Source organism: Camellia sinensis, chromosome 6 (assembly GCF_055761805.1).
Source record: "Camellia sinensis isolate YWXY chromosome 6, ASM5576180v1, whole genome shotgun sequence".
NCBI lineage: Eukaryota > Viridiplantae > Streptophyta > Magnoliopsida > Ericales > Theaceae > Camellia > Camellia sinensis.
This window is the reverse complement of record NC_138966.1, coordinates 105,855,871-105,927,959: the sequence shown is the minus strand read 5'-3', so window position 1 is coordinate 105,927,959 and position 72,089 is coordinate 105,855,871. Positions and strand designations below refer to the sequence as shown.

Here is a 72,089-nt window from a genome sequence, read left to right as displayed (position 1 = left end):
TTCACGTCCTAGAGGTTCCCGCCACTTTCAATCTACTCTTGGGGCAGCCGTGGCTGCATCAAGTGAAGGCAGTTTCTTCTACCTTGCATCAAATGGTGAAGTACCCCCATGGAAAGGGAGTAGCCATTGTTTTTGGGAATTCATCGATCCATCCACCGCCGGAAGTATCTACGCCAGTTTTGGAAATTGAGCACGGTATGGAGGATGTGTTCTTATCTGGTTTTACCCTAGCTGAGGCCCGGGTCGGGCAGAACATCTTAGCTGTTAATGAGGGGATGTATGTCAGTGCTCAATCAGTATACCTCACGAACAAGCTTCAACACATCCCCGAGATAGGATTGGGAAAGAGCGGCCGGAAGGGCGCTGCAGCATTGGCTGAGATGCCACACAACCCACATACCTTTGGCTTGGGTTATCTGCCCACCAAAGAGGATTGGATAAGGAAGGGTAAGGAGATGGCTGGGAGAGCCAGAGCGAAGAAGGTAGGGAAGCCTTTTGACTTAATGCACCAGCCCATTCAGGGTACCATAAACGGACGCTTCGTCCGGGAGGGGGAGGACTTTCCGTTTTGTGGCTTCCTAGAGCCGTGGTTGAACGCGGAAAGGAAGCGCGTGCCGGGGTTTGAGATCTTCTTTGACCTGCAATTACCCGGGGATGACGTTGCCGAAGAGCAGACAAACCCATTAGCTGAGGTTGAGCAGAGCAAGAAAGTAGAGTCTGAGGACGCCGAAAGTGAAATGGGGGTAGCGCTGGCGTGTCTACTTTCAGATCCTCTGATCGAACAGAAGTGCTTGGGGGATAACTTCTCGGTATGCGTGATCGGGAATGGAACGGCTGCGGGCCTACCAGTAAATATTTTGGATGCATCTATCGCACCCTCTCTCATCTGGCAATATGAAGAGGGATTTTTGTCAAGCAGCACCGGGTCAGGTAGTGAGCCGGAATCTGATTCCACCGAGTCTGTTGAGTCAGAATCAAGTTCCAGCTCGACTGAGTCTGAGTCTGGTATTCTTGGAGAAGATAACCCGAATACCACAGTCCTGTCCAGGTCGTCTTTTTCTTTCTCTTTTGAGTCTGTTGTAACCGAAGAATCAGACGATTTGGATGTGCTTAATAAGAATGATGTGGCTGTGATTTTTGAGTACATTTCTGTGCCCTTGATTTATTGCATTAACACAGACTTTCAAAATTTTGATGAAAACGACGGGGAAGAAATTCCTCCGATTTTGCAACGCTTAATTGAACAAGGGCAAGAAAGATTTGTTAAACCCTTAATGGATGAAATCACTACTGTGAACATTGGTACTGAGGAGGACCCGCGGCTGGTCCAGATCGGGTCCACGTTGTCTTCAGAGGAACGCAAGCGCTTAGTCACTAAATTAAAAGATTTCAAAGATGTTTTCGCGTGGTCCTATGAAGACATGCCTGGAATCGATCTTGACATTGTACAGCATCGGATCCCTCTTGACCCCGAGGCCCGACCCGTTAAACAAAAACTCAGAAGGATCTGCTCGGACTGGGCTCTCAAGATTAAGGAAGAGGTCACCAAGCAAATTGACACAGGTTTCCTGCTGGTATCCGAATACCAACTTGATTGGCCAACATCGTTTTGGTGCCAAAGAAGGATGGTAGGATCCGGGTATGCGTGGACTTTAGGGACTTGAATAAAGCTAGTCCGAAGGACGACTTCCCCTTGCCGCATATCGATGAGTTGGTGGACTTCACAATGGGGCATGCTTTGTTTTCATTCATGGATGGCTTTTTGGGCTACAACCAGATAGTGATGGCACCTGAAGACCGAGAAAAGACTGTATTCACCACCCCATGGGGGACTTACTGCTACAGAGTGATGCCATTTGGGCTGAAGAATGTTGGAGCTACATATCAATGGGCCGCGACCACGATATTGCATGACATGATGCACAAAGAGGTTGAGATGTATGTGGACGACATGATTGTCAAGTCCAAAGAAAGGGAGGGCCACTACACTGCCTTGCAAAAGTTCTTTCAAAGGATTAGAGAATTCCGGTTGCGGTTGAATCCTCAGAAGTGTACGTTTGGTGTTACAGCAGGGAAAATGCTAGGGTTTCTGATTACACAGAGAGGTATCGAAGTCGACCCTTCCAAAATCAAAGGCATCCTAGAAATGCCACCACCAAGGACTGAAAAGGAGGTGCGAGGCTTTCTGCGTAAAGTGCAATTCATAAGACGGTTTATCTCAAAATTAACCTTGACTTGTGAACCACTTTTTGGTCTCCTGAAGAAAGGGAAGAAATTCCAGTGGGACGGCCGATGCCAAGTTGCTTTTGAACAGATCAAGGAATATTTACAGAACCCACTCGTGTTGTCACCGCCAGAGCCGGGGAGACTGTTGATATTGTACCTTTCAGTAACTGAGACCACAATGGGCTGCATGCTCGCGCAGGAATTAGAGGACAAAGTGGAGAGGGCCATCTACTATCTGAGCAAGAAGATGCTAGAGTATGAGACCTGCTATACACCATTGGAGAAGGCTTGCTTAGCCTTGGTATAGGCTACCAGGAAGCTGCGGCACTACCTGTTAGCTCACTCCGTAATGTTGGTTTCACATCTAGATCCCATCAAATATCTCTTTGAGAAACCGGCACTTATGGGTAAGCTAGCTCGTTGGTTGCTGTTGTTTTCCGAATTCGATCTGAAATATGTGACGCGCAAGTCAATCAAGGGAAGAACAGTAGCAAAATTCTTAGCCGATCATCCAGTGGAAGGAGATGAAATAGTTGAGTACTTATTTCCAGATGAGGCCATTTTGCATATCGACGACGAGTTTTGGATGATGTATTTTGACGAAGCATCCAACCAGTACGGGTATGGGATAGGAGTGTTGCTGATAGCACCCAACAATTCTCGTATCCCTCTAGCCTTCAAACTCTGGTTCAAAGTCTCGAACAGCGAAGCAGAATATGAGGCATGCATTGCCGGTCTAGAAGCAGCTCTGGAACTAGGGGCAAAATGGTTGGACGTCATCGGGGACTCGAATCTTGTTGTGTCTCAAGCAAAAGGAGACTGGAAAGTCAAAGAAGAAAAGATGATAATGTGTCACCAAACCTTGGATCTACTGATTCCTCGGTTTGAGAAGCTAAACTTCACTCATCTGCTAAGAGAAAACAACAGGTTCGCAGACTCACTAGCAACTCTATCTTCCATGATAAACATCCCGTTTGGAGTCCGGATGCGTCCAGTCATTATCGACCAAAAATTTGTGCCGGCTCACGAGTCAATTGCTGCTATAGATGAGGTTTAAGATGAGAACCCCTGGTATTACAATATTTGAAATTTCTTGGAGAAGGAAGCATATCCACCAAGGGTAAATACCAATGATAAAAGGGCAATCAGAAGAATGGCCATTCAGTTCATCATCTGTGGAGGTAAATTGTATAAGAGAGGTCATCTGGGAATGCATAAGCTGTGCGTTGAAGCTGAAGAATCAAATGGAAGCCATCCATGGAGGGAAATGCGGTGAGCATATGAACGGGGTAATGTTGGCATGGAAAATCCTCAGACAGGTTTACTACTGGTCCACCATGGAGGAAGATTGTATCGGCTTTGTTCGGTGATGCCACAAATGTCAGATCCATGCAAATCGCATGAACATCCCACCGTCAAAGCTGTACAGTATGACTTCGCCATGGCCATTTTCAATTTGGGAAATTGATGTGATCAGGGCTGTTACCCCGAAGGGGTCTAACGGGCATGAGTTTATCCTGGTCGTGATAGATTATTTCACGAAGTGGGTTGAGGCCCAATCCTATGCGGTGTTGAAGGCGTCACATGTTGCAAAATTCATCAGAAACAACATCATCTGTCGTTATGGGGTCCCAAACGAGGTCATTTCAGATAATGGTTCCCACTTCAAAAAGGAAGTAATTGATTTGTTGGAAAAATACAATGTGGCTTTTCATAAGTCGTCTACATACTGGCCGCAAACCAATGGAGCGGTCGACACCGCCAACAAGAATATCAAACACATATTGCAGAAGATGGTGGAAACCTACCGGGATTGGCTAGACAAGCTGCCATTTGCTCTGTGGGGGTACCGGACTTCAATTAGAACTTCTACTGGGGCGGCTCCGTATTCATTAGTTTATGGGATGAAGGCCGTTCTACCTATTGAAATTGAGGTTCCGTCTTTGCGAGTACTGGCTGAGTGTTAGATAGCCGAAGCAGATTAGCAACAGAGCAGATTTGAAGAACTCATGCTTTTTGACGAGCGTAGACTAAAAGCACTGTACCATGTTCAAGGCTATCAGCGCAGAATTGCCAGGGCTTTTAACAAGAAAGTTAAGTCCAGGAATCTAAAAGAAGGAGATTTGGTGCTCAAGGACAACCGAGCTCCCATCCACGACCCTAGGGGCAAGTTCAGACCCAATTGGACTGGTCCCTACATCATTAAGTCTATCTGGTCAGGTGGAGCTATGGTTCTGATGGACCTAGATGGCCTAGAGTTCTCCCAACTGATCAACATGGACAAGTTGAGGAAATATTACCTCTGAGAGGCTCGCTAGGCCGAAAACCTGAGAGGGTGACCTAGGCAAAAGTCAGAGCACAAAAATTTTGAAATTACAAAAGTTGAGCTCGCAAGGTTGAAAACCCGCAAAGGGCGGCCTTCGCAAAAGTTAGAGCGTAAAAGGAGAGTGAAAATACTCGAGTGAACCTAAACCTGAACTATGTAAGGCTTGATTCCCATCTTTGAGATACGTATGCAACTTCATCCTAAAGTTCAGCCATAAACTTTTCCCCGATCAACTTTGTCCATTTGATCATCTCGGCTATCTTTGTCTATTTAGCATTCAAGAGTTCGGTTATGATCTCTGGTGCAGTGCTCTTCAAACTAAGGGCAACTTTCCGTTGCTACGCAGTGCTGCGATACTATTCAGACTAGGGGCAACTTTCCAGTTGCTAGGATCTGGGGTTGTGCACCTCAGTGACAGATTTCAGGCATGTCCAGTTCTGATCCACATCGAAAATGGTTTTGAAAAGCTTTAATAAAAGTTGACTTTGTTCAAAATTAATCTTTTTACAACTTAGACCATTTTTGGACCAAAGCGGAAAATGTTCAGTACCCACAACCTTCAATTTCATTGATTTCAATATAGAGTTATCTTGCTCTTGCATACAAATTGAAGTTACTTTTTATTACATTCATAAAGAAAACTTGAAAATACGAATAAAGCAATAAATCCGGGGCATGGCTAAATCAGGTGTTCCTACGCCCCCTCCCAGAGCTGGTCGAAGCCTCTAATGCCAAAGTAGGCCCTTCTTGTGCCTCTTCATTGAGCCAATCCAAGCACTCATCAGACAAAGTGCAACTGAAAGTGGGAGCAGGGGCCAAGAGCTCTCTAGTCCTCCATGCTATGGCATACCGGGCAAGCTGTGCGCCTCGAACCGGGAATGCAGCAGGATACTCTATCCCCTCTGGCGGGCAAGTCTGATCATGTCCGAATTGGCACTGGAACCGGAACGGAAAATAGAAGACACAGTGTGCCATGCCAATCAATTGAATCCCAGGTTGACGGGTCATGTTGTAACTCATCGTCGGCAGATTGAGCCAAGGGCAGCGCCAAGCGATACGGTTTGCAGACAAATTGCACATCCAGTTGTACCACCACCCCTCATCAAGGGCATCGACCAGGCGTTGTCGGAAAAAGTAGCAGCGAGCTGAGTATGCGGGGCAAGACTCCACAATCTGTAACTTGTCCATCAACCACACCTGGAGAGGGATTAAAAAATGAGAGAATAAAGAATAGAGAGATGTACGATGAAAGAAAAGTAAGAAAAGGGCTTTGCGAGAAAAACTGAGCCTGAGGGCCGAGTGATGTGAGCAATACATATGTGAGATTGGGTGGGAAACATTACCTGCAATAGTAGTGGGCTCCCCGCAAGCCTAGCCGTCTCCCGGCGGTGAAAAGCGTCTAAGCCCATCAATGTCTCAGCCAATGTCATAGCAATGTAGCTCTTGCCCTCCTTCAAACCTTGGGCAACCTCGATCAACCGGACACTAGATCCTCCGAAACCTGAGGTAAGTAAGAAATGAGATAGCAAGCATAGGCAAAGCGCGTGTTGCCGGTAGCTCTGCCAATGATGGTCACTGCGGTCACCAACATCAAAAAACTGGCAAACCAAGCTTGGGATGTCCAACTCCCCATCATGAATCAATGATCGAGCATTATACAAAGTGAGGCCGCACATTTGTCCTAAGTCTTGGACGTGGCCGAATCGGAATTAAGGCAAGATTTCCTCGTCATGCTCGGACTCCATCAAAACTTGGAAATCCTCAAAAGTAGGACACATCTCTTGCCCGCTAAAGCTAAAGACGTGTGTTACCGGATTCTAAAACCTTGCCGTGGCATAGAGGAAAGGAAGATGCAGCGGAGTACGGCCCAGCATAAATAATGCGTTCAAGCCGAAGCCCCGGAAGTTCAACTTTTCTGAGCCATCTAGAGAAACAATCCAAGCTGTGAGATTTTGGGTGAGGAACGCCTCTATTTTGATGCAAAACTAAGATGAAATGAAAGAGCCACGACGCTGGAGCTTTTAAAGAGGATAAGGCACTGTTCGGGGGACACGTGTCGAAAATTTGGTGGCTGCCAAGCTAGGTGGTCGGCTGGCCACCTTTTCTGGTAGGCCGACCACCCCTCTCCCCTCCAATGCAAAAAGCTGGTCGACCAGCTCCCTTAGGTGGTCGGCCATAAAGAGGAAGGTGGCTTTGGTCTTGTTCTAGCTTCTAGAAGAAAGTTCCTAGCATTTCCATGCATTGGGGGTGTTGAAGGTGCGAGTTTTCCTCTGTTTCGGATGCGTTCCGTCACCCAGATCGTCCGAAATGCATTTGTTTATCGAGTTATTGTTAAATCCTGCTTATCGAGTTGTTATTTTGTTTATTGAGTTGTTGTTTTGCTTATCGAGTGGTTTAGTTTATCGAGGTATTAAGTTTTGTCGAGTTGACGAGTTGTGTATATCGAGTTGGTACTCTTTGTTTAATCAACATTGTTGTGTCTTGCTTATCGAGTTGTAAACTTGCTAAGGTTCTGTTCTTTCTTAGTAAGTTAAATTGCTTTGTTTGTTGCGTCGGTTCACTGCCTAACTTGGCAATTTTCAAATGCACAATTCCATTCAATCTCATTTTGTGCAAAATGATACGATGCGATGCAAGAACATAAAATGCAACACTTTTTCAAAAAGCTATTTCATTCCATCATGCTTCCTTTGTTACAACATTTTATAACAAGGGTACAAGTTTTACAGAAAACAAAACTACCTAATAATGTACAATGTGCTACAACTACTAGTAAAAAAGGCAAATAAAGCAGGGAACAGCTGCATCGATGCTATCAAGCACAGGAGTAAGAGGCCCTCTTCGTCCTCTTCTGAGGAACAGCCTCTGTACCATCATTGTCATCAGAATCGGAGCTGTCATCCTTGGGATCCTCCTCGGCCTCATCTCCAATACCGGAACCGGAACCAGAACCACCCTCTTTGTCAGCAGATGTCTCTGACTGGGGATGCGCAGGCTCCTCCTCCTCGCTGGACCCCTCCTCTATGACATGCGCTCTGCGTCTAGCTCGTCTGCGAGACGACTCCCCTCTCCCAGCTCCTCGGGAAGGCCCAGATGGCCTGGCCTGTGGTCCGGTATGTAGCGGAGGCATCTGAAAAGAAAGAATACAATACATCAGCCAAAGTATGTATATCATATGAAGAAGGAAGAAAACTACATAAAGTGGGTGCAGGCAGATACAGTACATGAATATGGTGTGTGTCAGATGTGCTCTACACATACAATTAATCAATGCAGTAAGATGTTCAAGTTCAACATGTCATCAGAAGTTTGATAAATGCGAGAAAATTAAAGAGTACCTGGAAATCGAGGATGGACAGCTGCGCCTCTCTCCGCAAGACCATGCCCTCGAGCGAGGCCACCAATTCGAGCATCCCGTCCATGTACTCTCTGGGTGGCTGCAAATACAAGCTCAAATCATCAGTGGCTGAATGAATGCCTAAGTATCTGGGTGACAAATGAAAAGCAGTGGAGCATACCAGTGATGAGTCAGGGTCACTGACGTATTGGTGATCAGGCATAGGAGGCTCTATCGGAATCGGGTAGGAAGTCCCGTAACGCCATCCCATCAACTCAGTCGGGATATCTGGCCATCCAGCGTGATGATAAGTCGGAGGAATCGGAGGGACCAGTCCAGCCCCACCTCTCGACGTACCGGCTCTGCTAGTAGAAGGAGCACCTGCAGCCCAAGCTCGACTCGAAGATGGTATGTCAGCGGACCTCCTCGTGGGAGTACGAACACCTGTCAACGGGGGCATCAAGTATGTGTGACGGTAGGTCGCGTACTCCCTCTCCTCCAAATGTAGCAATACGTCAGTACCTAGCATGGCACTAGTAACCTCCTGGGGAGTGAGCCTCCCGGTAGTCCGCATATCGACCGGAGGTGCTGAGGGGATATCCTAATGAGGGTAGCCCATCGTCTGGCACATAAAGCGTTCCCCCAGGAACCAGGCCCTACCAACCGGCCCCTCAAACAGGATCCTGTACCGAGAGGTGGCCCATCCTCTGGCAAGCTAAAATCGGAGGTCCCCACCCAAAGGCACCCAAGGCTGCCATGCGATCTGCAGATAACCAATGCATAAGCCGATTAGAAATCGCAAATGTGCAAAATAAATCAAAGGCGAAAACATGGAGGACTGAGAGTTCTGAATTACCTCTGTCAGCCGTACTGTGTCGAAAAACTGCCGTAGGTAGGGGAGAGTCTCTCGGGCCCGCGGCCGGTACTGGCCCTCGAAAACGAGCGAGTAGGGGGTCATGAGGGGCGCCTCCACCTCAAGCTCTGGGGCTAGCGTCGGGAAGTACGTAAAAACCCACAACTGTGGAAAACAGGGCAAAAGCCATCAGAATACAGAATGCTGAGTGCAGAATGTGAGTACAGAATGTAAAGTGTGCCGTGCGTGCAATGTACAGGTAATGAAAAGCAGAAATGTAAATCAAGAGGGCAGAAGGTACCTTTCAGGCTCTCTAGTAGCCGCCAACTATGTTCTCCCGTTCGCGGGAGGTCGCGCTCATGTAACAATAGAGGGTAGCCAAGCCGGCGCCACCCCAGTTATACTGACTGACCTGCGAGAGGTCTACTAGGGCACTCAGCAGATATAGCCTAACGGTGTTCCCCCTATCGGCGAAAAGAGTGGTCCCGAAGAGAAACATCAGAAACCCTCAGGTGTACTGTGCTATCTCCTCGGGAGTCTCGGGCTCCCTCTGTCTGAAATATGAAGAAAACCAGGTGTACCGGACTCGGCCCGAGGATCGGTCGATCGGTGGGCGAGCTCCCAATAGATAAATCCAGGCGGCCTCCCACTCGCCCATGTCCTCATCATAAGGGATCGCCCAGCCTCCCATGTCGAGGCCTGTCAACACAGCAAAGTCGAATGGGGTCATAGCCATGTCCCCGGCAGCTGAGAAATGAAAGGAATTGGTGGTGTCCCACCACCTCTCTACAAGGGCGCCCATCAACGTCCTGCTGGCGGGATAGCGAGATATCCCAGTACAGAAGGGCTCAAACCCTGCCTGATCAACCCAATCACGGACGGCCTCTGGGAGCTCTGCATACCACTCCCTCGCAGCAATGGAGCCATATCCTCATGTAACGCGGGAGGACACCTGCATTCATGATGAACACATGTATTCAGTTTTAGAATGAAATGAATAAGCTGCGTGCAAATGAAATGTATGAGCCGTGTGCAAGTCAAATCAAATACAATGTTGTGAACTGTGTGTTCAGTATAGGTTGTGCGTTCAGAATTGAAGTATGTGCTGCGTGTTCACAAACAAATATGAGTTGTGTGTTCAGATTTCAGAAATAGTGTGTGCTGCGTGTTCACAAATGAATATGAGCTGTGTGTTCAGATTTTAGAAATAGTGTGTGCTGCGTGTTCACAAACAAAGTTTGGGCTGAGTGTTCAACTTAACAAAATATGGGCTGCGTGTTCAGAAATTCAAAGTTTGGGCTGCATGTTCAACTTTCAACAAATATGAGCTGCGTGTTCAGAAATTCAAAGTTTGGGCTGCGTGTTCAACTTTCAACAAATGTGTGCTACGTGTTCACAAACAAAGTTTGGGCTGAGTGTTCAACTTTCAACAAAATATGGGCTGCGTGTTCAGAAATTCAAAGTTTGGGCTGAGTGTTCAACTTTCAACAAATATGGGCTGCGTGTTCAGAAATTCAAAGTTTGGGCTGAGTGTTCAACTTTCAACAAATATGGGCTGCGTGTTCAGAAATTCAAAGTTTGGGTTGCGTGTTCAACTCTCAACAAGTGTGTGCTGCGTGTTCACAATCAAGATATGGGCTGCGTATTCAGAAATTCAAAGTTTGGGCTGAGTGTTCAACTTTCAACAAATATGGGCTACGTGTTTAGAAATTCAAAGTTTGGGCAGCGTGTTCAACTCGCAACAAGTGTGTGCTGCATGTTCACAATCAAGATATGGGCTGCGTGTTCAGAAATTCAAAGTTTGGGCTGCGGGTTCAACTTTCAACAAATGTGTACTGCGTGTTCACAAACAAATATGAGCTGTGTGTTCAGATTTCAGAGATAGTGTGTGCTGCGTGTTCACCATCAAATATGAACTGCGTGTTCAGAAATTCAAGTGATTGAGCTGTATGTTTAAGATGCAAACAGAGTACTGTGTTATAGACTAAGCATTCAGAACAAGCTGTGTACTAGAATGAGCAAAAGTATGGCATGCGAATGTGTTCAGAGCGAGCAAATAAGCATGCGTAGCATAAAATGCACGGAAAGTGCAGAATTAAGGCAGGAAATGTAAAAAAGTGAAGTACATACCTCCAGTGCCTGATAGGAGAGATGGGACTCCGGCTCCTGCAATAGCAAATCCATGGGGGCTCGATCGTCAAAGTCCGTAAAATGATAGAAAACTGCCCGCGGGAGGATGTGCGTCGAGGGGTCGTACCTCTCGGGAATAAAGGGACGAATCCTCGGCGGCAGAGACATGATATCTGGATCACCTCCGGCACCTGGAGAACCTTCGTCATTGGGAAAATGACCCGCCATCTTAAGAAATCTGCAAAAAGGAGCAAAAATGAGCCAAAATTAGAAAAAGTCAACAAAAGTCAATTCTCATAAACGAAAAAGTCAACAAAAGTCAACTCCAGAGAAAATCTTCCAAATGTTGAGACAAACTTACCTCAAGTCGTGAAAATGAGAAAAGAAGCTCCGAAATCAAAATTTAATCGGTTCAAAGTGAAGAGAACTGAAAGTTTTCGCAAAACAACTTTGCGTGGGGTGTTGGAAAACGCGTATAGAGCACAAATCTGAGAGGGAAAATGCTCTAGGAAGGAGGAGAAGGTGATTTCGGATATGAAGTTGTGACGAATAAAGCTTTGGCCGAATGTATTTAAAGAAATGCGGGTGAAAGTACCAAACTGCCCCGAATTTGGGCTAGGTCGTCGGCCGGCCACCTTTTCTGGTAGGCCGACCACCCCCTGCACTCAAACCTGGTCGGTGGCCTCCAGTGAACTCCAAACCTGGTCGGTGGTGTTCCCAAGATGGTCTCCAAGGTCTCTGCAAATTTTGGTAGTGATCGGAGTCCCCGACACCCGAGAAAGTACAAGAAAAGTGCACTTTTCGTCGTGAAATCCCTCCGCGGGAACTTCAACTCCAACTTTCGATGCGCGTTTCATCGTCACTCGTCAAGAGCAAAATGTATCCTTTTTGAGCACGTTGTGACCCTTCCGGGAGGTAAACCAGAGGTCGCGATTGAGTCGCACTCGTCAAAACTTGCATTTTTTTGCTCGTTGTTTCGTGTCAAACATGCATTCGAGTTTGCACTTATCTTGCATTGTTATGCATGTCACTTGCATTCTCATGCATACCACTTGCATTGTTGTGCATGTTTCATGGGTATTGTCATACCTTCACGCTTAGCTTGCGCTGACACGCGCGTGTCTCTCGCATTGTGATGCACTTTCCCATCGACACCCTGTTTGTCTACGTTCGATATAGCGTTGAACATGCGTTGCTAACTATATTGTGCTTGTTAAGTTTCTCTCTTTTGCAGGCATGATATTGTATGTACGATTCATTTGAAGCTGGTGCAACCAGATGAATCGCGCAGGTATTGTATCTTCTCCGTGTGAGACATGGCGAGAATTGAATAATTCTCTGCATTCTTAAACTGCATGAAATGTAGTTGTTGCTTTGCATTCTTGCTTAAAACTGTTGCGTGTGCGCTTCATTACAGCTTGCTGCTTTGCATGATCATGAGCTATGTCCGGCTTTGTGCATATCATTTTGCATCTTGCCCCCTGCCTGCGGGCACATCCTTGTTACCTTGCCTGTTTGTCTAAGTTTTCGACCTTGTCAAAAATGGGTCATCTCTGGGCTTTGACATTCACTCCCGTCAATTATGACTTTCGAGTTCTGTCAAAGAGGGGCAACTGTAGACACCCCATTTTTGACCGACCTTAAGACTCAGACGTCACCAACTGAGCGCTCGGTGATGTTGCATATTGTGCTCGTTCTGAGGTTTTGGAGTCGCGGCTGCGAGCCTCGCCCCCGGACTTCGGGGCTCTTTTGTGCTTTGCCTCAATTTGCGAACCAGGTCCTATTTTCTCTTCTCGAAATAAGGTAGAGGTCTCGTAGACCATCTCTCAGTGGCTGTAGGCTATGTTTCATGGTCGTAGGCCATTTTTCCCATTTGGAGCCCAGTTTCCGATTTTCAGAGCCGTCGACTGTGTGCCTCGGTTCAGGACCGCTTAACTACCTCTGCTTGCTCCGATTTTTGGCACACACCTTGTTTCCTCCCTTTAGAGGGACACTGTGGTCCGAGAGACCACCTTCGTGGTCATACGCCACTTCCGGTGCCTAACAGCCTGTTTTCGAGGCCCTAGACTGCGCGTTTTGACCCCCGAACCTTCGTTTTGCATCCGTCTTGGTCCATTTTTGGTAGGGACCCTATTTTCATTGTTAGGGAGGTGGCAGTATGGTGGGAGGCCACCTTTTCCCCTTGGAAACCAGTTTTCTTTTTTTTCTCTCTCCAAAAGCCAATTTTTCTGACAAAAAGCTAGTTTTTCTCACTTTTGAGCCACAATTTCTGGCTTTTCATACCACCATTGTGTTGTGCTCATCTGGGAGGCCACCAATATGGGTAGGCCGACCAGTAATTCTTCTTGACCCTTTTGAACCTTGCTAAAAAGCTGGTTTTTCTCTCTCTTGAGTCACATTTTCTGGTTTTCCACCATACAATTGTGTTGCACTCATTTGGGAGACCACCTTTTTGGGGTGGCCGGCCAGCATTCCTCCTTGAACCTTTTGACCCCTGGTCGGCCGACCAAGGGGAGTGGCCGGCCGACCACTTGAACTGGTCGGCCTGCTTTTTTTTTTTTTGCTCTCTCTGAATGCATCACAACTGTGCCAGTTGGGAGGCATTTAGACCATCCTCCATACACGTGTATGGAGGATATTTGAAGCTTCCAAGAGAAGCTTTGGCCTCTCTTCTGTATAAGAGAGGCCCTCATCTTCCATTTGAAGGGTTCAACAAATTTGTTTAAGGCATATACACTCCACCCTCCATAACTCATTATTCCAAGCTCCAAACCCTAATTTTCTTGCACCCTTTGCACCACCTCTCATAGCCTAACACTTCCATCATCAACCCAAGGTCCTTGGAGGGTATTTTCAGAGGTTCAAGGTTGGTTTTTTGAGTCCATAGGCTGCTGGTTTCTGCTGGTCTTTAAGGGTAACCATTTTTTCCCTTTTTGAGCATTATTTTGATCTATCTTTTAGCTATACTTGAAAGCATTTTCGAGCTTTGACATAAACTGATAATAGTCATATTTTGAGTCCCTCTTGAAGTTTGTTTAAGGATATTTTTCTGTTAGAGGTCATCTACCCCCTTGTATGCTCCATCCCTCTTTTAAGGCTTATTTTATTTCATATCTTAGCCTTACTTGCAAGCATTTTCGAGCCTTGACATAAACTGAAAAAAGCCTTATTTTGGGCTCCTCTTGAAGATTGTTTCAGATCATTTTTCTGTTGGGGGTCATCTACCCCCTTGCATGCTTGTTTGCATCTTATTTTGAGCCTTGCATCTAGGCCTTGGTTTTGTGCTTTGTTTGGCCTTCTAGCCACTGAAATCCAATGAATTTTCAGTGGCTAGCATACTATTTTGAGAGCCAAAATAAGAGGGGGGTGACCCCCTCTCTCCTTGCCTTGTTTGTTGGCCCTTTTGGCCTTACAAAGGAGCTCCACTTTGCATGTATTGAAGCCATGTTTCAGGCCCTATTTGGTGAGTTTTAAGGTCTGCATGAACTTTGTCTGAACCCATTTTTCTATATAAAGTGTCTATTATGCATGTGTAGAGCAATCTTATTCAAGGCCTTTGAAAGGGGCTTTCACTTGTATGCTTCCTAGACTAATTTCAAGACCTTTTTGGTGAGTTTTAGGGTCCTCATAATCTCTGTCCAGAGGTGGTTTTGCCATTTTGTATGTCTATCTTGTATGTGTGGAACAACCCCTTGCATGGCCTTCTAAAGGAGCACACACTACTACAAAAACAGATAAAGATCACACTTTTTTGGTGTGATGTATGTTATTTAATCACACCTTTTAAATTTTATTAAAGTGTGATCTTTGGGAGTGTGATTAAAAATGGTCATTTTTAATCACACTTTTTAAGTGTGCTTAATAACATTTAGATCACACCTTTTAAGTGTGATTAAAAACATTTAGATCACACCTTTTAAGTGTGATTAAAAATATTTTAGATCACACCTTTTAAGTGTGATCTTTGGAAGTGTGATTAAAAATAACCATTTTTAATCACACTTTTTAAGTGTGATTAATAACATTTAGATCACACCTTTTAAGTGTGATCTTTGGAAGTGTGATTAAAAATGACCATTTTTAATCACACTTTTTAAGTGTGATTAATAACATTTAGATCACACCTTTTAAGTGTGATCTTTAAAAGTTTTTAATCACACTTTTTAAATGTGCTTAACAACATTTAGATCACACCTTTTAAGTGTGATTAATAACTAATAAAATCTGTAATAAAAAAAGGATTCGACATATTTGAAAAATAATCAATATTATTTTTGTATGCACATTTGACGAATGTAATACACACTATATACTATATTTTGAATCATAACCACATATTGAATAGAATAACGTTATATATTTCATAAATGAAAATTAAATATTTAAAAGTATATACAAAGGAATTAAATAAAAAAAATTAACTGTGCTTACATATATTAAAAAATAAAAAAACTTAAAAAACTAAGTTCTTTAATTCTTGGACCATATTTTGCATCTCTCCAAAATATTTCTGACTTGAAAAATAAAAACACAAATTAATCCAAAAACTGCTGATGCATATGAATAAACTAAAAAATTAATTCAGCAAACCAAAATAGGAACATTAATCATTTCTGCTTGATCTTAATCCTTTTGGAAGTAACTTCCCTGTTAACAATTAGATGCCATAGCAGCTCAGTGTCAATGACATTGTAATTAGGAAGTCACTAATGAATACAGTATTTAAAAATGATAAATCTCAATATAGCTTGTGTACGATCTTTTTGTGAAGGTATATTATTATTACTGTTGAACCATAATTCTAGGTACCCATAAATAAATAAATATATAAAAACTCAAGAATTTATTCCATTTTTTTTTTTTTTTTTGGGGAGGGGGAAGAGTACATACATTGCAGTTACTATCACCAGCAGCAGCAGCAAGTTTTGGAGAAGCAGAGGCTGCATTTATGAAAAGAATTCATCAGAGCTTCTAAATACACTCGCTTATTTTCTCTCTAAACTCACTATATGCATTGTATATCTTGTATGTTATGAAGAAAAATTTGTGAATATAGGTGTAGAGATGAACATGGCGGGTGTGTGGTGAGTTTAGAAACTCCCAATTGCATCATTAAAACGAGGATTATGTGTATATATATGTTGTTGACACTAATTAATATTCCTAAAACCCTGTTCAAAAATAAAATGAAAATGAAAACACACCTAATCAACAAAACTCCCAATTGCATTTGAGAAGCTTGAAGCTTCTAGCATGTAACCAGAATAACTCATTAAAATCCTTTGAAGATGAGGCCTTATTGCATTACACAATGTTGAGAAAAATGTTAACACTCAATTGGCCATTTTTACCTTTATAAACTGCAATTCCATATATTTATTACATTTCACAGTTACAAATATCATCCAACAAACAAAAAATACATTAAAAAAATGGGTACACATAACACGTGATGTATGACATGTATAGAGAATCAGAGATATCATTGGGGGAAAAAAATAGCATCAGGAAGATAATATGGAATAAATATATAAGCTCAAGCATAAGCAGTTTGTATCAAAGCAGCAATTTTTGTGGTGTCAGTTATGAACAACTGTTGTTGTGTTGTAGTTATGAAGGGGCACACCATAAGAAAAGTCTTACTTACGAACCATCCTGATTACATTACAAACTGATTTCATGTTATAAATTATGAATTTTTGTTACGAATCTATGAAAATAAATAAAAACTTCTTTCAACACTGAATTTAAGATCTAATAGAGATATGTATATATATATATATATAAAATCCCCAATTCAGATTGAGCCTAAAATAACAATGTGTCCGAATTTATCTTTCGAAAACCAACAATCAAACAAAGGTTAAATATAACATACTGAGATAAAAGAACATGAAAATTGCTAAATTTAATAAGACGATTAAATTATGAATTTTTGTTACGAATCTATGAAAATGTCCTTTATGATCCTTTATGATCCATCATTTTTAATCCAGCTCCAATCGAAGTATTACCCACATATATATGACATTGACCATCTAAGTAAAAACACCTATAAAATAATCAATTGAATCGATAGACTGGTTCATCATTAAAAAACTTAGTCATTTAAAAAATTAGCAATAACACTTCAGTAATGCATCAACAGAGAAAACCAAAAATATATATACACAATAGATTCCCAAATCCCATTCATGGCACATTCATCAAATTCATTATAAGAAGGCATTATATATTCTTAAAAGAATAAAGCATGGCAGATTGAGTATTAAAAAATATATATATATATATATATATTTAAACTTTTTGTGTAATGTTGGTATAGACTGTGCATGCATATTGTGTACATGGGTTGCACACCTTTGGTACATTCTAATGGAGTATTTTATCTATGAAAAAGAGGGATAAGATAGGGGTCCTTACCTTGCCTTTAATTCCACAGTCATGGACTGTTGAATGGCTTGTGATTGAGCAATATGAGGGCATTTTCAATTTAGCACGCACATCTGGATGTAAGGGCAGCAACACTACCTGTGGATTGGATTCATCCCTAAGAGACAATTCCCACCATTCATCCCATGGAATTACCACAATAATTTCTTCACCCTGAAACACAACCAAGACAATATAAGCATAAAATCTAAGAACATGTTCACATAAATATGGTATAAAGACAATATGATGTTCACACTGCTAAATATGAAGGCCAAAAAAAAAAAAAAGAAGGAATCCACCAATAAACTCAATCCAAGAATTGTTCAAATATTTCCATGTCTATAAAACCAAAAAGGAAAGTTCATTCCAGAAACCAAAATTTGAAAACCTACCTATCTTTTCAAATTTCCAACGCCCCTCACACGTGTTTGCATACATGATATAAGCACTACAATTCTACAGTTCAGTTGTTTTAAACTAAAAATTCTTTCCTTGCCAATTCCAGCTTTTTAGGTTTATGAATTCATGCCAATAAGCACACAAATCTAACATGGCTCTAAAGTATAACGTACTGGGTAATTATATGTCTATGGCCATGTTAGGAGTTGGTATTGTGCATGCTTGTCCATAATTTAGGAGCAGTCCTCTGCTTACCTTTTCATTCTCATGTCCAGATTCACCAACCCAAAGATTACCATGTTAGGCTAGAAATGTGAAAATGAGAACATATATTCAAGGAGTTTTTGTAAAACTACCCGACTAGTTAATCTCCTATAATCAATTCAATTAAAAAACTAAATAAAAAGCACAAATTGAAAAATATTACCAGTGGATATACTACAATCCAGGGATCAACAATTCTGAATCGCCCAAAGAAAAGAGAAACTAAAGATAACATGTTCAATGCTTCTGTAAATTTACCTAGATTTATTTTCTCCTACACAAATGATAATTCAAGTAATTATCTTCTAGATGAAGATTTTTTAATCTGATAGTACTGCTCTAATAGTCACAAGCAGCATCACCACTAGGTGGTCTATCTATTTCGAGAAATGTCAGGAGGCATACTACACAGTTTCATCAAATGAATCTAAACTGATAATATCTCCTATTATTCAATGTTTTTGAGTATTTAGTTGCACAGACGCAACAACTAATCACCACATTTCTAGATTTTAATTTAAAATAATAAAATAAATACTTCCACCTAAGAGATAGAGTTTTCCAACAAATCAAATTCAGTGTGAATCTCGTATGAAGGACAACAAATCCTATAATTATAACTTCTAAAAAATGCCCCCTAGGGAACACCCCAGCAACTTAGATTGCATTCCTCCAATAAAGATATTCATATGTGAGGTATCCTTAACTTACCTATTCAAAACAAAATAAATTTATAACTGAGCATAACATGTCCAAGCCTGCATATAGGTAACATATGCAAGCATGGTTGTTAGATTCGTATGATTCACGATTTGGTTCATACAAGATTCGATACGAGTTTCAAACAAACGATTAGAATCGTGTCGGTAATCGGAAATTGAGTAAATCGTGTGATTCAATTTGGAATTCACTATGATTCAGTTATGTTTTTGTTTACATAATGCATGAACCATCGTTTTCACCTCTCCATCAAGAAATAAAAGGAGATCAATTAATTATATTGATATACATTAATTAACTGATATACATTGTTCAATGTGATATACAAATTAGTTCTATTGATATTTATTTCATTTTAAACACTCTGTGTACTTTTATATTTATAAACATATATAAAATTATAATATAATAAATCAAGTGAATCTTACAATTCATTATTCACTATTTTAGCAAAACGATTCACGATTTGATAACAATGTATGTATGCAAATAAATGATGCTACCTCATTCTAAACCAGTAGGCTTAGATATTGACTCAAATTAGTGTGCTCCAGCACTGGTTTGGCATAGAAAGAGAATGGTAGTCTATATGTATTTTTTGGCCATAGCTCTGGTTTTTCTATGTCATCATGACCCCCATACTCAATTTCAATTTCCATAAACAAAAATACAACATCTCACCTTTCAACTTAAATTCTTTATTTTCCAAGTTTGATCAACTACATGGATTTCTTAAATTCTATATTTTACATTTTTTATCAACAACAAACATTTTTCAGAAAAATTTAAATTTAAAAATATATATATATATATATAAACATCAATTAAATCATAGAAAGTAATTTTATTAATCCATTATAGTTGTCTATAATTTTACAATGAGATCAATTTAAACATCAAAATATATTAAATTTATACTAATCTAAAATTTAAAAACAAGGAGAGCAATTCAAAGTACGTTTAACTTTACAATAATATCTCTTTCTTAATATTTTGTGCTTTATGCCAATATATCTAATTATGTTGTAGTTTCAAAAGTTCTTAATACACAAATCAACTCAAAAAGACTTTAGAGAACATAAATTTTCTTGTTCCACCTCTGCTCATGACCTCACAGCTCAATTCTTTTCAAAGGGCCAAGAGTAAATGTCAATTTGCTGATTAAAAAAAGAACAAAATCAAGGTCAATTAGGATCCCACCCATCCTTGTCAAGAAATTGGTCCTAGTGAGTTTAACTTGTTTATAATAGCTACTTCTATGTGGCACAAAAGGATATGGCCTATCAAAGAAATTGACACCTCTTTACACACAAACTGGAATGTTTAATCAAGATGTTGAATAGTTTTTATACGTAAGTTTCTACTAGTAAAGAAAATAAACATCAATTTAGTCTTACATCAAAGTTGATGGACAATTAAATCCATACACTATCACTCTCTGTTAAACCAACTTAAAAATACTTCGGCAAGGAACCACAATCTGATGAACATTTTGTTGTCCAGATATGGAGGCAAAAAGGGTTTACGTGAACTTCAATAGATATAATTATTAATTGCATCCTATGCTTTCTCTTTCCAATATTCAATGCAAGATAATCAAATATCAACGCAAGTGGTCAATAAGTAACATGTGAAGTATTCCAAACCTGGATACCCAATAACACCAACAATATCTCCACGCTTCACGCCAGAGTGGAACTTGGAAAATTCAGCTTCATCCAACACTGATGCCCTGCAATAGCAAACATAAATTCAAAATTTCCTCATTTTGGTAGTAGAAATAAAACAAAATATATGGAATATGATTTTAGTGACAGTAAAGTAGAATATGGAGAAGCGAAAACAGAAAACCAATAAGGAGACTGCGAGCTGTGCAATGGCGAACGGCCAGGGCTCGTTTGCCCTTTCGGCTGCTCCTCCGCTGCTCGCCGTTGATCTCGAGAGAGAGGGGGGTAAGAACAGATTAGGGATTTGGGTTTGAGATTGGGGATATTTTGTTTTTGGAGGGAGGGGGGGATTGGAAGAAAAAAGGTGGGGCTGCTCCTCCGCCGCTCGCCGTTGATCTCGAGAGAGAGGGGGGCAAGAACAGATTAGGGATTTGGGTTTGAGATTGGGGACTTTTTGTTTTTGGGGGGAGGGGGGATTGGAAGAAAAAAGGTGGGGGAAGGGAGCGGGAATGGAAAACAAAAAAGGGCGGGATTAAAAAATAATTTTTTTTTTTTTTTGTAAGAAATGAAATTTAAATAATAAAATAATGTCATTTAATTTAATTTTTTTTTTGCGACGGGAGTTGCCGTCGTCAAAAAAAATAATTTTTTGTTAAATATATATATTTTTTGTAGTTAATGAATTTTTTTTAAAAAAAATCTTTTTTTTTTAGTTACTAAAATTGAAATTTTATTTGTTTCATTTTTATTTTAATGAAAAAAATATTATTATTTTTTATTTGGTAGAAGTAGGGGTAAAAAATAAATTTTTTTTGTCAAAAATAAAATTTAAATAACAAAATAATGTCGTTTAACTTCTTTTTTTTTTTTTTGTTTTGCAACGGGGGTTGCCGTCGTCAAAAAAAATTATTTTTTGTTAAAATATATATTTTTTTGTAGTTAATGAATTTTTTTTAAAAAAAATTCTTTTTTTTTTTAGTTACTAAAATTGAAAATTTATTTGTTTCATTTTTATTTTGATGAAAAAAATATTATTATTTTTTATTTAGTACAAGTAGGGGTAATATTTTAATGAAAAATATTTTCCACTAAAATAAAAGTTAATTTTTGGTGGTTTATGAAAAATATTTTTCTACGGCCCATTTTTTTTTTTGTTATTAAAAATCATGAACTAATTTTTTGTGGTAGAGTAGAGGGAGTTGCAGTAGTGATGAAGGTGGTGGATAAGAGATGGTGGTGGTGGTGGCGCCGGCGAAGGGGATTAGTGGTGAAGTTGTGGTAGTGGTAGAGTAGATGAAGTGGCAAGGGTGAATAAGAGGTAATGGTAGTGGTTGTGGCAGTAGTGGTGAAGGTGGTGGATAAGAGATGATGGTGGTGGTGGTGGTGGTGGTAGCGAAGGAGATTAGTGGTGAAGTTGTGGTAGTGGTAGTGGTAAAGTAGATGAAGTGGCAAGGGTGAAGGAGAGGTAATGGTAATAGTAGTGGCAGTAGTGGTAGTGGTGGCAATGGTAGTAGTAATGGTAGTCGTAGAGGTGAAGTAGCGACAGTGGTAATAATGGTAGTAGTGAAATGGCGTTTGCAGTAGTGGTGAAGGTGGTAAAGGAGATGAGTGGTGAGAGAGAGATGAGTGAGAGACAGATAGAGGAGAGAGAGAGAGAGAGAGAGAGAGAGAGAAAGACAGAGTGATGAGCGAGAGAGAGACAAAGTGGTCGCTAAAAGTGCATTTTCTTGTAGTGGATAGATAAATCGAGAGGGAGCTCAGTAAATAGAGAAGACGGAAATGAGAGAGTGAGCAACGCGAACACAGTGGGAGAGAGAGAGAGAGAGAAAGAGAAGAGAGAGAGAGAGTGAGACAAAAAGATAAAGAGATAGAGAGTGAGAGACAGAAAAAGAGATAGAGAGAGAAGAGAGATGAACGAGAGAGACAAAGAGAGAGAGATAGAGAGAAGAGAGATGAGCGAGAGAGACACAGAGAGAAGAGAGATGAACGAGAAAGACAGAGAGAGAGAAGAGCGAGAGAGACAGAGAGAGATGAGATGAGTGAGAGAGACAGAGAGAGATGAGAGAGATAGATAGAAGAGAGATGAGCGAAGAGACAAGGAGAGAAAAGAGATGAGAGAATAGATAGATGAGTGAGAGACACACAGAGAGAAAGAGAGAGATAGAGAGAGACAGATGGACAGAAAAAAAGAGTAATGAGTGAGAGAGCGAAAGAGAAGAGAGAGACGAAGATGAAAAAATGGGTGAAAAGATATAGACAATGAGAGAGAGAGAAAAAAGAGCGAAAAGAGATAAACAAGAGAGAGATGAGCGAGAGAGATAAAGAGAAGAGAGACAGAGAGAGAAGAGAGATGAGAGAAATAGATAGAAGAGAGATGAACGAGAGACACAGAGAGAAAGAGAGAGAGAGAGAGAGAGACTGACAGACAGACAGACAGAGAAGAGTGATGAGTGAGAGGGAGAAAAATAAAAGAGACAGAGAGAAAGAGAGAAACAGACAGACAGAGAAGCGTGATGAGTAAGAGAGAGAGAGAGAGAGAGAGAGAAGAGAGACAGAGACGGAGAGATAGGAAGATGAAAAAATGGGTGAAAAAGTTTCGTGTCTAAAGCCTCATTTTCTAGTAGTGAGTCGTTTCTATCATTCATGGGTAGAATAGAGGCGCGGATTTGAGAATTATATATTTTATATAAAAATCAAATTGAAATATTTTATACAATCATACCTATTTAGGGAGTGTGATTAAATATATATATATATATAATTACACTTATTTAAAAAGTGTGATTAAAAAGTAGTAATGTATATATAATCACACTTTAATTAAAATGTGTGATTAAAAAATACATATATAATCACACTTATTTAAAAAGTGTGATTAAAAAGTAGTAGTGTATATATAATCACACTTTAATTAGAAGGTGTGATTAAAAAATATATAAATAATCACACTTTAATTAGAATGTGTGGTTAAAAAATATATATATAATCACACCTATTTAAAAAGTGTGATTAAAAAGTAGTAGTGTATATATAATCACACTTTAATTAGAAGGTGTGATTAAAAAATATATAAATAATCACACTTTAATTAGAATGTGTGATTAAAAAATATATATATAATCACACTTGTTTAAAAAGTGTGATTAAAAAGTAGCAGTGTATATATAATCACACTTTAATTAGAAGGTGTGATTAAAAAATATATAAATAATCACACTTTAATTAGAATGTGTGATTAAAAAATATATATATAATCACACTTGTTTAAAAAGTGTGATTAAAAAGTAGCAGTGTATATATAATCACACTTTAATTAGAAGGTGTGATTAAAAAATATATAAATAATCACACTTTAATTAGAATGTGTGATTAAAAAATATATATATAATCACACTTGTTTAAAAAGTGTGATTAAAAAGTAGCAGTGTATATATAATCACACTTTAATTAGAAGGTGTGATTAAAAATATATATATATAATCACACTTAATTGAAAAGTGACATAAAAAATAAATATTATCACACTCAATCAAATTAAGTGTGATTAAAATATCAATCTAATTTTTTTTATCACACTTCCAATAAAAGTGAGATCTTTTTTTTTTTGTCAAAGTGCGATCTTTAACTATTTTTGTAGTAGTGACATCATTCTTGCATGCATTGACTGACTTTCAGTGTGTTTTTGGGCATTATTTGGCATGGAATACTTCTATTTTTGGCTGGTTTGGTGAGCTCTCATGTGCTTCATATAACTGTAGTGCAAATCATGGTTCACTAGCTTACTTCGCATGCTTTGTTGACCCTTGATTTTAGCACTTTTTGGCCTTTCCTTAAACTAATTTTGTACATATTTTGGACTGCCCTAGCTCTGTTTTTGGGTCTCATGGTCGAATGATGTTTGTTTTGCATGCTTGTAGTTTAATATACTTGCCTAGCTTTGAGTTTTGAGGTCCATTACATGTATATGTTGAGGCATTTTCTTGTTTTGGGGCCATTATACATCATATTTCAAAGCTTATGTGAATTCCATATTCCCATGTTTCATACTCTTTAAATGCGTTTGAGAGTCGGACCTGTATGCCTCATTTACTGACCATTGAATGAGCTCCATTTCTTTGCATTCCGAGCCATCATTTTAGGTCATTTCTCCATTGTTTCAGACCTGCCTAGGGTCTATTTGGGGTTGGTTTTTCCATTCGTGCATTGCTTTATGTACCTCTAGTGTAATCCGCTTCACTAGTTTCGGTATTCGGGCCATCTAGCTTGCATTGTGTGACATATTTTTATGATTCGGAACCATTGTGCATCATGTTTCAGAGCTAGAAATTGCATGTTTGTAGACCATCTTTCATCCCTTGCCATGTTTTGGTAGAGTGGCATTTGATGCCTTAGGTTCGGTCCATTGCATTCGTGCATGTTTGCATGTATTTCGGTTGTCTCATTTTCCTTATATGGCTACTGATGTGAGTGTGGCTGAGGTCCACTCATATTGGTGTAAGTCCACCTTGCATTGTGTATGCCATGTTACAATGTGTTGTGCATGTTATGTTGTTTTAGGCAGTGTATATGCCATCTCATTTCCTTGCATTGCGTATGCTAGGTTGTTAGTCGCATTGTGTATGCCATATGGTTCATAGCATTGTGTATGCTAGTAGCATATTCGTATCTCATTCTTGCATGTTTGCACGATTAGGTCGCATTGCATTAGGATTGCATGCTAGTTGCATTTGTGCATGTCATGACATCCTTATTTGTTGCATTGTGTTTGGAGTAGGGTTTAGTCCAAACACGGGAAAATGAGGGACGTTTCGTATTCCAAGTGACGAAACATGCATCGATTCTCGGTCGCCGACACTCTTGACTGTCCATGATAGAGTTGTTGGCTTTACTTGCTTATATGTGCATTCATTTCATATTGAGTCATGCAATTCGACTCCTCGGCCATCATGCATCGAGATGCGTGATTGATGGCACGAGGATCGAGGACTACACTCCCTAGAGCTTGTGCAATGACGGGGAGAGTGGTCATGCACACATTTGTTGAAAATACATTGCCTTTTCTCTCTCTTGCCTTTGTTGCAGAAAAAACCAGAAACCAGAGGCAGAAAATGGTCGGCCGACCAGGTTTTCTGGCAGGCCGATAACCTTTTTTGGTTTCCACCACAAAGGGTGGTCGGCAGGTGTTTCCCAAGCCAATATCTAGTCGGCAGCCTTCCTAGGGTGGAGTTTCAGCCTCTTGGAGCCTTGTGCAAATTTCTAAAATCAGTTGCAAACAAAGGCAAGACAAGGTATCGCGATGGAATTTCCCAACGAGGCGACTCAAGCATGCATGCATCCATCGTCACCCAAAACAGAGCCGAGGCAATCACATTCATGTAGTTTACATGCTTACTTAGCTAGTTTGTTAATTAGTTAATGTTGTGTAATAATTAGATATAGCTGTTATTTATTCGGACCCTCCGAGGAGAGCAATTTTGTAATAAGTGTGCGTGTGTGTGATATATCTCTTCCAACCCCACGTCTTTCTCCCTTTTATTTATCAGCTTATGATGGTTAGATTAGGACATGTTTCAATTAGCATACTTGTGCTCGCATGTTTGCATTCATTCATTTGTCCTGCATGCACTGGGCTCGGCGCATCATACTAACTGCATTGTATTTCAATTCCGAGTTGAATACTTGTTAGTTGTAGCATTTCACATGCCATCTTTAGAATAGCCGAGCCTATTGTAGTTGCATTCCTGCATGTGTTGCATTAGGCATTTCAGCATAGTTAGGATCATGCATGGATTTCTAACATAGCTTCTGTTTTGGTTTGGAGTACTCGGTAAGTGTTTATGCTTTAGCATCCTTGCATGTGTGTGAGTGACTTCCATGATAGCATGCTTACCATGAGGCTATGTGCTTATGTGATATACCTGCCTGAATGCCTATGGGTGAAGGTTGGATTATCTGAATTGGAATAATGCATTGACTGTGAGTTTTAAGCCCACTTGAGAGTGGCAAACCATCACGTTTTCTAAGCCCACCCGAGGGTGGCAAATCCATGTCTTAGCCTACTTGCGGGTAACACCATCAAACCATTTTCAAAATAAGCAAACATGAGATGTGTTGTTCCAATTCAGGCGATCCAGTCTATACTTGTATGCTATGTGCATCACGTAGTAAATCTTGGCTAATAACCGGAATAAGAATACATAATGTTTTCAAAACTCGATATTATGGTTAGTAGAGGCCGATCTTTGATCGAGCGAGCGGGGGTGCTCACGAAGTGACCTTCCCCAATCGTATCCAAGTTCCCGAGCCGAGGCAACTTTGGTGATGACGGACACGTGGCCTTAGGCAAATGAGTCAGGATTTCCTAAATTTCCCAAAATAAAATATTTAGGTGGCGACTCTGTATCTGGCAAAGCAGTCCATGTTTGGCACTTCTTTCTAAAAATCTGTTTTTCAAAACGATTTGCTGGATTTGGACTCTTTGATGATTCATCGGTCTTGCATTGCACTCTGTGAGATTAGATACAAGACCGTGACATTGAGTCTAATCTGTAGTGAGCCCCAAATGAACAAAACAGGGGGGTTCCCTCCCGGGACGTTCGGGGACGTCTACAGCTCCTTACCATGTCCATAAGTGTACGGTTCCTCCTTTCAGCTATACCATTTGTTGTGGTGTACCAGGCATTGTATATTGGGCAATTATTCCTTCTTCTTTAAGAAACCTAGCAAATGGACCAGGTATTTGTCTGGATTCTGTGCACCTTCCATAATATTTTCCACCTCTATCTGATCTCACGATTTTAATGCTCTTTTCTGTTTGTTTCTCTACCTCTGCTTTATAGGCTTTAAATGCATCAAGTGCCTCAGCCTTATCAAATAAAAGATAGAGATACATATATCGTGTATGATCATCAATAAATGAGACAAAATATCTCTGACCATTGAAACAAGGTAGAGTAAATGGTCCACAGAGGTCTGTGTGTATGATCTCAAGAATATTAGAACTTCTTTTGGCACCTTTAGTGGACTTGTTGGTTTGCTTTCCCTTAATGCAATCTACACAAGTACCAAAATCAGTAAAATCAAGAGTATTTAAAACTCCATCATTTACTAATTCTATGCCATACTATAGAGGAGTTCTCATTGGTAATACTTCTCTTTATGCCAATTCCACTATGTAAGGTTAAAAGACTATTTTCATATGAAAGATCCAAATCAAATTTACATAAACCATCAGTTAAAAAACCATTGCCAATAGTAGCATTATTTTTCAATAAATTGAAACTCGAACTAACAAAATTAAATGTATATCCAAAAGGTACTAATTTTGAAATTGAAACTAAATTTCTAGAAAATGATGGAACATAAAAAGTGTTTTCAAGATCCAAAACAAAGCCAGAATTTAAAATCAGTCTAAAAGTTCCCATAGCCTCCACATGTGAATGCATCCCATTTCTCGAATAGATGCCCTGTTTACTTGTTGTCGGTTTCCTTAGGATGAGAAAGCCCTGCACAGTATTGGCAACATGAATTGTAGAACCAGAATCAATCCACCATGTATTATCAAGAACTTTAACAAAGTTAGATTCATAACACACAAGAGAGAATATATTACTTTTTTTCTCGAGCCATTTCATGTACTTAGGACAATCGTTCTTTATGTGTCCCTTTTTCTTGCAAAAGAAGCATTCACCTTTATTGCCATAACGCTTCATTTGCACTTTCTGTTGCGGAACAGTTTTGTCCTTTCGGTTTTTTCCTTTTCCATGAAATGCAAGATTGGCAGTCTCTAGTTTTTCATGCTTCAATCTCTCTTCCTCTTGAACACACATGGCCAAAAGTTCATTTACTGACCATTTCTCCTTCTGTGTGTTATAGGAAATTTTGAAAGCACTATATTCCATAGGAAGAGAGTTAAGGATAAAATGTACTAAGAACGACTCAGAAATCTCTATCTCCAATGTTTTAAGTTGAGCTGCAATGTCCCGCATTTCCATAATGTGTTCACGCACACCTTTAGAACCATTAAGTCTCATGCCTGAGAGCTTCTTCATTAGAGTGTTGGCTAATGCCTTCTCAGATGTCACAAATTGCTCTTCAATAGCCTTTATGAAGACCTTAACCCTGTCGCAGTCAAGGATTGAACCCCTAATGCCCTTACTGATACGAGACTTGATGAGCATTAAACTTAAGCTATTAGATCGCTCCCACCTCTCATAAGAAGCCCTCTCAGTTAACATACTTGATTCCGTAGGAACAGGTGGTTCATCCACACGAAGCGCCAAATCAAGGTTCATTCACCCCAAAGTCAAAAGAATCTTATCTTTCCAGTCGGAAAAATTTTCACCACTCAAAAATGGAATATGAGATGATTCAGAACTCACTAATGTAGTAGGAATGACTGCAATAACCAAGAGCAAATCATGCTACGACAAAAAAAAACAAAAAAGTAAATTCTAATCTCCCTGTGGATAAAGATTACAACTTGTATCGAATCTACTTAACTTTATCAATAAAACTAGTAAATATCTCTCACAAAATAAAATAATTCCATTATCTGTAGACATAGAAAATTTTTTATTTTGATATTTAAAACTTACTATCTTATTCCAAATAAATTAATAAAGCAATTATCTTCCTGTGGGTAAAATAATTAATTTTACTAATTTAAATGCAAGTAATAAGATGTCATCTAATATAATTATTTTCTAACTTCATACATATAACAATAATTTAAGATGTTGTGGCTATTCTCAAATTATTGTAATGCTCAACCATCTTATAAATTCGGCACCATATAACTTTTAACGGAACATAAAACAAACTCAAATATAATGGTAGCAAGATATTTAATTTCTGTAAACAAACCCAAATACTATTCCACAACTATTTACAAATATATATATATATATATATATATGTTTTTTTATATCAGAATCTGAAGCTATTCTTGCCTCTTTAATTACCCTTTGACATACGTGCACATGCATTCTCATTTACACACATACACAGATGAAGAAAGTTTAAAACTGAAGCTATTCTTGCATCCTAGTCATGATGAAGACAATTACACAATTGCAAGAACGGTATTGACGAAAACAAAAAGTTTATAAGAACGTCAATGACATATATATATTGAATCTATACAATTGCAAGAACAGAATTGACGAAATTTTTTTTTTTATAAGAACGTCAATGATATATATATATATATTGAATCTATATACTGATCAACATAGATTTGGAGATAAACTCTAATACCACAATGTAGGAAAATCATATATGTATGGATATACAGCAGAATAAAATTTATACTAACTTCCTCCAGCCATTGTTGATCAAGTTGTGTGATGTGTGTATTTCTTCTGAACCTCTTAATATTATATCACTCATTTCACACTTTATGAATAAGTGTCTTCTAACCTATGCAGAACTTGAGTGCCTCATTGATGGAAAACCACAAGCCTGTTTATAACTGCTAGGTCAGGGACCCTTATCAGATTGATATATTATTAGATAAACCTTGTTAGTTTCCTTCCATCAAGGAAACTGAATTAGTGAAAATTGATAGGCCTTAGCCAAACCACCATTTAGAGTTCTTGATATTTTAAGTAACTTCAATAATTATCACCTATAATTATCAAAAGATAAATATACATATAAGGATAAATATATAAATAATATATAATATATATAATTTACAATTTACAAATATTAATATGTACGTGGCCATATTAAGTCTCCTCTTAGGAGACGCAACTTACACTAAATAGATTTAGGAAGACTCATTTCTCCCCGCACTGCCTCACATCTCCCGTCCCACATGGATTTTCTTCCCCTTTAATGAGAAAATGGGTAGGTTTTTGTCTACTCGCATGTTATATCTCGCTTCTACTCCGATTATATTTATTAAATATTATTTTATATATATAATATATACAAAATTTATTTATTTTTTGAAAACATTACACTCAATTTTCATTTTAACTACTTTAGTCTCGTTTTTATATTTTTTCACTCTCATCACTTATAAAACATTATCCATAATATATGTAATATTTTATTTCTCATTTTTATTAATACCATCATTCTAAAAGTAAAATTAACTTGTTTTTTGCCGGCCCCTCGCCCCTGCATGGTATATTTCCAGAATATAGTCATCTGCTCAATTCAAACCTGGAGACATATCCTTTTAAACTAAAAAGTTGAATTTTATTAATATAACAACAAATTAAATTGAAATTTACACCACAAAGGAATGATATGGAATCTTAAGTATCCAACATGGCGTACATGTGCACGTGTATTTTTCAATTTTAGAGACAAATAACAGGTTGAATCATAGTAAAACTAATAACACTAATAAATTTGCCAAATTGTAGCAATTTTGCAAATAGTAAGGATGATGTTGCAGCTTCAATAACAAGATGGCATGTCTGGAGGTGGAGGCAGCAGTTTTTCTTTTGGGTTTTTGCCATTTTTAACAATGAATGACATATCCATTCCCCAACTTAGGTGTCGCTCTAAATGACAATGCATAAGCCACACTCCTGTCAAAAAACAAGATGTATCAAATATTAAAATAATTATTTTACATGTACAAAATTTAATCATAATCTTCTCACATAGAGTTAGTCCCATCAAATATGTGAATTCTATGTGAGGGAGGGTTATATCTGATTTTATAATCAAATTATATTTTTCATATTAAAAATATTTTTCAATAATAATTTTGTACATTAAGGATCTATCATATTAAAAAAATAAAGAAAAAATGCAATACATTACAAACTTAAATTTCAAACTAATGAGTTGTTTCTATTATTTAATTCTATTTGATTCATTTCAAATATTAAGACGTTGAGTACGCCACATCAATTTGTAAACAAAGTTTGTGAAAGGAAAAAAAAAAAAAATCCTATAACATTACTCCAAAAAATAATATAATGATGGGTTTCAAATATATATTATTTTAACATATAGAGTAATGATATAGAAAAAAAAAAAAAAAAAAATCTATACAAAATAATACAACTTATTTGTATTGAATTATTTTAATAAAAAATTCATTAAAAATTTATTATTTTAAAAAAAAATCACTACGACATTATTTTGATGAAATTTCAACATATAATATTGGTTTGGAAAAATCATTAATAATATGAGAAATGACAATTTTAATAAAATACCACGTTACCTGGGTTGTCGGCCTTGAATCTTATGGCAGCCCAACCATTCCTAGGGACAGCAATGGTATTTTGCAGAGGAGGGTCCACTAAATTATACCCTAAAGGGTCCTTATCTTTGTCAAAATTACCAGACCCCCACCCAACCACATAAAAACTGTATCCATGCAAATGCATGGGATGCTCTGTCCCTGCAACCAAGTTTGTTCCTTGGAAAACAAGCTCCACGGTTGAGTTATATTCCAGTACTTTCACCTCTGTCCCCTTCTGTGGAGTCTCAAGCTCCAAAGGAAGATAATCGGCCGTAAAATTGAATATCAACGGTGGAACATTAGGAAACCGATCTTCATAGACACCGTTGATGTGATTATAGTAAGCTTGAAGTATGTCAATGGAGGGATTCACGAAGCTTATGTTGTTCATGCTTGCTGAGAGGCGGGTTCCATTTGGACCGGCACAAGAGTCATTAGCACATGGGATGGCATTGACCGATATGGTGAAAATTAATTTTGTCGACATGTTTAATGGTACATTGATCGGATGATTAGGACTGTCTAAACTTCTCAAACCGCGCGCATAGGTAGACGATGCATTTGTGTCATTGTAATAGGGAAGGTTTTGAGGAAATGAAGGTGGTGGTGGTGGTGAAGTGTAGTTTGCATTGTAGTGTACGATGGCGGTGGTGGTGGTGTTATCGTATGCTACAATATTAGAACTAGAAAAAACCCTAGCTGCCATGTAATATTGACCTAATGGTTGGTTAGCTTCTAACAAGACATCCATGGTTTGTCCAGGGGATATAGTTATGTAATCGGTTTTGAATGGCTTTGTGTAGCTAGCATCCGTTCCAACGACTGTCAATTGATGATTTGCGATGGAGAAAAAGAGAATGTCGCTCATGGCAGCGTTGATCATGCGGAGGAGATAGGTTTTGCCATGATCTACCATCAGCTTGAATGTATCTGCACATAGAAAGTTAAATGTCGTTTGTATCAAAAATGCTTTTTTTTTTTTTTTTTTGATAAAAATAAACAAATAATTATTTTAGGTGTTTTTAAGGTTAGAGTTCACTTTAATACATGACAATGTAACAAACTTTTTAGAAAAATAATACAGAAATTTATTTTTTAAATTCACTTTCTAAATTTCTAAATTTAATAATGTGTAAAAAAAAAGATTGGCTTAAGTTTTTTAATAAAATGTCACATCATTAGATTTAAAAAATAAATCTAATTTTTGAATTAATGTAACACTATTCAATGTTTTACAATTAGTTAAAGAATTATGTGCGGACTAAGAATTAAAAAAAAAAAAAAAAAACTGCTTGTAAAATTTCTCTTATTGATTTATTTTTCATTCCGATCAAAACTTTTTTCTACGCATTATTTAAACAGTGGTGTTAGGGGCCCCAGTAAACCAAAATATATATATTTTTTTCCTTTCAATCATGCGGTGCCACGTGGCACTGGGATCACGGAGGGTGGGAGTCTCAAACTTTATTCTTATTTAAATTGAGTGCACATCATTTCAAGAAATTTGATTGGTTGAAATCAAAACTTTTTTATACGCATTAAATTTTGATTTAAATTGAGTGCACATCATTTCAAGAAATTTGATTGGTTGAAATCAAAACTTTTTTCTACGCATTAAATTTTGATTTAAATCGAGTGCACGTCATTTCTAGAAATTTGATTGGATGAAAAGAATTTTGTGCGAGTGAAATATCTCAAAAACCATATGAAATTTCTATTCATAAATAAAATCTCACAAGAATAATATGATTATTTTATTTTTCAGTGAATGGCCCATAAGTCATTATATATAAAAATTATATATTTTTTATTTGTATATAATTATTTAAACCATATATATTGTATGACTGATATACTAATTTTATGTATCTTGATTATTTAAACACAACAAGCATTAAAATAACATGATATTGTAATCAAATAAAAAATTATAAATTTCACAGATAGTAAATGAAAAGAAATTTCAAGAAGAAAAATTAGTAGAATGAAACCTGATTTAGAGCAAGGGTAGAGATCACCAGGTTGACCATTTATAGTGTAAGCATCAGAGGTATTTGGGTCTCCTCCCGTTTTAAGGAAGGTATCTAGAAGCTGCATGATATCTTGCTTCCACCATTCTCCTGCATTTCAACAGTAAATGAGACGTCCCACCAATTTCAAATACATGATTTTAAATATTAGTAGTTATCGAATGATACATATTGAAAATTATGTGTTGTAACAATTATGATTTCTTAAAAAATTATGAGAAGTGAAAAAAAATTAATAATTATAGCTGAATTAGCCATATTGACTGTGATTTGGCTAATGAATTGATTATAAACTGATACGTATCGGCAACCAATCAATTCGCACATGATTTTTATTTCAACTGGTATACCAAAGTGTATCAATATCGAAAACACAAAAATTCGGAACGTTTATATTTAAAACCATGGACAGTAATGCTACATGCAATAAAAAAATTCATATAAATATTCACTAAAAAATCATTGTATAGCTTAGATTCATTTTGCATGCGGTCACATTATTGTTTCAGATATTTGCTTCTCTTTTGTTCTACAATTTCTCTACCAGTAAAATTTCATGAATCAATACTGATTTGAGATATTGATATATATATATATATATATATTTAAAATTAAATATAAATTTATCAAGATTATACCTAATATGATGGGCACTTCAGCATAAGGCTTAGGAAAGGGGTAGCTTGTGCCATTCTTGGGATAGACCACGATAGCCCCATGGACCGTGGCACGCGACCAGTCGCTATGAGCATGCCACCATAGGGTTCCTTCCTCTGTTGAAAATATAATCTTTTGGCTAAACTTCCCTCCCGGTCGAATAGGACATTGTGTGATAAATTCGGGACCATCTGTCCAAGGGTACTTTGGTTGTTTTACTCCATGCCTGCAAAATAACCAATCCATATTATTACTTTCTCTCTGGGTTGCCACCACAACTTAGGTTCGGTAATTATGTGATATATATAGGTAGTGGCAAATCCAAGATTTTGGTTCAGAAAAAATAAAAAATTAAATTCAAACAGTAACATGATTTATTACAATCTAACTGAATTCAACAATCTAATTAAATTCAATTTTCATAGTTGCAAGACGATTAAAGAGATCAACATGATTTTAAAATTATAAGTTAGACTTATGCTTGAGTTTATGAAATATTTTTCTTTTTTATTTTTAAATTTTTTTGTTAATTTGATTTCTATTTAGTTTCTCATAATTTTAGGTTTGATTGCATGTATCCATAAAAGGTAAGGATAAAATTACATCAAGGTGTAGACACACACAAAAAGATACATAGAGAGGGGTACAAAAAAATCGAAGGGATGAGAGAAATAATATAAAATTTAAGTAAAATTAAACATTTAAAGTGAAAAATTGTAAAAAAATTGTTGAAAAGAAAAAGTAAATAAAAGAGGACATATAAAGATTTAAGGGGCACACGTGAAATTTCAAAAGAATAATTAATTTTTATTTTTCAATTAAGGATAAAAAGTGTAAATTTTAAAAAACTCAAGGAGATGCACTTGCCCTATTAGCCATTATGAGGCTCCACTATTGTATATAAGATAGGGAGACAATGTATCCACAGAATTAGGTTCCATTACTAAGAAAATATATGTAAAAAAATAGAGAGTAATGTGATTGAATATTGTCTTTTTAACTATTTTAGCCAAAAATGTGCACTCCAAACGAAACCCTAGTTGAGTTGAAACACCAGATACAGTCGTGAGTAAAAAAAAAAAATCACCCTCACTCTCTCAAAAGAAATGCATACCAGTGAATGGTGATGTTATCTTTGGCTCGGTTATAAACATCAACTATTATTGTCTCTCCTTTGTTAACATATAGAGTTGGTCCAGGAAATTGTCCATTCACTGTCAGTATGGGCTTTGTGCTGCATAGCCTTGTGTATGGTGTTTCCTTCACCTACACAATGGAAAAATTCACCACAGTGATAATCATATCTTTGCAAGTAAATATATGGATGAAAGACAGTGATGAAGTCAGAAAAATTATTTGAGAGAAACAAAATAGCTTGAAACAAAAGTAGGCCAAAAAAATGTATCACTTGGTGTCACGCGACTTAATCATGACTCATGACAAAGGGAAAAAAGAAAAAAGGAAAACAATTTCAATATGCTACGACAAGTACAACACTATCACTATGGTTATGGATAATTATTCAGTAATTTCAGAATATATAGACACGTGATACTCTATAGTATTGGTGAAGAAGGTGGGTAAGTAGATATTGTGTTGGGTGATTGAAAAATATAATGTAGCATAATAATTGATGATTGGTTAAAGAGTACAGATATGTGTTACTCCGAGAATATTTTATAATTTCCCCTATAGCTATAGCATTTCAGTTGTAAATATAATTAATCACTAAAATACAATATTAAAAGATAGAAAATCAATGTTTTGACTTGATGGATGAGGAACTCCTTTATTAGGTTCTAATTTTACTGCTGTGAATACAAATTCCATTTTCATATTCTTGTCTACCAATTTTTTTTTTTATTATTAGCAAAGAAAATTTTCATTAACAACATGAAATTAAAAATACAGGAAGATGGCATGCATTGAGAGAGATTCGGAAAGTACAAATTATCCCTACTACTGCTACTCGCATCTATACAACCAATTTTTTATTTTTTAACAGAGACTTCAAAAGATTTATGATATATATATTGAGAAAATTGAATTTTTTTTGTTAAAACCATGAATAAAATATAATTTTCAAAAGACTTATATGCAAGCTTAATTACATGGAAAACACTAGTCTTCTTAAAAAATACAGCTCATAAAAAGAAAGGTAAACTATTAATAGGTCCTAATACTTAGAATTAATTTTCATAAAGTCTTATTAAAAATAGGTCTTGGTAAAATTGTCGCTAAAAATATTTTTTTTATGACAATTTTTTACATATATTGTTAAAAATTGACAATTAGTGACTTTTTTTTGTCTTAATTTTTATAAATTGTTATTAAAATTTATAATTAATAACCTTTTTATAACAAATTTTTTTTATAAAATTTATTAAATAATAAATTTACTTATTAAAATTTACACATAACTATTCTTAAAAAGACTGACTGTAATCACTTGTCTTTTCTCGCCGAAATCAAACAAATAGCAATTATTTTACATTAAGACAAAACAATGTACGGTATTACTGACAATTTGTCTTGTGGCCACGGCTGTACCACTTCTTAAATAGAAAGGGTAAAGCCAGGTTTGATTTGATTTTCATAAATGTATTTTAGAATTTTTTTAAAAGAAATTAAAAATTAATTTAGTGAAAAAATAAAAAAAATATTTATTATTTTTATATAATTATATTTTTTGGAAAGTCAGAAATAATTTTTAAAATTTTTAAATAACATTTTTTATATTTATTTTTGTCAAACTAATTCCTAATTTTACTTTAAAAAATTTTGACTTTTTTTTTTTTTTTTAAAAACACAAATCAAACAAGACCTTATTTATTTATTTATATTTGTTTTTAGCAAATAATAGGAAGACTTTGTCGGTTAATTTGAGTCACATTGTGGAGCAATTATTCACCTCACACACTCGGCACTTTTTTAAATGGTAAATTATATTTTGTTTTTTTTATATTTAATCATTTTTTTCACTTTCATCTGTAAAGTTTATTTTTTATTTTTTATTTTGATTCTTCAAGTTTCAAGTGTTTCTAGCTTTACTCCTAAAGATAAGACAAAAAATATCACAATAATTATTACATAACATAAAAATACATTATTATAATAGAGTTTAAATGTGTAAGTTATATATAATAAAATATTTTTATATAATTTGATTGCCAATATGTTTTTTTCTGTATAATTTTAAACAGAAATTAGCTTTAATAAGAGTAAAGTGTGTAAAACTTAAAACATATAAGGTTAAAGTGAGAAAAAATAAATTTTAAAAACCAAAGTGAAAAATTACTATACATAAAGGAGACAAAATATAATTTACCTTTTTAAAAATAAATTTCGATTATTTATTTGTGTGACGCTTACTTAAAATTCACACAAACAAATGGTTTAGATAGGAGTGTAAAAATAATCTGCGGCCCGTAGGTGGCCTAGGGTAGGCTCTACCTGGTTAGGCCCGAGCCCGAGCCCGAGCCCAATCCGGAACCTTGGGCCTGGGGCCATCATTTTGAAGCCCGACCTTGCCTATTGGGCCGCTCAAAACCCATTCAAAACCCGACCCAAGGCCCGAAATACCCCCTGGGCCTAATTTTCTGGCCTATGAGCCGGCACGGGTCGGCCCAAATTTTGATAGGAGCCTGCGAGGCTCGACATAGATCGGGTGGGATCAAATTTACAGCCCTGGGTTCAAATAACAACGATTGATAATATTTTCATGTAAGGGGCTCAAACTATTTTGACCAAACAAGTAACGGACAGAACTAATAAAATTTTAAATTCAAAAGCAATATATGAGATTAAAAAATTTGCATACTAAGGCTTATTATATACCACTAATATATGTATATATATTTTTTTAAATCTAAAGTTTTGGAATTAAATTTTTAAAAAAATTCTTACCAGAACGAATCTATATAATTTGAAAATATTTTTAACTCATACTACTATATCATAATAAGGGGCTTTTAAAATTTTAAAGTCTTGCTAGAGTCTTCAAACTAAAAAATATTGGGTGCTGAGAGGATACGATATGGTTGGTAACCTCACAAATTGTGATTTCTTAAGGTATTTCTCAAACAACATATAAAAAATAATGTATCTTACTTAGAAGAAGATATCACCATAACAATATCCTCTCCAATATGCAATAATTGCTCATTCAATGCATAATTTCATAGAGAGATGAGTGTGTTTACCACAAACTTGTAGCGAGCCCAAGCATGACAATGAATGAGCCAACTAAGCAAAAGAAAACCTAGAAATTGCAACAAGGACACCTTCATGATAGACAACATCTCTCTATGGCAACGAACCTTTACTTTGCAAGTTTGTGTTTTTGTAATTTTTGTTTCCATTTTGCATGAGTTTGTCAAGGTATTTATAGAGGAATTAATGAGTGAGAAGCAATATTGTGCTTGCCATGATCAACATTAATGCAAATTTGCAAGGAATCACACGTTTCTAGTTTAACTTGTTCAAATTTCCCTCTTCCCAGACTTCACGTTCCTTATTTTCAATTGGTTGTGGTTTTTTTTTTCTTTTTTTCTTTTTTCTTTTTTTCTTTTTTTTTGTGTGTGTGTGTTGTTTCAAACATTTTGAAATCTAACTATTCATTTTATGAATTCTTAGCAGTGAAAGTTCGTTCATGAATTTTCCTAGTGGCGGTAAGTCAAATGACTCGTGGAACTTCTTATTTAGGTGGTATTATCGGGGACCACATTTGACAATTTGTTGCAAATCATCACGACTATTGTTTTCGTTTTTGTTTTTATTTGTATTTGTGAAATAAAATTTTAAGGGCAGTTACGTGTAGGTTTCATACATCGAATTTATTTATCAAAAAATTATACTTTTAACTTTTATGATAAATTTATCATTGTAAAAATCATATTCTAATTGAACTATTTACACTTATAACATCATATTTCAATACATATAAAAATAAATTAAAAATAAATCAAAACTCACAAATAAAAGTGAAACTATCTCAATAATTTATTACTTTAATAAATTTCTTAGCATCATACGATTACCAAATGATCATTACACAAATGCAAAATAAATCTAAAATGTTTAATAATTTTCTCATTATCAAAATGAGGAGAAAATATATGTAAAAAATTATTTACTATCTTACGATGCCACATCGGTTAACATATGCATCGGCTATGTGCATATAACCCTCTTAGGTACCTTTCCCTTGCAATCCGGTTTGTATCGTTTGATATCAGAGCCAACTACCACGTCGAGTGCCACATTGAGTATGGGGGATTGAATGGGTGTGACTTTTGCAGTTCGAGCCGTAGAACATGGTGGTATACGATCCCACATCAATTAGGACATTTAAATTGATGAAGATCCTTCTGAACCACAACATCATCATCTAGAAATACTACTTTCTCATGCTGTGTTTGGTTGGGAGATTTGGGGAGAGATTTAGAAAGGAAAAGAGAAAATGAAGTGGTTATTAAGCATAGGAAGGTAGTAAGTGATTTATACAATCATCTCTAATTAAACCACATGAACTGAAATTAGTGACTTTAGGGACTCTAAATAGATGAAATTGATAGTTGAAGAATTATTTTTGCAGACCAACTTGCAAGAACGTGGTAAAAATATAAGTAGACAGTTTAATAAAGTAAAATCCAAAAAATTATGAATTTTTTACGTACTAACGTTTGTATATGTTCTTTTCCTCAACGAACCAAACGGAGACCAAAGGTTTTCATATTTTATTTCCAAGGTAGAATACAAACGTGCAATCATTGTAACTCCACCGTAATATGTACTCATATTACGTGTGCATGACAATCTGTTAGTGAGAAGAGTGACAGAATCCCTGTTTTCCTTACCATGTGGATGAGGGAAATATTTTTAGAAGTGCATATACTAATAATTTTTTTGCAAATTCTTTCGTTTTTGTATTTTTGTGCTTTGTTTACGTGTACATGTTGGTAACTATATCAAAATTTTATATTGATGAAGATAACTATCATTTAGGTAATTGGACCATCTACTAATTATCTCAAATTTTATACCGATGAAAATCCAACATACCGTCATGACAATTGTTAGAATTGTTAGATGGTATAATAATAAGTATGCTCAATTTTTCAGTAATCTTTATCAAATTGTTTAATATTTTAATTTACTTTTAATACAAGTGAAAAATCTAAAATGCTCGAAATATTGATTTGTGATTATATTTTAATTTTAAATAGTGAATAATAATTCCAATTAAACAATCAAGATAAATCAACATAATGATTTAATCTGAAAAAAATCACAATTGGAGCATCTCCAATTGTGGATAAAAAAAATTACGGACCAAAGTCACAAAACAATCTACTAAGAAGACAAAAAGGAATTATACATGTGTATCCTCAATTACCTAGCAAATCTACGCCCAAATTAAACCGACCCCGATGTACATCTTCCACCACTGTCTTCACCTCGAAATTGTCTTGCCCAATGTTGAATCTACAACGCTGATGTCTAATCTACGACGATGAGCCACTCCGAAATTTATCAAAGTTTCAGGTTCAAATTTCTTAGAATCCATCGAAAAACAACTCTCTCTTTTGTGAATAAAAGAAAACAAACAAACCCCTTGATGGTGTTGATATAAAGTTCATGGATCCATTGATCACTCTTAAATCATTAAGGAAACACTCATAAAGCACCCTCCAATATAAAACACTTGTTTATTCTTTCTCTCTGAAAATTTGGACGGCTCATACCCTAAAATGATCAAACAGCACATTTTATAGTAAATTGAATTGCGAAGACCGCTCGAGCGCACACTTCACTACTTGAGCAGTGTGAGTAAAAGCGGTGCAAAATGTATAAGTTGATCACTCAAGCGCAACTTTTACCGCTCGAGCAGTAATTCTTTCTTCCTAAAAGTTCTAGCCCTCTGTAAAAGTATTGGCTGATGCTATTCACTGTTTGAGCGCACAAATGACGGCTCAAGCAGTGATCCCCGTATATAGTTAGCAAAGTGGCAATCATAAAAGGATCAAGATCCCAAACTCCTCTTCTAGATATTCACAATTCGAGTTGGATTCGCATTTGAACACTCACATCCTCATTGAAACACAAGAGCGAATAAAATTACAACTAAAAGAAGTTTGGTCAAACGGGATTACTAATTACAAAAACTTAACAATCTTCCCCTTTAGCAATTCTGTGACAAAACACACATAACAGATAAAATCCTAATCACCCTAACCCATTACAACCAACAAAAACAAATTTCTTTCTCAAGGTCATGATCTACAAAACAACTATTAATGCCATAAGAGTATATAAAAGCAATAGACATATGAAAAGATTATCTTGAATGAAGAATAGATGAGAATTTTAAGAACTTCTAGCATGAAAGGATGGAATGAAAAAATGAAAATTTTAAGAACTTGCTCGACACTCTCAAAAAACTTCCCATCAAAATTCTCTCCCTTTTTTGTCATGAATTGTTAAAAGAAGCTTAGTCAACTAAAGTAAGAGAATAAACCACACAAGCAAGGACATGATGATGTAATAATCCATAACAGGCGAGAAATAAGCAATAATAAAGCAGTACATAGCAACATGCAAACCAACAAACACCAATCTCGCTTATCTAACCAATCAATGTAAGCCCATGCTAAAGAAACTCCCCTGCAATAATTAACCAAACTTCCCCTTACTAAAAGCAACCACAAGCATAAAAAACAATAAACAAAAGGAAAAAGACAAAAATAATATGGTAGAGCAAGTAAGAAATTTCATATTTGTATCTTAAAACATAAAAGAATATCTGAGAAACGCAATTACTTAAAAACACAATGTGCACAACCTTTAAAAGATTCCTCATGAAAGAATGTGATGTAGTATGTAAAAAGTATAGATCCCATGATAAAAGTGTGTGTGTGGCTCTTGGAGTTCGACAAACACTAAATTCAAATCCTAGTAGTGATCTGATGGCTAGACCTCCGGCAAGAGAATATGCGAATGACTGATAAAAGTCAAACCTCTAGTTGCGCAAATGTGAATGCTCTCCTTCAAACAATGTATAACATTTTCTTGCGCACTCACCAACGACTTTCACTCTCAGGAGTATGGAAATCAAACTGGAGAATGATGGAGGGGGAGGGGGGAAGTGAATCCTGGTTAGTGACTCTGAGGTAACCTTTTCCTTATGCCATGAGATACAAACACAGAGGGATAAGCAGTGGAGATACAAATAGATGATAAAGGGTTAAGACACTCAAACATCACCCAAGATTTGTTAGCATTGGTCAATTTCTATAAAAAAAAAAACACATGAAACACTACTATTAGTCTGTAGAGAACTTTGATCACCTATGCAAAAGAGTCTGGTATTTGCTAATCCAAGAGTGTGTATAGAATGAGACATACTAATCAAAGTACACACAAATCTAAATGAGTAATGACCACAGAAAGCACACACATATTAACATGTAATGGATATTCTGATTAATTCCAATATGCACCAAGAACTTCTTAAAAATTTCAAACTTGCAAAACCATACTAAGAAAATCTTTTTGGATTATATATATATATGTGTGTGTGTGTGTGTATGTGTGTGTGCGCGCGCGCGCGTATGGAAAGCAAGAAAGAAACGAACAAACACACACAAAAGACCCAAAATCAAACAAACAAAAACTCAAAACAAAAAGGTAAAAAATAAAAAAAAAAAAAAAATTAATCCAAACCGCTTTAGTATAAACAGTGTTGTGAATATTGCGGCTCTTGGATGATGTCTTGACATTGTGGTTTCCTTTTCCTTCAATGGGAACCCGTCTTGACTTGGTTTCTAACCTCTTATTCCAAGGTCTAAGCAAATGCAAATTCGCTTCATGTTTGGTCTCTAGCAAATCAAAATAATGAGGTCTAATTTGACCCTTAACCTCATTACGGCCACTGAAATGTCTCCTACCCCATGAGGCAATAGAGTTTCTTCTACCTCTATGAAACATTCTTGCATATAGCTCATAACAATAAGGGCGAATTTGACCATACATACCACAATTATGACAAATAAAAACAGGGTGTACCTTATTTTTTTGATCTTACCAACTCTAGGAAGATTAAGAAGTCCATCCTCATGTTGAATTTTTTGCTCCCTCTTTCCTCGAGTTCTTGTATCATGAGATATCGATGCACTTCATTTTTGCTCTTTGTCACCACAAAAACCAATGTCACTCTTTTCTTAACACATCTGTTAAGACTCAATGATATTGTCCAAAGTTTTTGATCCTTTGTTCCAAAGACCAATGGTAGCTATAGCACACTTGAACTCTTCCCCTTTCTTGATGACTAGCTCTTCCAGAGTAACTTGAGACATCTCAAGAGTTTCAATATTTTTTTCGTATGTTGCATAGATTTGCTGTAGCTCATTCCTCTCTGTCTCATAAGTCAAAGAGTTTTACACAAAGGGCTCGTCGATCATTAGAGATCTTTATGGCATCATTCCTAGCCTCCGAAATCTCCTCATTTAGTTTGACATTCTCAATTTCACAATTTTTGAGTTTGATAGTGAGTTTATCATTCAATTTAGATAAGTTAAAAGATTTTTTGTATAAATTTTCTTAAACTCTTCACCATCTACTTCATTATCACTCCCGAGGATTTATCATCAGTGACCTTCTCAACCGGCCTCTTGGGATACTCCATTCGCCCTTTAGCTCTAGAAGCTGCGATGAAAGCAAGAAATTGTTCGCGCTCCTCTTCGCCTTAATCCTCATTGTCACTTTGATCTTTGGCAGACTCTGATTCATTATCTCAAGTGATAAAAAAAACATTTCTTTCTCAAACGACTAGGGCATTCTTGAGCAAAGTAACCAAAACCTTGGCATTCATAATATTGGACTCTTTGAGGCGTCACTTGTATTTTTCCTTTCTTCTTCTCCATTTTAGGATCAATTTTGAGTTTCTCTTTTCCCTTGGATTTGTTAGTTGATTCCACAAGATTATGTTTTATTTTTCGAAAAGACTTCTTAAATTGTTTTACAAAAGCATCCGTAATCTTAGAATCAAACTTACAATCTTTATCAGAATCCTTTCCAACTCTATGAGTACTATTAAAAGCAAGTTCATCTTTTTGTTTCTTTTTGAAATTCATATGAGCCTCATAGGTTTGAAGATTTTCAACGAAATGATCTAGCTTTAGATTGTCAACATCTTAAGCCTCCTCAATAGCCATAATGTTTGGTTTAAAATGATCGGGAAAGAATCTCAAAATTTTTTCCACAACCTTGGATTCCGGTATATTTTCACCTAAATTAAAGCTAGAATTTACAATGTCACCAACTTTGCATAAAATTCATCAAATGTTTCACTATTTTTCATGAAAATATTTTTGAAACTTGAAGTGAGTTTTTCAAGTGTTGAACGTTTAACGGAAGGAGTGCCCTCATGAATAGTTTGAAAGATATCCCAAGCCTCTTATGCAACTTCAAAATTACAAATGTAACTAAACTTTTTTAGTGTGGCGACGCAGAAGAGAGAATTGATAGCTTTACTATTCCATCTTTACTATGGTAATCAGTTGTGTCCCATTTATTAATTGGTTTTGGGAAAGTTACTCCATCAATGGTGATCGTCAATTTAATCCACCTACACATGACGGATTTCCAAACTTTTTCATTAATAGATTTAAAAAACGCCATCATCCAAGCTTTCCAAAAAGTATAATAAGATTCGTCAAGTAGAGGTGGTCGTACCGTAGAATTCCCTTCACAAATTGAATCCATTATCACAAATCAAATAAGATCTCGCTCCTAAAGTTTTAAAAAAAGATTAAGCGATCTGTTCTGATACTAATTGAAAAATCTAAAATCTCCGAAATATTGATTTGTGATTATGTTTCAATTTTAAATAGTGAATAATGATCTCAATCAAACAATTAAGACAAATCACAACAATGATTTAACGTGGAAAAAATCACAATTGGAGCGCCTCCAATTGTGATAAAAAAAATCATGGGCCAAAGCCACAAAACAACCACTAAGAAGACAAAAGGGAATTACACATGTATACCTTTAATTACCTGGCGAATCCACGCCCAAATTGAACTGACCCCGATGTGCCTCTTCTACTATTGTTTTCATCTCGGAATTATCTTGTCCAACATTGAATCCACCAAAACTTTAGGCCCAAATTTTTCAGAATCCACGAAGAATAACTCTCTTTTGTAAATAAAAAAAACAAACAAACCTCTTGATGATGTTGAATAATGTTTACAGATTCAGTGATCACTCTTAAATCATCAAGGAAACACTCATAAAGCACTCTCCAATGTAAAATACATTGTTTTTTCTTCCTCTCAAAAAATCTGGACAGCTCAAACCCTAAAATGAGCAAACAACGCACTTTATCGTAAACTAGATCGCGAACACCGTTGGAGCGCATACTTCACCGCTCGAGTGATGTGAGTAAAAGCAGTGCAAAACTTATAGACTGACCGCTCGAGCGCAACTTTCAGCGCTCGAGTAATGATCTTTTCTTTCTAGAAGTTCAAGCATTCTGCAAAAGTACTAGATGATGCCATTCACCATTCGAGCGTATAAATGACCACTCAAGCGGTGATCCCCGTACACAGTTAGCGAAGTGGCGAATATGAAAGGATTAAGGTCACAAACTTTTCTGCATAGTCACAATTTGGGTTGGATTCATATCTAAACACTCACATCCTCACTGAAATATAAGAGCGAATGAAATTGCAACTGAAATGAGTTTTGTCAAACGGGATTACCAATTACAAACTTAACAACACCTTATGTTTTTAACTAGGGCATTTGGCTTAATGGTTGTGTAGCATTCTTTTTGGTGTGAGATTTCAAGTGCAACTCCACCGCAGCTCAAGCGCTAGGGCCCGCAAGCGAGGTGCCAACAAGCACGCTTGTGTTGGTGGCGAATAGGACAAAGAGACCGAACATTCTTTGCGGGTTGCAATGTCGGGGTGTAATGGTTGATTTTAATTAAAAAAAAATGATATTGATGATGATAATGAGTTTTGGAATAAGGAAGAAGAAATTAAAATAATTGAAACTTGGAGAAAAAAAAAATGAAAAGATTTAAATATGAATAATACGTATAACTGATTAGGGTGTACTATAAAAAAATTATTTTAAGATTTAATTTGTATTATTCTTATTAGTAAATTTATATTAAGGTATAATAGAAAAAAAAATTCAAATTTTATTTGAGCGTATTAAGCTACGATTTGAGTGCAAATAGAATCACTTCGAAACCCTCTTGTGTGAGATACTAAAATGAAGATAACACAATCAATAATATTTGGTACTAAAAATTTTGAACACAGTGTGAAGTTAATATTTAATACTTATAGGTGAGACTTAAATTTAAATTAAATTTGAATCACACATTATTTAACTTGATTTTACTATGAGTACGACTGTAATTACGAGCTAATAAATTTCAAATTTTAGGCACAAATGTGAACCACTGTAAATTAATGTTACTTACTGAATAAATAAAATTTACAAGATTTTCTTTCACATAAATTTGGCATTCAATAATGATACGTTAATGGGGGTTTAACCATACACCCTCTAAAACAAAAAAATTAAACAAATAATGACACGTTAATATTTAGAACAAACGGCAACTTAATGTGATAGGAATAATTCAATTGTAATGTGTGTGTTTGGTAACGTTTACGTTTTCAGTTTATATTTACAAAAATTTTATAAACTGGTTTTTGTTTATTTTTTATTTATTTTTAGAAAAACATAAACTACAAACGCGTTTGGTAATTGACAAAATATTTAAAAAAATTTAAAAATATAAAAAAGAGTGAGAAATGGCAAGTGGTGGCAAGTGGCGGCGGAAGACGGTGGTGGAAAGTGGTGACGGTGGGTGGTGGGTAGCTGGTGGCGGGTGGGTGGTGGCGGTGGATGAGTGGGTGACGGTGGCGGGTGGTGGGTGGTAGTGAGTGGGAGGTGGTGGTGGCGGGTGGTGGGTGGTGATAGCAGGTAGGTGGCGGATGGCGGGTGGTGGTGGGTGGCGAGTAGGTGGTGGGTGGTGGATGGTGAGTGGCCGATGGCGGGTGGTGGTGGGTGGCGGGTGGTGGTGGTGGGTGGGTGGGCGACGGTGGCGGGTGGTGGGTGGTAGCGAGTGGATGGTGGTGGTGGTGGTGGTGGTGGTAGTAGTGACGGGTGGGTGGCGGATGGCAAGTGGTAGTGGGTGGTGGCGGGTGGGTGGTGATGGTAGGTGGGTGGGTGGGTAGGTGGGTGGCTGGGTGACGGTAGCGGGTGATGGGTGGTAGCGAGTGGGTGGTGGTGGTGGTGATGGAGGCGGGTGGTGGGTGGTGGTAGCAAGTGGGTGGCAGATGGCGGGTGGTGGTGGGTGGGTGGGTGGGTGGGTGACGGTGGTGGTGGTAGGTGGTAGCGAGTAGGTGGTGGTGGTGGTGGTGGTGGGGGCAGGTGGGTGGCGGGTGGTGGTAGTGGTGGGTGGGTGGGTGGGTGACGGTAGCGGGTGGTAAGTGGTAGCGAGTGAGTAGTGGTGGCAGGTGGGTAGCAGGTGGGTGGTGGGTGGTGGGTGATGGTGGTGGTGGTGGTGGTGGTGGGTGGTGGTGGCCGGTGGGTGGCAGGTGGCTAGTGGTGGTGGGTGGCTGGTGGTGGCAGGTGGTGAATGGTGGTGGCAGGTAGGTGGTGAGTGGTGGTGGCAAGTAAGTGGCGGGTAGTGGTGGCAGACGGTGAATGGTAGTGGCAGGTGGTGGGTGGTGGCGGGTGGATGACAGGTGGGTGGTGGTGGTGGTGGTGGCGAGGGGTGGGTGGTGGTGGCGAGTGGGTGGTAGGTGGGTGGTGGCTGGTGGTAGCAGGTGGGTGGTGAGTGGTGGTGGCAGGTGGTGGTGGAGGGTGGGTGGTGGGTGGTGGTGGCGGAATACGGTGATGGAAAATGGTGGTGGGTGGTGGCTAATGTTAGGTGATAAAAAAAAAACTGAAAACTCAAAATGGAAACACATTTTTTGTGTTTTTATTTTTTGGCCAAATTTATAAACTGAGACCACTGATTTATAAATCAAAAATTTTACCAAACAAGTTTTTATTTGAGTTTTTAAAATTTTTGTAAATATAAACAGAAAACTGAAAACGTAAGTGTTACCAAACGGCACCAATGTGTATAAATATTCGATCCCTTTTGTTTTACTAAATCATTTTGAGTCGACAAATATTTATAATGAAAAAGCAAGTCAAAATATGAATGGAAGCATTGAATCGGCCCTTAATACTTTGTTTGGTTGAGAGATTTGAGGAGAAATTTAAAAAAGAAAATAGAAAAGATAGGTAAAATGTGAATAAAACATGCTTAAATTTTACCTACTTTCACACATCTTTTTCCTTTCTCTTTCCAAATCTTTTTCTCAAATTTCCCAACCAAACACAAGAAAGAAGAAGCTCCATTGATTTGTTAGCACAAAATAACAAATTGACCAAATGATGGAGTTTGTTTTCAATTTTGTGATGTGTAGTGTAATTATTAATTCTATTATTATATTATGAATATTTGTCAAATGAACCAATCCTACTTCGTTGTTTGGCATACAGCTAAAAAATATATATTTTTTTTTTATTTTTGGTGATTTTTTTTTTAAATTATGTTAATTTTTTTTATAAAAAAAATGGGTAAACTACCAAATTTTTTTAAAAAATTTGGTCCATTTTTTTAGACAAATCTAAAATGTACAAAAATTTTGAAAAAAAATTTTTAAAAAATATGTAAGAAAAATTCAACTACTTTTAGCTTCTTTCTTTTTTTCTTTTCTGAACTTTTTTTAAAATTTTTAATTTTATTTTTTTGGTCCATCTAGTCTAATAGAACTTACAAGAGAAAAGTTTTTAATTTGTTTTTTAAAAATAAGGGATAATTACAAAAAAAAATCTTAAAATTTTAATTTTATCATTTTAAACCCCAATCTTTTGATTTATTTTTAATTTAAACTTTTTGTCTATATTTGTTAAATAAAACTGACAGAAAAATAATATTTTATTCATTAAACTCAATATAGGTATACAAATTTTTTTTAAAATACCTTTTTTCCTTGATTTTAATGACTAAACTACAATATTTATTTATTTATTTACTTATCAGTTAAACTACAATTTCTAAACTATAATTTTTCTATCGATTTTACTTAATATCAATTTTACTTAATGAAAATAGATAAATAATTTATATTGAAAATATATCAAAAATTTAGAATTTAAATTGACAAAATAAAAAATTTAGAATTTAATTTTTTATAAGATTCCAACCTTAAGATTTTTTTCGTAATTTTTTCACAAAATAATTTTTAAAAAAACAAAAACAAAAACCAAAAAAACCTCAAAACACGCACAAGCGATTGATGCAGGACAGTGGAGGTGGCCAAACCTAATTGGTAGTGCCAAGCTAACGCGTTTGGAATTAATGGAAAAAGGCAAAAGGACTTTTGTTTCTCTTTCCATGATTTTTGAATTGTGGAAGAGCCAAATTTGACTCCAATCTAATTTTCAAACTCACGGCATCTTTGATTGGATATATTAGAATATAGAATTAAAATTATTAATTTATAAATTTATTATTTTATGTTTGTTTTAACATTTAAATTTAGGATTATTAACTCAATAGATAATTATTTAGATTTGGGATTATTAATCCAATGGATAATTAATCTAACAAATTTGTAGGATTATTAGTAATAGGGTAGGGGTGGGATTATTAATCCAATTGGATAGTGAATACCATACTAATTTGATAGAATTATTAATACCTTACTATTAGTCTGATGAATCAAACATGGCCTAAGGGTCTTGTTTGTTTGCAATGACGTGAATGAACTAAAACATCCAGTTTTTAGGTTCATATACACAAAAATTTAAAATGATTAGATATTGGTAATTACTTGATCATATTATATTTGTCTATTTAAAAAAATAAATGTATTCCAAGTATGATTTTAAAAATAAACGATTCATTTTTTTAATACAAACATAAAACTAACCATACAACTATTAATCTTAGATTAATTTGATTTCTTTTATAGATGATTTTGAAAATAGACTGTCTATTTTTTTATTTTTAAATACAAATTTAAATTGATTTGAACTATTTAACTCATCAAAATGAGCCCATCATAAACCGATAACCATGCAAAATAGGACACTCCAGTCGAAAGATTGAATTGGAGACGAGATAAGCTTATTCAAATTGGATAGTTGACCATATCGATATTTAACAAGTATACAATCACAAAAGTCCTACATTAATAAGGGAGAGTCAAATTCAAAACTTCAAACAATCAAAATATGTAGTAATGTCGCCACATGACACTCATACCACATGGTTTTGATCCATAATTTTTGAATTATAATAATGTCTTATGACCAATAATGCTTTTATTTACAATTTTACTGTTACACACACAAACTTGAGTTGGATACATTATACCTGCATGTGTTAATAAGATTTTTTTTTTAATTTTTTAAATTTTTAATTTTTTTTTACAGTAATGCTAGAATACTTGTACGGGGGGCGAAATATCCTCTGCTTTCCGTACTCTTTGGAGCTCAAGCTTCACGTGTCGGCGTCTAACTTGACAACACAGAGAACGGTGAGCTGCCCAGCGGTGGTGTGCCGGATAGACCCTCCGACGATCAAGTCAGATCACTTGAGGAAGAAGGAGGCTCCTTGAGAGAGAGAGAGTGTGTGTTTTCAGATAGTGCAAGTTGCTTACCTCTAACGTTCATCCTCCCTTTCTTTTTCTAGGCTGGCCATGCAGCCTCAGGATTGTGCGCGCGCTACCTCTGCTGTCCTTCCCTGGACAGTTGGTTGTGCTCACCTCCCACCACCTTACACGTGTAAAGGCCAAATCCTGCATCCAGTACATGCAAAACTGCCAAACGGTACTGACGCGTGCCTGGAGCAAATATCCTCTCCCTCACGCCATTGACTCAAGTGACACACCTGACCGGCATACCAAGACCGGCCTATTCCTTGGGAGAAAATCACAACCACAAAGAACACGACCGAGCTTCCGAGCTATCTGGTCGGGCGCACGCCGACCTCTTCCCGGCCTAAACTCTTTCCGGACTGTCATCTGCCCCGTCGCGCCGTGCTAACGCCCGCCTACCGCCGAACACCTAACAGCCACAGCTCGGCCAGGCCTTAGAGCATGCCTGGTCGGCAAACCTAGCTCGACCGTGTAAAACAGGCCGGAGGGCCGTGCCGATTGAGGAGATAGCTCGGCACTGAGAGGCTTGCCACACCTGCGTTACTGTAGCTCGGCCGTACTGTTCGGTGCAAATCTCCCCTCTCAATTGCCCCTTAATCCCATCCGAGCTAATCGTGATTGGGGTTACCACCATGACCGAGCTAATGGTCCCTGAGCTGCGCCAGTACCAAGCCGAGCGTGATTGGTTTCGAAGCCGTTACCGAGCTATCCCATTTGGTCGGTCACTGCTTCAGCAGTCTCGTCGAGGGCCGTACAACCGTACTGACAGACGTCCTTTCGATGCCACGTGGCTTTATCCTGTTGGCCCCGTGCGGCCCCAAAGCTGTCTTTTCATGCACGAAATTCAAACGGCGCAGCCGTTTGGTTTTTCCCCCCATCTTTTATGCACAAACGAAGGGTCACTTCAACCCTTACTGCTCATCTCTTCTCTCAAGCCCCAAAACCCTTGCCCTCAAAACCCTCGAACCTCTACCATTACTGCCATTGCTGCCTTTCCGATTCCTCTACACCCGTTTTCGTTCCTTCTGAGGCTATAATCAAGCTCTTGGTCGATTGATCTCTTTGGCGTCCGTCGCTGGTAAGTCTCTTCACCAATCCACCCTATTTTCTGTCCATGTTCTTCATGTTTTCCATCTCGTGTTCTTGGTGTTCTTGCTTGGAAATGCTAGGCACCTACCAATACCTCTTCATGGGGTAGTATTGGCACACCTTAGGGCAATAGTTGCATACCCTAGAAAGAACTGGAACTGGATTCGGAAAAGCAGATGGGGCTCCCATGCCCCTTGTTTCTTTGAGTAAAATGTACCAGCTTTGAATCTAGGATGAACAACTTGAATCTAGGTAGGACCGAGCTAAATAGGTAACTTGGATCCATAAACAAAACTTCAGTCGAGCAAAGATCATTTTGCGGCTTCCCGTTGAGGCTGCGACCGTGCTGGATATAAGGAGTCAGAACCGAACTAGGAAGGCCATATCGGCCGGATAGACGAGCTGAGGTAGGGGGTAGACCGGCCACATATAACGGGGGATTTTGACCGAGCTAAGAGAACCAATAGGAGCCGTGCAATGTATGCCGCGCTAACCCTTGGGCTTATTTTTTAACAATGCAGAACTAGGACCGACCAGGTCCCTACAGCATTACCATTGGTGGAGCTCAAAGTCCGAGCAAATACACCAGAATTTTCCGCCAAGATACAAATTAAACCACCAAATAAGTAAAACCGAGGTAGATGGGAAAGTATCGGTTCATGGTGAGCTCGCCCGGTGCACTGGCTGAGTTTCGTAGGGAGTACAACATTCCAGACGTTGTCCATTTAGAGCTGGCCAAGAAGGGAGATACCCCATGGGGTGACCTAGATCGGTGCCCTTTCACAGTCGTATCCATCGTGGAAGGAGGGCTTCGCTTCCCGGTCCAACCCTTGACCTGCGAATTTTTGAGGCAGACAAGGCTTTGTCCGACCCAAGTCTCGAACAACACGTACAAGATAATAAACGGTGTGGCCGAGCTGAATAGGAGGCTCGGTCTCAATCTCGGTCTCGCCCAAATATTACATCAATACAGCCTTAGCAAAAATAAGGGTGGGTTTTGCTGGTACTTGAAGGTTAAGAAGGGCTGAGCAAAATTCATAGAGCGCAACCCAGATAAGGAGACAAACGACGATGACTTCTTGTGGGTGTCCGGTCGTTATGAGGACACCGAGGCGCCCATACCGGGCTGGTATATTAGGAAAGATTTTGGCAGTGCTGGTGAGTAGCTCGACAAACTGCAGTACTTTCTTTTTGCACTGATTTCCTTCTTGCCGATCTAACACTTGTCCTCCTTTTTGCAGATTACAAGCTTTTGGCCGACGACTACTCCCGAGCTAATCAAGAGGCCATCAGAGTTCTGCTTCGTCATCCGACCGAGGAAAGGGAGTCTCCAAAACTCCTCGGCTTCGAACCAACCTACCCCTACACAGCACTGCGCAAGAGCAGGGTGACTGACTTTTTTCGTGCGCCCTCTCCAGAACCAGATCCAAATCTCCTAGCGATCAAACTTGTTCCCCTCATCGCCGAACAAGAAATGGCAAAAATCCAGGCAATCAAATCAATGATCACTGAAGAACCGAGCGACTCCCAGCCACCAGAGGTACCTGGGGGGACTTCCTCCACTCCAGCCGAGCAAAGGGAGGGGGCCGTGCTGGCTCTTGTAAGCGAACATCCAACAGGCCGGTCAAATAAGCAACCGAGAAAAGACCAAACCGGGCAACAACTGGTCGACGAAGATTCAACCGAGCACACATCCACCGAGTTGGTGACCAGACCGAACAACTAAGCGGGCCATCCAAAGCCCCAACGACCCCCCCGGTCTGGGCGCCCGAGATTAAGTACAAAGGCCGGACTGTCTCTGAGGCCGATTCAGTGTACGCGGACAAGGATTACTCCCTCTGTTTCAACATGACCAAGGGGCTGATTCTTCCCGCCGACATGAAGAAGCACAACGAGCTGTCCGACCTGAAGGTGCTTCGCTCCGCAGCAAAATCGATCGTTTTGGTAAGTTCCACTCTTTTTTCTACAAGTTGTTGACCGGTTTTTGCTCGGTTTTCTGAGCGTTTACTATCTTTCATTTGTTTTCAGGCCGCGCAAAAGAACTATTTAGCGCACGACCGAATGATCGCAGTACGGCAGAGCCTGCGGGATGCCATAGCTGAGAACAAGGCCCAAAAGGCCGAGATAGCGAAGCTGAAGGCCGTGCAGGAAGCAGTTGTGGCCGAGCGAGATAACCTGAGCCAAAAGGTTGACCGAGTTGAAGTGGACAAACAGCGAGCCGTGAAGTTGACCAAAGCCCGGTATCTCGCCGAGCTGAGGAAGCTGCGCGATGCCCATAAAGAGGAGAAAGATAAGGCGGTTAGCGACGCCGAAGAGAGGGGTTATGCTCAAGGCGAAAAAAACGTATGAACAGCAGGTGCAGGCGACCAAGGACATCTTTTTCCAGTGCGGTTGGAAAGCTACATTGGAGAAAGTTGGCCTTGGTCAAGATGCTGACTTGTTCCTACATCCGCCTGCGGCCTTCATGCCGCACTATATGTAGGTCTATGCGAGCGCTGCGCAAAAGAGGCTCATAGAGGAGGCCAAAAAGGAAGCCGCGGAAGAAGTCGCCGCTGCGCAACAAACCAAGCAAACTTCTCCTAAAGCATCTCAGGATGCCGAAGATCAAGTAGCCGATCGGGAGGTTGTCGCGGTGGAGGACGCGGATGATGAGTCAGAAGAAGGCTTGCCCGAGCACACTGCGGAGGTTGCCAAGCAGACTGTGGAGGTCGCCGAGCAAACGGTTGACCTGGAATTGGATTGAAATGCCCCCTCCTATTTGCTGCTTTGTTTTCGTTTCTTTTCTTTCTTTGTTTAATGTAACCGGGCTAGGGCCCCACAATTGTAATGCAATTTCCTCAATCAATGAAATTTTAACTTTTTGCCCGCTGATCTTCTCTTTTTGTTCGGTTGCAACGTGCAAAATGTCTTGATTCAAACTTTAATGTACCATAACTGATAGGCCGGCTGGCCGCGCAATATGGCAAGCTTCAGAATTTCTTCAATTTAAATGTTCGCGGCTACTCTCAGCTCGGTTTTTTTTTTTTTTTTGAATGAACCCAAAAATTTTCATTCGGCCGAGCAAAAATTACCACTGCTGTTCTGGCTTTGACAACACTTCAAGTCTTTTATTTGGGCGGGCAAAAATCAGCTCGGCCCTAAAGGAAGTTGGACAAATCTCAGTTATTCCACTTCCACCAATATTCCGACATGGAGTTGGATAGAACGCCAACATTTCCTTTCTCCAAGCGAAGTCAGCTCGGCCTCTTGTAAGTTGGACAAGGCACCAACATAACGTTTGGCCGAGCAAAGTCAGCTCGGCTATATTTGTTGGACAACACCAACATTTCATTTTGGCCGAGCAGAATCAGCTCGGCCTTAACATTGGGCAAAACACCAATATTTCATTTAGGTTGGTCATGACGCCAACATCCCAATTGGGCAAGCGAAAAACCAGCCCGGCCCTTACGTGAATTGTTCCATACACCAATCATTTCGTTGGACAATAATACACCACTATTGGTGCGGTCCGCTTCTATACCGGTGAGAGAAGATTAGTCCGGTCCCATTCAGGTCAGCCCTTTGCCCCTAGCATCCACAGTGGCCTTGTATCCTTGCGGTGTCATTGTATAGAAAGATGCGATACAAAACAACAAGAGGGCTATTTTTCATTACAAAAAGCAGTGCTATCTTTACATCAAATGCCAAAAGGCTAAAGGTCTAGAAAGCTAAGCAATTACATTTTAAAAGTAAAAGATCTTAAGGGTGGTTGCATTCCACGGTCTGGGGACAGCTTTGCCATCTAAATCTTCCAGATGGTATGCCCATTTGCCAGCGAGACCAGTCACCTTGTATGGTCCTTCCCAATTTGCACCGAGCTTTCCTTCGCCAGGGACCACCGTGTTGCCCAGCACTTTTCGTAAGACCCCGTCCCCGATCTTGAACAGCCTGGGGTGCACAGCCTTGTTGTATTTCTTGGAGAGTTCTTGCTGATAGGCCGCTATGTGGATTAGGGCCCGCTCTCTCCTTTCCTCGGCAAGGTCTAGCTCCAATGCCACTGCTTCATTGTTCAAATCTGGCTGGAAGCTTTCGGACCGGATGGTTGGCATGCCAATTTCCAGTGGGATAACGGCTTCCATGCCATAGGCCAAGGCAAACGGAGTCTCTCCGGTCGACCGTCTTGGCGTAGTGCGGTACGCCCAAAGTACGTTAAGGAGTTCTTCAACCCACTTCCCCTTGGCCTTCTCAAGCCGCTTCTTCAGCCCGTCCAGGATGGTCTTGTTTGAGGCCTCTGCTTGACCATTTGACTGAGGATAGGCCAGGGTTGAATTATAGAATTCGATCTTCAGCTCTTCGCAAAATCCACGAAAGAGTTTCCCATCGAATTGAGTGCCATTATCTGAGATGAGGGCCTTGGGTATACCGAAGCGAGTGATAACATTTTACCAAACAAACTTCTTCACATCCTTTTCCTTTATGGTCGCCAGTGGCTCAGCCTCAACCCACTTTGTGAAGTAGTTGGTGGCGGCGATGAAGAATTTGCGATTACCTGGGGCTGCTGAGAGTGACCCCACTATATCCAATCCCCAGAGTGCAAATGGCCAAGGACTTGTAAGGGGGAGCAATTCTCTCGCTGGCTGGTGGATCTGGTGAGCAAATTTCTAGCACTTTTCACATCGGTGAACGTATTTCTGCGCGTCTGCCTGCATGCACGGCCACCAATAACCTTGGGAAATTGCTCTGTAAGCCAATGACCTACCCCCAGTATAGCTACCGCAGATGCCTTTATGGATCTTATAAAGGAAGGCTTCCACCTCAGCGGGGTGAACATACTTCAGATACGGCCCGGTAAAAGACTTCTTATACAAGGCTCCGGACGGGGAGAGCCAAAACCGCTTTGACTTGGCCTGGATCTTGTTGGCCGCCTTCTTCTCTTCTGGTAGAACTCTATCTTTCAGGAAGACGATGATGGGGTCCATCTAAGAAAGACCCAAGTCGACGCAGAGCACCTCGGTCATTTCCGGTTCCTCAATGCTTGGCCGAGGTAAAAATTCTATCATCAAGGGGTTAGGAAAAGCTGTCTGAGCAGAAGCAAGTCCGGTCAATTCATCAGCCGCGTTGTTTTCCTCGCGGTTAATTTGTTCCATCCTTATTGCGGCGAACTTCTTGATCTCTACGCATACCAGCGCCTGATACTTGGCCATTCTTTCGTCCTTTGCCTCATACTCCCCCGAGACCTGGTTGACCACCAGCTTGGAATCGCTGAATACCATCAGGGCTGACGCCTTCATTCTCAATGCCCTTCTTAGTCCGGCAAGGAGGGCTTCACACTCCGCTTCGTTGTTGAATGCTGGCAAGCCGAGCGTAATTGCCTGCTCGATAATCAGCCCATCCGGTGAAGTCAGTACGATGCCCAGCCCGGCCCCATGCTGTTGGATGCCCCATCGACGAAGAACTTCTACATCTCGCCAATAAATAGCTTCCAGCAATCAGAGGGGTTCTGGGAGATTCTCAATTCCAGGTCTCTGATCGGTTCATTCTGGTCTCTTTCCTTGTCTTGATTGAGCACGTCTTCCAAGAAGTCACCCGGCTCCTCTAGTTCGTTGCTCTTCGGCCTTCTCCCGCTTTTGAGCCAACACTCGTTTCTATTGCCAGAACCGTGGGCTGCGCTAAATCCGCACCAGCCAAATCAACCGAGCAAACTGGATGCGTTCTAGGGGCGAATTCTGCCACAAAGTCTGCAAGAGCTTGAGCCTTGATTGCGGTGCGCGGGCGGAACTTGATATCGTACTGCCCCAATTCCACGGCCCATTTCAAGATTCTTCCGGTGAAGTCTGCCTTTCCAAAAAGCACCGTAAGTGGGAACTCGGTTAACACAACTATTGTATGGGCATGAAAATAGTGCACCAGCTTTCTTCATGTCATCATCAGGACCAGCGCTAATTTTTCCAGCGGAAAATACCTCGTCTCGGCCGGGAGCAAAGTCTTACTTACATAGAAGATGGGCAAGTGCTGGATGCCTTCAGCGCGGACTACGACGGCGCTCACAGCATGTTGAGAGACTGCCAAGTAGAGATATAACTCTTCGCCCGGCCGAGGTGTGACTAAGATAAGGGCTGAGGAAAGGTATATTTTTAAGTCAGCCAATGCACGGTCACACTTGTCATCCCAAAACAACTTGGCCTTCAAAGTTTTAAAGAAGGGCCTGCAACGATCTAATGACCGGCTGATAAATCTGTTCAGTGCGGCTGCCATTTCGGTAAGATGTTGCACGTCCTACGTGGAGTTTGGGCGCTCCAGCTCCTGTATAGCCTTGATCTGTGATAGGTTGGCTTCAATCCCTTGGTTTGTGACCAAAAACCCCAGAAACTTCTTGATGCCGACTCCGAAGGCGCACTTGGAGGCATTCAAACGAAGTTTGTGGCGCTTAAGTATGGCAAACATTTCTGCTAGGTCAGTGAGGTGTTGAGACTTCTCCTTACTCTTTACTACCATATCGTCGATGTAGGCCTCCATTGTTCGGCCCAAAAGAGGAGCGAACATCTTTGTCACCATCCTCTGAAAAGTTGCCCCGGCGTTCTTCAGTCCGAACGGCATGACTTTGTAACAATACAGGCCTCTAGGAGTAGTGAACGACGTGATCTCTCAGTCCGGTTTATACATGGCTATCTGGTGGTAGCCGCAATATGCATCCAGGAAGCTAAACCTCTGATGGCCAGCGGTCAAGTCCACCAGCTGGTCAATTCGAGGGAGGGGGAAGCTATTGTAGACGCGCCCGCGAGGGACCCCGCTGCTATAGTTCGGACTCGATTTGTGTCACGGTTCTTAATCTGAACCAAAGAGTCCAAATCCGGCAAATCGTTTTGAGAAACAGATTTTTGAAAAGAAGTGCCAAACATGGACTGCTTTGCCAGATACAGAGTCGCCACTTAAATATTTTTTAAAGGGGGAATTTAAGAAACCCTGACTCGGTGCCAAAGGCCGCGCATCCGTCATCACCAAAGTTGCCTCGGCTCGGGAGCTAGGGTACGATTGGGGAAGGTCAGCTATGAGCACCCCCTCTCGCCCGATCCGAAGATCAGTCTCTACTAACCATGATATCCGTTTTTGAAAACGTTATGTGTTCTTATCCCGATTATTAGCCTAGAATTACTATGTTATGAGCACGACACAAAAGTATAGACTAGATTGTCTAATTTGGGAATGAGCATTACATATCCGTTTGTTTTTGGAAGAATGTTTTGGAATTTGCTACTCGCAAGTAGGCTAAAACGCGGATTTTAATGAGCTATTCCAACTCAGACAATCCAACCTTCACCCACAGGCATTCAAGCAGTTATATCACATAAGTAGCTAGCCTCATGGTAATCGTGCTATCATGGCAACACTCACACGCATGCAAGGATGCTAAAGCATAAATACTTACATCGTACTCCGTGCCAAAACAAAGAACTCGTTAGCAATCGATGCATGATCCAAGTCCATGTTTAAGTGTCTAATGCAACGCATACGGAATGTCACTAGAGTAGGCTCGGCTAGTCTATGAATGACATGTGAAAATGCACAAGTAGCATGTATTCAAGTTAAATTTGAAATGCTAATGCAGTTAGCATGATACGCCAAGCCCGGTGCATGCAATACTGATGAATGATTCACGTATGCATAGCATAAGGTATGCTAAATTAAACATGACCTATTACTAACCATCAAAGCAGGTAAGTAAAAAGGAGAAAGAAGTGGGGGTTGGAAGACATGCACACACTCACCCACACTTATTACAAATTCGCCCTCGCTCGGAGGGACCGAAAGAATAATACAACTCAAATAATGAATTAACTAACCTAGCTAATTAATTATTACAGACCAACTAAATTAATTAAACGAATTAATTAATTTAAGAAAACAAGAAAAAGGGCCTCGGGAAGAGAGCTCAATGCACGCATGCTCGGGTCTTGCTCGGAAGTCCACTGCCATGCGCACGCTGCCTCTGTTTTCCCTGCTCTGCTTCTCTGAAGACTGCCAAATTCTCAGAATTGCTTCCCTGGACATTGGGAGACACCACCGGCTGGAGGGAATCTTCATCGGCTGTGATTTGGTGTCGATCGGCCAAAAATGAATCCACCGGCCACATATGGATTGCCGGTCGGCACTCTGTGTAGTCGATCGACAAAAAATTCCTGCAGAATCTGTTTGACAGCAGCAGAGGATAGGGCTTTGCATGGCAATGCAATCCAAGCAGTGTATGCACCGACTATATCCCTTATCATGTTTATGACTCAAAAGGACATGGTCCTTGGTTCTCGGACCATCAATCGCGCATTTCAATGCGTGATGGCCCAAAAGACCAATTTATGCATGTTGATTTCAAATGCAATGCAAACCAACAAACAAGTGAGGAGCTCAACCTCAATCATGGATAATCAAGAGGCAAAGCATGCATGCAATGCAACCTAAGCATGTTAACTAGGTATGCAACATGGTAATGCAAATAAGCATACAAGGCATGTGACAACTATGCTAGTTACTCAAGCATGCAAGTATGCAAAGCATGCAACATGTTAGGTAATTCCAACTAAAAGAAATGCATGCCAAATGCAAAGTCACTTAGACATGCCACAACACGTGATCGGCCAAGTATGCAATCAACACACAAGGTAAGCATGTCACAACATGCAAGAATGGACTTAGACTAATTTAGGGAGCCCTCAAACTAACCTAAAACAGTGGCCAAAGTGCCCAAAGATGAAGGATTAATGGCATGTAAACATGCATGTATACAAGGACCAACACTTAGGCATAAAGAGACAATTCTTAAGCACACTTAGGAGGATGCAAACATGGACATATGGCATGCACACGAGCTTTGAAAATCAGGTTAATGATGGTGCTAAACCAAGCAAACGAGACAAACAAAGCATGCAATTGGTCAACGTGAACCTAAACATGGTTAACGTGAACCTAAACATGGTGCTCCCTCAAGAGGCCAAAAAAGGGTCCTTTTCAAGGACAACAAGGAGAGGGGGTAGCCCTCTCCTTCCTAGGACCTCAAGGCACCATCCCCACCTCTGAAATCCCTCAAGATTTCAGTGGTGAGGAGGCCCAAACTCAATGGTCCCGGAGCTCAAACAAAATGGCACAAAAAGGAGCCTTACAAGCCTCAAAAGGGGTTAAACAACCTCAAATCACAAAATACTCTAAAAAAACTATTTAGAGGGCCTAAAAACAGAACTTTTTTATGTTATGATACTAAACACAAAAACAGTTGTAAGGTATGCAAAAATACAATGCAAGAAAGGGGTAAAAAGGAGCAAGCTTCTTACCCTTGAAGATCCTCTTCAACAATGGAGCTCCAGCAGTTTCTTTAGGTTGAAACCAGCTTCAAAACCTCCAAAACAACCCTCAAGAGGCCTCAGCTCCAAGGGATTGTGTGATGGTGGGTGCTTGTGAGCAAAAGTAAGACAAAACACACACACACTAACAAGAGATGGAAATATAGAGATGGAATAGATACAAATTCCTAACCCTAATATCAAAGCTCTCTAAAAATGTTGTCTCACCCTAAATTCAAGAGAGGAGACTCTCTCTTATAGAGCTCTCTCTTGTAAAGCTTGTCAAATAAGCTGGTCAAGAGAGAGATCCCTCCATACACGTGTATGGAGGGGAGAAAAGGTGGGTGCCAGCTATCACAGCTGGCACAAAATATCTACCAAAAGTAGATGAACAGTGATCGACCATTCAAAATTGCCATTTTGGCAAAATAAATGGTCGACCGGCAACAAATAGTGCCGACCGGCAATATACATTGCCGATGGCATAAAATCACTGGCCGGTGGTCTCAAGCCATGGCCGGTGATGTGTGGGGATGCCTCACAAGGCATTCCCTGCCCCTCCAAGGCAAAACACAAGTGTTTGGTGCAAAACCAGACACAACACGGTCGAGTCGAGAGATCTTGAGGCAAGGCGCGCAACCGAGACCTCCGGGAACTCAAGACGAACACAAACAAGGGTAATCACTAAGTGTTCCAATGGTGACGTCCAAGTCTTGAGGACGGTCAAAAATGAGGTGTCTACAGTTGCCCCTCTTTGACAGAACTCGAAAGTCATAACAATGACGGGAGTGAATGTCAAAGCCCAAAGACGACCCATTTTTGACAAGGCCGAAGACTCAGACAAACATGCAAGATAATCAAGACATGCGCCCGAAGGCGGGGGCAAGATGCAAGACAATGCACAGAGCCGGACATAACTTATGATCATGCAAAGAAAGTTGTAATGAAGCACACATGCGACAGTTTTAAGCTAGCATACACCAATGCAACTACATTACAAATGCAGAGAGGATGTAAGAGAATTATGCAATTCTCGATACGTCGCACTCGGAGGATACAATACCTGTGCGATTCGTCTGGTTGCACCAGCCTCAAATGAACCGTACATACAATATCGTGCCTGAAAAGAAAGCAAACTTAACAGGTACAATATCGTTAGCAACATGCATGACAATGCAAAAATGAATGCAAAATGATATGCAATATGTACAAAACTATGTATAAATAATGCAAATGAAAGTGCAATGCAATTGAATCATGATCCAATCATGAACGGTTCGAAACCACACCTATGTCAAATAGATTGATGGAGGTAGCAAGTTCGTCTACCATAGAACGGTCAACAGAACTATGAGTAATGTAGACGGACACAAGAACAAGTATTGGGGGGGAATGACAAAGGTGGGGAAATGACCCGCTGGGGAAAGGACAATGATCCTAATGCTGGATGCAACAATTACACTACAATGTAATATATAATGAAAATGCTGGGGAAATGCAATGGATATGGCACGCGAGCCAAACCAAATTTTGCCTAGGCAAAGCATGTACGCATACAAGCCACGTCTAACATAGAACGGTCCACTGAACTATGCTTCGACACGAGAAGTATGGGCACATATCGGACCAAGCTCAACATGGAAAGGCGCAAGCCATAGGCGGAGGTGATGCAGTGAATGCATGCAAGCTACAATGCAATGAGCACTGGGATGGAAAAGATACGATGGATAAGGCACGCAGGCCAAACCAAATCTTGCCTAGGAAGGGCATGTACACGTACCAGCCGCGTCTAACATAGAACGGTCCACTGAACTATGCTTCGACACGAGAAGTATGGGCACATACCGGACCAAGCTCAATCATGGAAAGGTGCGAGCCATAGATGGAAGTGATGCAGTGAATGCATGCAAGCTATAATGCAATAAACACTATATTACAATGATGCATGACAATGCAACTATTTACGATGGTGCATGACAATGTAATTATTTACGATAATGCATGACAATGCAATTATATACGATGGTGCATGACAATGCAACTATATATTTTTTGTTTGTTTTTTGAAATGCAAATGATGTATGAAATGCATGTTGCATGGAATGCGCGACAACACGCGGCTTTTGAGATGCACGTGAACTTGAATATGCGACGACGCGAGTCGCTTGAAATGCATGTATAATGCAACTTATCAAAAGTCGTTCGGGCACGACAAACACCGAAGGACTTGCACCTTCAGAGGATTTAGGGTCTCCTAGACCGTGGCGATTCTCGATATGTCTCACTCGGAGTATACCATACCTGTCCGGTTCGTCGGGTTGCACCAGCCTTAAATGAACCGTACATACAATATCGTGCCTGCAAAGAAAACAAACTTAACAGGTACAATGTGATTAACAACATGCATATTAATGTACTTGAAAATGCGTGACAACGCAAAGCAAGTGGGAAGCATAACAATGCTGTGAAGGCACGGGTATGTAAGTGGAGCACGCGGTCTACGCAGGCAACGAAATTGATCATAAGCATGCGGTCTACGAAAGCAATGAAATTGGTTTCAAACGTGCGGTCTACGCAAGTAGAACATGCGGTCTACGCAAGTAATGAATTTGAACATAAGAAAGTGGTCCACGCAAGCAGAACATGCGGTCTACGCAAGCAAAACATGCGGTCTACGCAAGCAATGAAATTGATTACAAACATGCGGTCTACGCAAGTAACGTAATCAAATTATAAACATGCGGTCTACGCAGGCAAAACATGCGGTCTACGCAAGTAATGAAATTGATTACAAACATGCGGTCTACGCAAGCAAAACATACGGTCTACGCAAGCAATGAAATTGATTACAAACAGGCGGTCTACGCAAGCAACGTAATTAATTATAAACATGCGGTCTACGCAGGCAAAACATGCGGTCTACGCAGGCAAAACATGCGGTCTACGCAAGTAATGAAATTGATTACAAACATGCGGTCTACGCAAGTAACGTAATTAATTACAAACATGCGGTCTACGCCAGTAATGAAATTGATTACAAACATGCGGTCTACGCAAGTAACGTAATTAATTACAAACATGCGGTCTACGCAAGCAAAACATGCGGTCTACGCAAGTAATGAATATTGAATGCATGCAAAATGTAATGAGATGCGCAAAATAGCGCGATGCGTTTAGACAACGCAAGTGCACAAGACAGTGCGATTGATATGTGATGCGTATGGGGTAACTTTTGAGTTTTGTAAAAGCCAAAAGGATACGGAAAGGATACACCTTGCACGAATTCAAGTCCCACGCACAGAAGACACGATCCGAGGTCAAAACGGAGGCCGGTTGAGCGTCGGAAATGCACTGTTTTACACTGTTTTGAGCACTAAAGGCCCTGGACCCCACACATAACTCAAACAAGGGTGTAGGAGGCTCCAAAACCTCTGTAGGAGACCACCGGATGTCCACCGGCCATCAAAATGAATCACCAACCGTTCATCGGCCATCATACAATTTCCATCGGCACAATATTTTGCTGACCGGCAAAGAGTGTGGTCGACCGGCAAAAAGTCCCTGTATCGGGGCAGTTTAGTCATTTCGCTACGGGTCTTTTAAAATAGGGCTTCTAGGCCTATTTTCTTCACTTCCCCTTGCTCGAAATCTCCTCCTCTCTCTCTCTAAGATATTTTCCGAGCCTTATTTCCTCGTTTTCCTTGGTTTTTGGCTCCGTTTCGTCGTTCGATTCGCATTTACCCTTGCGTTTTGAACGTTTTAGACCGATTAAAATTTCATTTCGGTGTTATTTTCTCGATTTCCGCCACTCGGGGCTTGTTTCCCTCTAGTTTTTCTCGATATCTGTGCCTTTTCCGCACCTTGGCTTTTCCGGCCTTTTCCGGCCCTCCTCGGAGTTGACTTTTTGTTGACTCTTCACATTCTCGCCCGGTTTTTTCGTCTTCCGGTCATATTCACATTCTCTTCGAGATGGCGGACGATCTTCCACAGGGCGGGACCCCTCCAGAGCTCGAGATGGACCTCGAGGCCGACCCCTTGCCACTTCATATCCGGCCGTTCGATCCGAAGACCTACAGGCCTGCGGTTTATGTGATGCTCCCCAATGGACTACGCCAGTTTCGGAGCTTCGAGAGGGGCGTGGCACCCGAGCTTCTCCTGCGTGAGCCCACCTCTCATCTGTCCTTTGGCGCTTCCGAGGTAACATTCTTTCTTCCATTTTATTATTTTCTGCAATGTAGAACATAACTGCCATTAGTTGATTCTGTTCTCTAACTGCTTAGCCCAGATGCACCGATCTCTGTACACTGTAGTTGATTGCAAACAAACTTACAACCGATATCTGTTTGAAACTTACACGTGCACACACACTGCACTGACCCTGAATCACCCAAACACACGGCGCACACTGTATTTCACTGTATACACACTGGTACCCGGTATCTGCTTGAGTCTGAAAACATGCACATATGCTGTATTTGCCCTGAACCACTCAAGCACACGGCGCACATTGTATTTTACTGCATACTCACTAGTACCCGGTATCTGCTTGAGTCTGAAAACATGCACACATGCTATATTTGCCCTGAACCACTCAAACACGCTGATACATCACACGTTGTAGTTCACTGTAAGTACACCGGCACCCGATGTCTATTCGAATTTGAAAACATGCACGCATGTTGTATACCTGTATGCTTCTTAAAACTGCGTTTTGAATATTGCTTCGCAATTGTTGTTTTTGATTACAGGGAGATTCCCATACCATCCGCGAGTATGGGAATATCGTTGCTCGGGATTGGTACTTAGAGTTGCCAGACGCGATTCGTCATATCGTCGACGAGGCCGGTTTCGGCAACTTCTGCAGGGGGCTCTCCCGGCTTACAACCTGCAAGCCCTTGCTTGCCGCTTTAGTGGAGAGGTGGTGGAATCCACCAACTCCTTCCACTTCTCCGCTGCGGGGGACATGACGATGACCCCTTATGATTTCTCGATGCTCACCGGCATCGGGGTAGGGGGTGATCCGATCCCCTTCGACACCGATATGGGTGAGTGGGACGCCACCCAGCTGTACTTGCTCGGCACTCAGCCTCCCCTCGCTCGAGCAGGGTTTGTCAGGTACTCTTGGTTCGAGAGCCATTTCCGGATTCAGCTAGCCTTGGCGGAGGAGGCGCAGATGACCCCAGAAGAGGTGGATCAGTATGCGCGGGGCTTCATCATGTTCCTCTTTGGGACGACTCTTTTCGCCGACCGGGCGAACACCGTGCCTCTATGTCTGTTGAGCGCACTGGTAGATGTCAGGTGGATCCGCTGCTATGACTGGGGTGGCGCAGGCGTGGCCACATTGTACGGTTACATGAGCTCTTCTTCCCGTCTCAGCGGACAGCTTCTCGGCGGCTACTGGCGAGCTTGGGAGGTACATCTTCTTCCCCTTTTACATTCCGCTCCATGTTTTCTGTATTCTGTACACTGCACACACCACGGTCTGCCTCTCACTGACTATATACTGCACACGCGGCACACATATACTCTGCTTTACTTTGACTGTATACTGCACACACTGTATACTCTGTACAATACACTGCACAACACATGGCTCTACATTTCTGCTTTATTCTGTATTTTGCTTTATCTGATAGTCATACTTATATCTGTTCTGCAGTTGTGGGTGTATGCCTACTTTCCCAGGCTTACCCCAATACCTGATGTGGAGACCCCACTCGGCGTCCCTTTTTCTCATCGCTTTGATGTATGATGCGTGCGGAGACCACGGGAGTCTTTTATTTTCTTCCGCCGCTACTTTGACACCATCACCGCCGCGGAGGTATGTTCAACTTTAGAATTTGCTTAGGCTTTGCTTTGCACTGTATGTTTTCAATAACAGTAGATAACAAACTGCATTTCATTTTCAGATCACCTGGTAGCCTTGGGCTCCGTTGCTAGCCGTGGTGAGGGATCACTACGAGGGCGCAGAGGAGACTGCCCGTTGTCGGATTCTGTTGGAGGGCCCGGTCTGTCGGGCTTGGTACCTGGGCGAGCGTTTCTTGCGTCAGACCCTGGGTTTACCGGAGCAGATAGTCCCGGGTCCACCTTCTACACATATGAGGCATACAGAGGGGTTCTCCCTTGAGCAGATGAGGGACTACACCGTCGGCTGGGGTGCAGAGCATCACAGAGGCGAGGGCGACTACACAGAGTACGTCCGGACCTACATTATGCGACCCTTGAGCGGTGGTCGCCGAGCTGGAGAGAGAGAGGCCAGCGGCGCCAGCAGCTGGAGCGGAAGCGGGAGCGGAAGCGAGGACGTCGAGGATAGCTCGTGTCCGTGGCAGGAGTGGAGTTCAGAGAGGGCGGGGGACCAGCTGGCCTGCTTTGCCCACTTTACTAACATACAGAGGGCAGGATGGGGCGACCTACGAGATCCCCTTTGCTCCTCCCCCGGCTGATCATGAGTTAGCCGGTATCCCCGACTTGCCTCCAGTATGTATTACTTCATTTTGCATCTTGTATTGGCATTTCATTTCAGTTTATTTGATATTTTGCGGAATATTGATATATCTTGTACTCTTGCAGGCGTCCTCCGAGTACACCCGGCAGTCCGTGGAGTTGAATACCTCTATGATGGGGATGCTACAGCGGACCTTCGACCTCCTAGCCCTCTATAGTATTCCGGTATGTCCTTCTGACAACGGTCTCCAACCATTCATAAGCTGATTCACATAATCTGATGCACGACACAACACCTGACACACTGATCTCACAGCATCTGATACACTGCATACACTGCATTTATACACTGCACTCTGTACTGATAAACTGCTCACAGCATTCACACACTGTACACATACACCGCATTCTGCACTGATAAACTGCTCACGGCATTCACACACTGTACTCATACATTGCATTCTGCACTGATACACTGCTCACAGTATTCTGATGTATTTGCCTTTTGTGCTTTTTAGCCTCCCTTTCAGATTCCTCCGGTGGGTGGTGCTCCAGCTGGGCCCTCTATTCCTGCTCGAGGAGGGCGTGGAGACACTGTACGTCCCCGTACCAGGGGAGGACGTGTCATGTCGGGAGTAGCTCTCGGGCGCCGACCCCCGATGATGACGATGATGATGATGACGAGTCCGAGGCAAAGGCAGAGGCCGGGTCATCTGATGAGGTTGGAGACGACTCAGACTCAGGCTCAGATGACGATGCTGATGACGATGCCCCTAGACCTTCGTCCAGGAAGAGGGTGAGGACAGATCCCCGAGCCCGAGACTACTGATGATGATCCAGATTGCTGCTTTTCTTCTTTTTGTACTTTTTTTTTCTTTTCTTTTGCTTTGCTGGTAGTTAGATTACCTTGTACTGCCGCAGGCAGATTTTTGTTTTCAAAGCTATGTACTTGAAAAAGATAATGAAATGAACAAACTTTTTGCTTAAAAAGTGTTACATTTACATATCTCATGTATTGCATCACATCACATCATGTTACACCTCAATGTGAATGGAATTTACCCGTTGTCTGAAAAATTAAGCATTTGTACCGTAATGATCAGATAACCAAACGACCTCATAGCAAAACAGCCCAGGCAACACACTGCTCAAACTGAACGCACAACCCATACTCTGTTGGGGATTAGTTTGCATACAGCCCCCTAACACCACACTTGATTCATTCTGCACACAGCGAATCCTGAACAAACAGCCCAATCTGACAAGACGGAACACAAAGACAGGACCAGTTGAAGTTGAAGCACGATCAGATGCCCAAAAAATTTTTTTTGCTCTTCTTTTGCTTCGCACAGATGTAGAGAATGGCACAGCACTCTGAGCATAAACAATTTTGAAATAAAAAAGGATTTTCAACCGGGGTATCGAGCCTACAACTGAACACAGTAGGGAGGACTCAAACAAAAGGGTATACGACCTAATCACAATGAGACACGCTCGGAAAAGACCAAAAACAAAAGTTGAGGTGATCAAAACGAAAGACACGACGTGCGGGCATGTTCAACGAAAGACCTCAAATCTCGAGGAGCCAGTTCGTCTGGGTATATTTCCCACCCTTTTTGATTTGTGATTCTCACATCACTCGGCCCTCAGGCTCGGTTTTTTTCTCTCAAAACCCTTTTCCTTACTTTTCTCTCAACTTACACCTCTCTATTCTTTATTCTCTCATTTTTCGTCCCTCCCCAAGGTGATTGACGAATGAATAGGAAGTTACGGGTTCATCCCCAATGCCGTTAGCTCACAGCTATTTCTTCTGGTGGGTAGAGTGCCCTCCTGGCAAGTATGTTGGCGACGGGGGAAAGACAGGAAGCCCAACTCACCTGTGCCCCTAGTTCATCATTATGACCATTTTTTTGTTTTGGTTTTCTACTAAAACAGTTTTGATCAAGATGAGAGTCGGATTAACGTACTTGTTCGATTTCTGATTTGAAAACCATGCAAGTCAGACTATAAGCACTGAAAATTTTCCTTTTTGGGTCCAAGAAAATGGTCCAGTTTTGGAAAATGGAATAGTTTTCAAGAAAATAGTCAACCTCAGTAAAAATTTTCAAAAACTATTTTGCAAACAGTCAATGCTCAACGAGTATGGAACTTACTCTTTGAGATGCGCAACCTCGGATCGGAGGCAATGGAAAATTGCCCCTGGCTTGAAAGGGGTGGATGGCAACGGAAAGTTGCCCCTGGTTTGAATGGCGACTCACAACGACTCGTGGCAACGGAAAGTTGCCCCTTGTTTGGATGATGCCGCAGCAGCCCGCAAACAGTCTTCATTGGTAGTGGTCGAACTCTTGGACACGGAGATGACGAAGACGGTCATAATCAATATATGGACACAGTCACTTTGAAGGTGTTGAGGGCTGGACTTCAGGACGAAGTTGCCTATGTATCCGGTTGTCACAACCAAACTATCGGATTCGGGGTGGGCAAGGATAATCAAAACCATTACATGGACTAAGGCGCTATGAAAGCGTTGGGGGCTGGACTTCAAGATGAAGTTGCCTATGTATCCCAAACATAGGAATCAAGCCTTACGTAGTTCCGGTTAAGGTACACTCGGGTATTTTAACCTTCACTTTTTCAGGCTCTAACTTTTGCCAAGGTGCCCGATGTGGGTTTTCGACCTTGCGAGCTTCTTTTCATTTTCTTTTTTTTTTTTTTCTGATTTTTGTATCTTTTCATTCTCTTTTTTTCTCTTTTTTTTTTTGATTTTATTTCTTCTCTTTTCCTTTTGCATTTTTTGTATTTTTCTCTTGCTCTAACTTTTGCCTGGGTCGCCCTTCCGGGTTTTCGGCCCAGCGAGCCTCTCGAAGGGTAAAAGTGTAACAAGTCCATGCCAAATGGTTTTTGAAGTTGAAGCCTCTCTGTATCTAGGAGAATGGCTATTGCAATGATTCGCAGAAGAATCCATCTTCGGCTCTTCGAGCATATCTGACATTTTTGTCCCTAGTTTGAGGGGGGGCTTCTGATCTAGCTTTACAAGCTTCCTTTGATCTGATCTTCTTGATCTGACTTTGGTGCCTCTTGTTCGAGGGCTGCTTCAAAACTGGCCACACGGGCCTCATATGGCGGTTGACTGTTGAACTTTCTGAACGGGTTCAAGGTTTGGAAACGAACAGGTCGAATCTTAAGGCTAAGAGCGATCCTAGGCTGCACAATCTCAAGAGCGATTCCACACAGGTCTTCACAGGGCCGCGCAAATCATTTGTTTTTGAAAGTTTTTAAGAAAACGACAAATCGCTCGCACTGAAGATACTGTGGAACCAATCTGGATCAAGCTAGGGTCCTTCTCAGTACTCACGCTAACAAGCATGGTTTCATTCATTAAAGGCTTAACATGCCTCTCATTTTCTCAAATTGATCAAAGCTTTGTAAAACTTGAGGAATTCCTTTCTCTTTGTTTTCACCGCGGTGTTAAAGAGGTTTTGAAAAACATAGGTCAATGCAATGATTCTCAAGGCACAGAAGAGCAAGTAGAATGCAGGGCCGTTCCATTCAAAACCTCTGGCACAACTAGCCCAAAACAAACAATAAGCACGGAAACAAGATAGCCACAGCTATTTCATTCAGGTTTCTCGGATGTAACTGGCTCCACAGCAGAGATAGACTCAAAAAGAAAGGTTAAATACAAAAACGGTGTTCGAGGCAACAACCCCGGAATCACTCGACATCCTATACGACGGGACTGACTCGGTACCACAAGACAGACCCAAAATCAAAAAGACTGACTCAAAGCAAAGAGACAGGCTCAAAAACAGAACAGAGAATTGACTCAAAACCCAAGCCAGAAGCTACAAAACTGCATTTACAAATGCTCAAAAAAGTGCGTGCCAGACGCCACATCTGAAATACACTAAGCGCTGCCTGCAGGTGGTCCAACCCCTGATCACATACTCGCAGTATCCTCAAAGTCCAACAGCTCGGTGGTAACAGACTTTGCGAGGTAGGTGAAAGAATGACCTTATTATCGATTAGATCCTACACTTCATGGCGAAGGTGGAAACAGTTATCGCTGGCGTGACCGGTCTGTTGGTGGTACGCGCAGTACAAAGCAGCATCATGTGTGAGAGGGAGATTCTTCGGGAGAGGCCGAGGCTCAAGGGGTTTGAGGTGCCCCCTTTCGGCAAGAATCTGAAGTGCCTTAGACAGAGGCATGTAGAGAGCATGAAAGATCCTGCGCCCTCGGG

General features: G+C 39.9%; 3 protein-coding genes and 1 long non-coding RNA gene across 4 annotated transcripts; all 4 read right to left on the bottom strand.

The window, feature by feature from the left end:
• Window positions 1-17,214: 17,214 nt before the first annotated feature.
• LOC145792809 (uncharacterized) lies at window positions 17,215-20,826 on the bottom strand. The gene is made up of 3 exons (XR_014332732.1): window positions 20,542-20,826; window positions 20,337-20,422; window positions 17,215-17,478 (listed from the first exon to the last, which is right to left on the bottom strand). It is a non-coding gene; the product is annotated as an uncharacterized LOC145792809 (long non-coding RNA).
• A 6,794-nt stretch (window positions 20,827-27,620) lies between these two features.
• Window positions 27,621-30,136, bottom strand: LOC145792808 (uncharacterized). Its single transcript, XM_082874374.1, has 2 exons — window positions 27,970-30,136; window positions 27,621-27,862 (listed from the first exon to the last, which is right to left on the bottom strand). Exons 1-2 carry the CDS (start codon window positions 28,649-28,651, stop codon window positions 27,828-27,830), a joined length of 717 nt encoding a protein of 238 aa, XP_082730500.1. The 5' UTR covers window positions 28,652-30,136; the 3' UTR covers window positions 27,621-27,827.
• A 408-nt stretch (window positions 30,137-30,544) lies between these two features.
• On the bottom strand, window positions 30,545-38,734 carry LOC114290662 (laccase-15). Its single transcript, XM_082874373.1, has 6 exons — window positions 38,462-38,734; window positions 35,374-35,525; window positions 34,241-34,485; window positions 33,564-33,692; window positions 31,552-32,502; window positions 30,545-30,904 (listed from the first exon to the last, which is right to left on the bottom strand). Exons 1-6 carry the CDS (start codon window positions 38,618-38,620, stop codon window positions 30,771-30,773), a joined length of 1,770 nt encoding a protein of 589 aa, XP_082730499.1. The 5' UTR covers window positions 38,621-38,734; the 3' UTR covers window positions 30,545-30,770.
• Window positions 38,735-55,818: 17,084 nt separating this feature from the next.
• LOC145793471 (uncharacterized) lies at window positions 55,819-56,214 on the bottom strand. The gene has a single exon (XM_082876302.1). It carries the CDS (start codon window positions 56,212-56,214, stop codon window positions 55,819-55,821), a length of 396 nt encoding a protein of 131 aa, XP_082732428.1.
• Window positions 56,215-72,089: the final 15,875 nt, after the last annotated feature.

Excerpts from the sequence above, each read along its gene's own strand:
- LOC145792808 (XM_082874374.1), bottom strand. The coding sequence starts at position 28,651 with ATGAACCTTGATTTGGCGCTTCGTGTGGATGAACCACCTGTTCCTACG. Across the intron at positions 27,863-27,969 it reads GAAATGGCTCGAGAAAAAAA|GGCTTTCTCATCCTAAGGAA; the intron begins GTAATATATTCT and ends AATACTGTGCAG.
- LOC114290662 (XM_082874373.1), bottom strand. The coding sequence starts at position 38,620 with ATGGAAACAAAAATTACAAAAACACAAACTTGCAAAGTAAAGGTTCGT. Across the intron at positions 33,693-34,240 it reads TGAAGTGCCCATCATATTAG|GAGAATGGTGGAAGCAAGAT; the intron begins GTATAATCTTGA and ends GTTGAAATGCAG. Across the intron at positions 30,905-31,551 it reads ATTCAAGGCCGACAACCCAG|GAGTGTGGCTTATGCATTGT; the intron begins GTAACGTGGTAT and ends GTTTTTTGACAG.
- LOC145793471 (XM_082876302.1), bottom strand. The coding sequence starts at position 56,214 with ATGGAAGCCGTTATCCCACTGGAAATTGGCATGCCAACCATCCGGTCC.